Source organism: Coenobita brevimanus, chromosome 83, assembly GCF_032717465.1.
Source record: "Coenobita brevimanus isolate Jiangsu-jjx chromosome 83, ASM3271746v2, whole genome shotgun sequence".
NCBI classification, from domain to species: domain Eukaryota; kingdom Metazoa; phylum Arthropoda; class Malacostraca; order Decapoda; family Coenobitidae; genus Coenobita; species Coenobita brevimanus.
The window spans coordinates 8078048-8150136 of NC_137036.1; the positions used below are offsets into that span (position 1 = coordinate 8078048).

Here is a 72089-nt window from a genome sequence, read left to right on the forward strand (position 1 = left end):
CCTGCTTTATGCATAATTATACTTTCACGAAAAGATCACAAGCTAGAAACAAAATTTTTCTTCTAAAATGAGTTTTAAAAAGTAGGAGTGGCAAAATTGCACAGATAAGAGATGAAAAAAGCACAGAAACAAGACAGCATTCAGGATGGGAGGAGATTTGGAGACCTATACCCATTACTACATTCCACCAGCTACAAGGGTGTGGCAAAAGTGTGGAATGTAGTATTGGATATAGGTCTCCAAATTTCCTCCCACCCTTAATGCTCTCTTGTTTCTGTGCTTTCTTCATATCTAATCAGCGCACTTTTGCCTTTCCTATTCTTAACTATCTTTTTAGATTTTTTTTAATTTCTAATTTCTTCTAACAAATAGTTGACTGCACTCATCTACAACTGTCTGGACATCAGTTCTATTTTTTGTCAGTGCTTGATGATTTATAACATTTTTGTCTTCATGATACACTAATATTGGAAGTTGAATTTTGTGTGGATTGTGTGGATTCTGTGAGGAATACGAGTCAGTCACCTGTAGCACTAGCCATTGTATTTGTCCAGATTCACTTGAATTGCTGTGGTATTGTGATAAGGGACTGTATCATATGTGTTTCCAGATCTGTGTACTCTGTTGTATAAACTGTTTGTGTATACTAAATTTTCATAACAACATAAGGATTGTCTATAATCCTCGCTGTCTAGATCTGAAAAACCTGATCAACATACGTCATCATCCTCGACTACTCTTACAAGTGATGTGTTTGTTTCTTGATCTTGTGTTTGTGGGGAGTTACGTGTGTCATTTCCGTTTTCTTCTCGTTCTTCTAACTGTGAGTCGTTATTTGTTTGCTGGGGAGTTTCTATAGAAAAAATTGTTCCATCTAATTGTGTATCGTCATTGGGTATTGCTAATGCTGTTTCCCCTGGCATTTTTTTTTAACATACTGTAATAATACTAATCGCTATATCTCATTAATCAGCACATACTGCTAATGAGTGTTGCATAGTTATACTTATAAAACACGTTTTTTATATCTGTGCCAAATGTATAATTATGTATCACTTATGTATTGGCGATACTAAGAGATGATGATTATATGAGTTGGGAATACATGAATTATATAATGGATTGTATGTGTAGGTCAGATAAATAGCCTACTGGGAAGACAAGAGTATTAGTACGTCCAAAATCACTGATATAATCAGATGGGCATTGCACTGGCTCTCGTCGTCAGCAAATGTCGTCATCAGTTGTCAGCCGGGTAGGCAGACAAGGCAGGCTGTGTAGGCAGACTGGCAGGCTGGCTGTTATCAGGCGTGTGGAATGATTGACGTATTATGCTGCCTTCATCTTCCCTCATCAACACTCATGGAGGTAAAAGAGTGGTGGTGGTAATGGTGATGGTGATAGTGGTGGTGGTGACAGTAGTGGAGGGTAATCAAGGTTTACTGAGTTGTCAGTTCCCAGTCAAAATACTTGGTCAGTGCCTCTCCACTCTCTTTGTTTGTTTTCCTCACTTGGTTTTTAGTTTTGTTCTCACCGGCTCATCTTTCTCCTCACTATATTAGTTTGTGGTTAAATTCTTTAACGTAGGATTGTACTATCTTTTTTTAGTGTAGAGTCTTAATGAAACAGTTGCTAATTGTAGTTTCTTATAGTTTCTCACAGAAATGAAGATTGTAGTTAATTGCTGATCGTTAATAAACTCATGAGACGTAAATTAACTGTAGTTGTTGTTCACTGGTTTGCTGGTTCGCTGCCACCAATGTCAAAGGCCAGACGATGTCAGGATTATGTAGCCTTGATCTTTTTATTATAGAGAGAGAAAGTTTATTATCTTGTCTGATCGATCGGGGAGACGCAGGAGGAGAGAGAGAATAATGTTGGTGTTGTAGGGGAACATCGGGGTGGGCCGTCTCTTTCTCGTTATCCCTTCGTATTGTAAATGAGGTGATGAATAGGCAGATTGGGGTCAATGGAATTTAATTATGAAACAGTTGCTTGACTGGAAAAGTTATAGAGCTTGCCGAGACCCGTTGTACTGTCAGGGGCAGTTTGCGCTGGGTGCCACCTCCCCACTCTCTCTCTAGTTCCTACTCTCCTTCCTTCCCTGGCTCTCTCTGGCTCTCTGAGGTCTTACATGTGATTTTGGGGTATGAATCTACTGCCGAGGCTTCTGGCTTGGTGACATGTGCGTGTATCCATGTGGGTGCTTCCGGCTTGGTGATGTGTGTGTCGGGCTCATTTCTGTCACCCGAACAGTGACCTCAGTCTGGGTTTGGGATACATGAGCGTCTGGCTACGGGGAAGTTTATTTTATTTTTTTTTTTAATGCGAGGAAGAAGGAACCAAAGGCCATGAGCCCGCAGTAACAGTTCCCTCAAAGAAAAAAACAAAATACAAGAGAGAGCCAAATTCAAGATCCATTCATTTTGAGATGCCTGGACACACTGCGTTTGAAAGACTGGAGATCATAGGCAGCAGGAAATACAGAGGGAGACAGTTCCAGAGCTGACCTGTTGCATAAATGAAAGACTGGGAGTAACGGTTAACTCTTGCATTAGAGAGTTGGACAGAAAAGGGATGAGAGTTTGCTGCCAGACGGGTGCTACGCGCCCGTTGTAGAGGTGGAGGAATGCAAGCAGACAGTTCAGAGGAGCAGTGACCATTAAAGTAGCGGTAGAAAAGAGATAAAGATGCAACAGTGCGGAGAAGTGACAGAGGTTGAAGAGAGTCAGTAAGAGGAGGAGAGTTAATGAGACAAAAAGCCTTTGACTCCACCCTATTGAGAAGGGCTGTATGTGGGGAGCCTCCCCACAGATGAGAGTTGTACTCCACACAGGGGCGGATAAAACCCCTGTATAGAGTCAACAATTGTGCAGGGGTAAAGAAAGAGTGGAGTTGGCTTAGCACACCCGAATCAGATTTTACAAGAGATGTAATATGATCTTTCCAAGATAAGTCCCGAGTAAATGAAACCCCAAGCATGTTCAAGGATGATGCAGGATTAAGCTGAATATTATTAAACATTAATGGGTATACCTGTGGAAGATTTTGTCGGGTTGATAGGTGTAAGAACTGAGTCTTAGATGCATTAAAAACAACCAAATTATTTTTACCCCAGTCAGAGATACGAGCCAAGTCAGATATTAGGTGTGCCATAGCCTCATCCCTTGTTTGTTGAAGCAACTGTTGAGATGGGCGTTGCGGGAACCGAATGGAAAGGTGAAGGGTGGAGTCATCAGCGTATGAGTGGATAGGGTTAGATGTACAGCTTAGAAGATCATTGATGAATAAAAGGAAGAGAGTTGGTGATAGGACAGAGCCCTGAGGAACACCACTGTTGATAGATCTAGGAGAAGAACGATGGCCGTCTACAACAGCGGTAATAGAACGACCAGAAAGGAAGCTAGCGATGAAGGCACAGATAGAAGGATAGAAACCGTAGAAGGTCAGTTTGGAAATTAAAGATTTATGCCAGACTCGATCGAAAGCCTTTGAGATGTCAAGTGCAATGGCAAAGCTTTCGCCAAAGTCCCGAAAGGAGGATGACCAGGAGTCTGAAAGGTAGGTGAGAAGATCGCCAGTGGAGCGTCCCTGACGGAACCCATACTGACGATCGGAAAGAATGTTGTGATAGGAAAGATGCCTTAAAATTTTTCTATTGATAATTGACTTGAAAACTTTTGAAATACAGGACGTTAAAGCAATTGGACGATAGTTGGAGGGTTGGGAGTGGTCACCCTTCTTTGGGACTGGCTGAATGAGACCAACTTCCAGCAAGAAGGAAAGGTACAAGTTGACAGACAAAGGCGAAAGAGTTTGCCTAGGCAGGGTGTAAGCACAGAAGCACAGTTCTTGAGAACAACAGAAGGGACCCCATCAGGCCCATATGCCTTGTTAGTATTGAGGCCAGTGATGGCAGAAAATACATCAACTGAAGAAATTTTAATGTCAGCCATGAGGAAGTCAGAGGGGGGATGGATGGAGGAACAGCACCGGAATCGTCTAAGGTGTAATTGGAGGAGAAAGTCTGTGCAAAGAGATCTGCTTTATCAGTAGAAGAAATAGCTACAGAAGCATCAGAGTAGAAAAGAGGAGGGAAGGATGATGAGGTAAAGTTGTTAGAAAGATTTTTGGCAAGGTGCCAGAAGGAGCGGGAAGAATTCGAGTTGGAGAGTTGAGAGCACTTAGTATGGGTGAAATTATTTTTAGTAGAGCGAAGAACAGACTTAGCACGATTCCGGGCAGAAACGTAAAGATGATGTGATTCAGGGGTGGGTTGGCTCCGGTTCCTTTTGTAGGCCCTCTCCTTGTTGCGGACAGCATTAGAACAAGCGTGATTAAACCAAGGCTTTCTTGCGTTAGTCAAAGGATATGAGAAAGGAATGTATGCTTCCATGCCCGAGAGAATAACCTCCGTAATGCGCAAGGCACACTGAGATGGCTCCCGGCCACGGAAGCAATAATCATTCCAGGGAAAATCAAAGAAGTACTGCCTGAGGGCCTCCCAGTCCGCGGCTCCAAAATGCCACAGACGACGTTTCCCTGGAGGGTCCACAGGCCGTACCGGAGTGATAGGACAGGTTAAAGTAATAAGGTTGTGATCGGAGGAGCCCAACGGAGAGAAAAGATTAACAGAGTAAGCAGAAGGATTAGTTGTGAGGAAGAGGTCAAGTATGTTGTAGCTCTCTCCAAGGTGGTCAGGGATACGGGTAGGGTGCTGTACAAGCTGCTCTAGGTCATTAAGGATAGAAAAGATGTAGGCTTGTTCACCAGGTGGATCCGTGAAAGGAGAAGAGAGCCAAAGGTGGTGGTAAACATTGAAATCTCCTAGAATGAAGATTTCAGAGAAAGGAGAAATGGATAGAATGTGTTCCATCGTAGAAGTAAGATAGTCGAAGAATTTTTGATAGTCAGTAGAATTAGGGGATAAGTAAACAGCACAGATATATTTAGTCAGAGAATGACAGGAAAGCCGAAGCCAGAGTGTAGAGAATTCAGAAGAATCGAGTTCAGGAACACGAGAGCAAGATAAGTCGTTGCATATATATATACACAACAGCCACCTTTGGCTTTGAAATGAGTATAGAGAAAGTAGGAGGATACAGAAAATGGTTTGCTGTCAGTTGCCTCAGACAGCTGAGTCTCCGTTAGAAAAAGAAGGTGAGGTTTAGAGGAGGAGAGGTGGTGCTCAACAGAGCGAAAGTTAGAGGAAAGGCCGCGAATGTTGCAGAAATGAAGAAGAGAGTCAGACAGTGGTTCCAGGCACCTCGAGTCGTCATCGGGAGAGGGGCGGATGGTGGAGGCATTTATGGTCCCCCCCCCCCTGGGGACTCCGAGGCTGTGTGTTGTGACGCCATGATTTTTGATTTTTGGAAAAGGAAGTTTAGTGTGTACTGTGCATGTATAGTGGTGTAGATAGAGAAATTTGTACTGGAGACCACGCTGGCCTACCCTCTTTGTAACTGAGACACTAAAAAAGTTCAGCAAAGGGGGATGGTCAGGAACTAGTCCTGAGGGCTGATGAAATGAGAGCTCCAGCACTCCCTGTCATCAGCTTTCCATCCACCTCGGGAGTACTGCCCTGCTCGACTGGTGCTACAGTCTACTCCTCTTCCAGAAGAACTCAAATTAACTGCCTGTCTGTTACATGACATGTTAACAACTGTTGCATGATTGTGAATGTTTATAACTGTTTTAATATCTATATTTGTCGTTTTTTCATGAAGCTGTCAGTCTGTATTAGTAGCCCATGACACAATAGATTATTTTGTAGTTTAGGTCCAAATGCGTATTTTTAAACTCATTTTTCAGTGAATATCTCTCGATCAACAGGAAATTAACCCAAAAATGTGCCGGCAAGAGACAATTTTTTTTAAAGACTAGTTTATGGCATTTTTCTGTTGTTTTCTGACTTGTTTTAATTGTTTTACGACCCACTTTTGTTATCACATACCTCATTTGGGGGGAAGACAATTTTTTTTTCTTTTCCTTTAAACTTATTCTCCTTGTTTAAAATTTATTTCTTGTTGAATAACCTGTTTGTTTTAAAAGGACTTGTTCATGTTTTATTAGTTTTCATTGTTTCTTAGATATAGTTTCCTTGCTTAAGAGGTGGGTAGGCAGAGTAAATTTCTACAAAGAGTAAGTGATGTTTGAGGTACCCATCGATCATTTTTCCTTCACAACCCGAAACACAGAGCCTGAGAGTGTGTGATAATGCAGCCCGGTCATGCCATCTAACCTGTTTCTAAGTACCAACCCGTCTCTTGGTTAGATATTTGTTTCTGTTGCTTTGAGGTTTGTTTCTCTTGCTTACCCCCCCGTGGGCAGCCACCTTGTCGTAGTGGGGGGTTTGCATGCCCCTGCAATCCCACAAGCCTGCCTGCAGATATAATGACATCTGGCAGGGTCTCCCATGCAGGTAGGGTTGTGGGTGAGGGGTCTGACTAAGCGCTGCCCAAAACGTATGTTACCCATATGGGTCATCAGTGCCGCCCTCCAGAGGGGTCGCCTTGGTGCTGTCCTGAGCTGGTTGGTTGGGTGTCTGGGCTGGGGGGTGTTGGGGAAGGGGGTCTTTTCACTGGTGGGAGCAAACTTTCGCATCATGAGGTGTCCTTTTTGGGTCACCCTCTGGGGACGAGGTACCCCACTTCCATCAGATCATGCTCGGTCCCCTCACTCCCTGGTAGGTGGATTCCCTTGGCTCCTGGTGCCATTTTATCTCTCACTAATATACATATGGATACATTAAAGACATCTTCAACCACTTGTGTTGTCAGTGACCAGCCACACGAGTCGACATCACCTGGTCACTCTCTGGCTGACGACCCTGTATCCTCCAGGTCATCTGCCAAAACTGCGATTCCAGATGTCCCTTCTATTGAGCTGTTACCTGGTGTCTTTGTGAAACACTCTTATACAAAATACATAGTACTCAGAATGACTGATGGTACTGTACTTCCAGAACCTGCACTGTTTTCAGATTCACAGTAGTCTAGTTACAGCTTGTGGATTTACCCCCAAGGTCTCCTTGCAGGGGGATGGTTCTCTGTTGCTAGAAACCAGGAGAGTTCACGCATCCAGTCTCTTACTATGGCTGCCGGTCACCCAGTGTCTGATTTAAGGCCAAGTGATGAGAGGCAGTCCCGTGGGGTAGTGTATTCTCATGACCTGGTCTTATATTCTGATTCTTCCATCCTGGAGGGGCTGGCTCCTCAGGGAGTTGTAGCAATACAGAGAATTATGAAGAAAGATGATGGGGTTTTAACACCCATGCCCACTCTTATCTTGACTTTTGATCACCTTACTTTGCCAAAGGTTGTCACTGCTGCATGGTGGAAACTTAAAGTTAAACCTTATGTTCCCTGATATAGAAGGTCTATTATTGTCATGTTCCCAGTTCTTGCCATCTGCAAGCGTCTGGCCTTCTTGAGGTCTGTAGAAATTGTGGTGGTGTTTCCCATGGTGTGGCTGATTGTTCTCAACCCTCTAAATGTTTGAACCGTGGAGGAGCGCATGTGGGCTCCTCAAGGAATTGTGATGTATACAAGTTTGAGTATGAGATTATTTCCGTCTGAACGAAGGAGAAAACTTCCTCTTCTGAGGCAAAGACCAGGGTAAGGGAGAGGTTCATTCCCACTGGGGTTACCTTTGCTGCTACCTTGTCTCGCCCTAAAGCTACCCAGCAGGTGCCCCTGCCTTCACACAAAGCCTCATCAAATTCTCAGGGTTCTACTTCCCGGTCTTCTTGGCTGGGGAGGTTCCACTGAGGGAGTGCAGCCAGGAAGCAGCTGTGCTTCCTCTGGGGAGGTGCCTCCTGTCTCTGGGGGTGTCCCCTCTGGTATGGTGCTTCCTGCAATTGGGAATGCCTCCCACCGTCCCAGTTCCTCCTTTGGCAAGCACCCGTTTCGATGCTATGCCTTGCTCTGACACATCCAAAACTCCCGATGTCCCAAGGCTACTCAGAGTGCTCAAAGATTGAAGCACTGCTACCAAAGAACTCTGCCGTAGAGCCCACTACTCCTACTTGGGATACTCAGGGGTCAGGGTGAGTGCAGGCTGAGGATGGCGTTTCGATGATGACCCAGCCACCACCAGCCAGTGGTGGTACCCAGGTCGTTGCTGTGCCTGCTCAGCTGCATGACGCCTTGCCCTCTCAGGGTTCCATTACTGTGGGATGCACTATTGATTGTGCTCCTTCTCGTGATGGCACTGCCTGCTCTATTCCAGCTAGGGCAGCTTGCAGTCCCCCTGCCAAGCCATCTCTTGCTCCACCACAGAAGACCATTGTCCAGCCCTCGTCTTCTTCCCCCAGGTTATCTTTAGCTGGGCAGCACACTGTACACCCAAAAGCACAATTTCTCCCCCTCCCCCACCCCTAGTACTGTAGCTGGAGTCATGGCCAATGAGCAACCAGGCGATTGAACACCTTACATCCACTGTCCCTCCCCCAAGCCCAGTGTATGCGTTGTTGGACAGATGAGGAACGGCCAAAGCTGGTGATACTGCTATGTGTCATGACTGTTTTTATAGACAGTCGGAACCAGTAGGTGTATTTAATGTGTAATACTGTGCTGTTATCCGCAACATATGAGAAAGGCACGAAAATGACAGAAGACCTATAATGTTATTATGTGTTATTGTCTATATACTTACGTCCTGTATTGTAATGTCACAAATAAGTATAGTATAGCTAACAACATCTGTTGAATGATATGATTTTCTTTCTCATCCATTCTGGCTCCCACCTCCACCACCCTACTCTCTGGATTCCTGTCTCCACAAAACGTCTATTTTACCCTTTCACCCCCCATCCGCGTTCTTCGTTAACCAACACAAACTAAGATAATGATAAAATGATTCTTCAGGTATTGATCATATTAATATTATCATACAACTTTGTTTTAAGAACCAACAAGTCAATAACATACAATACTTCGGTATACCTGCCAACTATTTCTTCCTGTTGTAAGGTGTTCTGTGACATACACACTGCAAGTTGAACCTTGAGTTACAAGGACATACTGTTGTTTATTGTTAACACAGGTTGTGTGTGGCTTTGGGCGTGCATTAGTTCATATTAACGTGGCAATTTAACCCACGGTGTCCCAGCAGATTTTTTACCTCCCCAAATCCCCGGCAGATTTTCATTTTTTTTTTTCCTAAAACCTCCACTTTTTATAAGAAACAATTAAAATTCAGAGAGAAATTGCTCACCTGAGCCTATAAATGCCTGGTACAGGTGACCCTACCCTTACCTGGTACCGTATTCTATCGAACCTGGCTCCAGACAAGACGTTTTCTATGGGAGGAGTAATTATTCCAAACCACTCAGAATAGGTAGGTATGTATTTATTTGTTACAAATTTATATGTAGTACAAGAATATACTGGTTTTCACACAGTAATATAGGTGATATTGTTTCACTCACCAAACACAACATACCGCACCTTTTGAGGCGATGTTACCTGCTCATCACTTCTGATAGTTTCTTCCGCTAACACCATGTAAACTTTGTCCTCCACGTTGTCATCGATTATGGAATCACTCTGGCCTTGTATTTTGTACCGTGGCGTGAAATGTCTTTACTGGCCAGGTCACTGGTAACAAGTGAGGTGCCGAGACAATGGCTTGCGTGAGGGGGGAGGTCACACGCGGTAAGGCATTGTCTCCACCTGGCCTTGAGTAGAGGAAGGTGTCTACCGTATACGTACCAAAAATCACGCATGAAATTTGAGAAATGTCCAAATGACAGACCTTGCAATTGCGGCACGTTTATAAATGTCAATGGGTGTCACAGTGACAAAACATTTGGGGGCCTATTACATCCGTCCACACTTCCACGAGGGCCACCACAGTGTTGTCAACGCCAATAACTCCGACCCTCAAGTTGCGAGCTCCATTCGAAGCATTCACTGGTGGGAGAGAGAGAGGGGAATGGGAGTTTAAGTGAGGGTGGGATGTTATGTCTATACACGAGGAGTGAGAGAAGACATGGCAGGTGTTAAGAGGCTTCAGAGAAGCAACGGATAATATAAGCATTGTTTTATGTTTCGTGTCAATTACTGATCTACCTAATATTACGTAACACATAAAAAGACATCTGAGGTAACAGTGTTGTATCATTTTATTGTAATAAAATTTGCTGTCAGTCTTTGATTGTTGTAAGATATTGACACGTTACTCCTTTCGATTCAGAAACTAGATTGCTGTATTATACAGAAGAGAATAACGTAATATTGCACGTGGCACCTCCTATCACCACTAGCAACACCTCGACATTTTGGCATACACATCCATATTGTCCGTATCTAGTGTTACCTAACAGTCTACATACATAGTGCCTGATATCAGGGCATGCATTATCTGTCAGGTGATAACAGAAGTAATGGTTGACTATCTCTCATGAATCCCTTGGTATTTTACCAATCTCTAGGTAACCAGAAAGAACATATTAAAATACATAGAGCAAGAAAGTGGAAATAAGTATCATATCCGAATACGTTAATTTCAGTCAAAACAGCAATGTCACATGGAGAAGACCCCATATACGAGGGTATTGCTTGCAGAGTAGTGGCCAATACATTTAGAGTTTTGATGCCCCATCGGTCCCGAGACAATTCATTTCAGCTTTACAACTGCTCCTCCTTTCCTTCTTTTTCCGTCGTCTTTGCTGTTTCCCCTCTCCTCTCTATATCCTTCCCCAGCGAGCTACAGTGTCTATCAGGACTAACACAAGTCCTTTCTCTCTTCCAATTCTGCATATACGGGGAAGTTGTGTTCACTTGGCAGCAGTTCAGTGCAGAGATAGCAACATCCATAGTTCAGATGTGAAGTATACTGTTTCGTGTGGTAAAATTTATTACAACATGGGAGATATGAAAATCAATCAAGATAATATATATATATATACATGTTTATATCCAAGGGATGGTTGGGGTTGATTGCTCATGTAATGCCACTCAGGGATGGGTGAGGCTGATCATTCTCATCTTAAATGTCGGGACCAACGCCTAGCCCCGGGCTCCTACGCTCCTCATGGGGCAATGTAGTATTGGATGATGGATATATATATATATATATATATATATATATATATATATATATATATATATAAATATATATATATATATACTGTATATATATATATATATATATATATATATATATATATATATATATATATATATCTGAAACATATCTAGGAATGAAGGCTTCTGTGATCTATTTATTGGAAAAGAAACAATCACCGAAGCCACGAAACTTATGCATTACCTGGGAGGTTTGGAAGTGTTTCGCCTGTTTCTTGATTATCTCGGTTACTCTCTCAGTCAGCGTTGCCAATGCTCTGGGTGGCCCTCGCAGAGGAGTGGACGGCTGTACGTCAACGGGACGTGGCGGGTTAAGCCTTACATTATAAACACGTAAGGTTTATGTTCCTGTCGTTATTGGATGAACGAAACGAATCAGGGATCGGTTCTGACGAACCACAAACTCTGTGCCTTAACGAAAATATTCCAACCTCACGTCACAACAGTGACCCAGTGTCATTATACCGATGGTTGACCCACATTCAGTCATATACACAATGACATTGTGTCACTGTCGTGACAAGAGTTTGGAATATTTTCGTTAAAGCAGAGAGTTTGTGGTTTGTCAGAGCAGATTCCTGATTCATTTTGTGCATCCAATAACAACAGGAACATAAACCTTATGTGTCTATAATGTAAAGCTTAAATTGCCACGTTAATATGAACTAATGGACGCTCAAAACTACACACGACCTGTGTTAACGATATACAACCGTATGTCCTTGTAACACAAGGTCCAACTTGCCGTGTGTATCTCATGGAGCGCCTTACAACAGGATGAAATAGTTGGCAGGTATACCGAGGTATTGTATGTTATTGATTTGTTGGTGCTTAATACAGAGGTGTTGGATAATATTAGTATGATCAATACCAGAGGGATCATTTCATCATTTAGTTTGTGTTCATTAACAAACAACGGGGATGGGGGACGAGAGGATAAAAGAGACGTTTTGTGGAGACAGGAATCCAGAGAGTAGGATGGTGGACGTGGGAGCCAGAATGGATGAGAAAAGACATCATATCTTTCAACAGATGTTGTTCACTATACTATAAAGTTTTGTGACATTATAATACAGGACGTAAGTGCGAGTATATAGACAATAACACATAATACATTGTAACTCTTCTTTCATTTTCATTCCTTTATCTTATGTTATGGATACAGCACAGTAGCATTCATTAAATTCCTTTAAATACTTACTCCAACTGGTTCTGATTGTCTATAAAAAACAATCATGACACACTGTAACATCACCAGCTTTGGCCGTTCCACATCTGTCCAACAATGTTTACTCTGGAGTTGGTGGAGGGGCGCTGGGTGTGGAGTGTTTGATCGCCCTGTTGCTCAGTGGCCGTGACTCCGGCTACAAGGGAGGGAGGAATTAGTGCTTTTGTCTGTACACCACAGCGGTGTCAGGCGGTCCTTTTCTAAGGGCAGTTCTAACCAGCAATCTAAATCTGGTTGCTTGTTGGGGGCAAGGTTGTCTCTCCACTTAACCTGATTCTTCCTTTGCCATGGATGCTATGGCATTGTCAGCCAGTATACTACAATGGAATTGTTGAGGGTTGCGTGGTAATTGGGAGGAGCTGCAGACCCTCCTCACTTATTCCCCTTTGTGCATGTGTCTCCATGAAACTCTTGTTTGCCACTCCTCATGCACCACCTGGGTACAATGCTTTTTACTCGGCACCAACCTAGGGTCCTGTTGGAGGTGGCACTGTTTTGGTGAGTGCTGACATCCCTTATCAGCCAGTCCACCGCCAGTCTGACCTCCAGTGTGTTGCTGTGTGGTTGTATTCCTGCCACTGGTATACAGTTTGTTCGTTTTATTTACCACCCAACACAGCAGTCAGTAGGGTGGAACTTGAGAACCTTGGTCAGTTACCCACATGCTTTCATCTCTTGGGGGACTTTAAAGGTCACCACCTTTTGTGGGGTGATTGTCTTGTTAACCAACGTAGGAGTTTGTTGGCGTCCTTATTGGAGGATGAGGATCTTGCCCTCTTCAATACTGGGGCATTTACGCATTTTCCTCCCCAAACGGGTTCATTTACTGCAATTGACCTCTCTGTCTGCTGTCCTGACTGTCTCCTAGACTTTACCTGGGATGTTAAAGAGGATCTCCATGGAAGTGATCACTTTCCCATCCTTCTTACTGCAGAAGTATCTAGTCCCTGTTCCCGTCTACCAAGGTGGAGATTGGATAAGGCAGACTGGTCCCTTTTCTCTGATTTCTGTTAATGTCTCAGTTGAAGACTTTCCACATATTGATGAGGCCGTTTCGTTCTTTACCTCAGTTCTGCATTCTGCTGCCCTTCATGCTGTTCCTAAAACCTCTGGCACGTATGGCTATTGACCTGTCCCATGATGGAATGAGGACTGCAGTGTTGCCATACGTGATAAGAAGTTAGGCTTCTCCTGTTATCGTAGATGCAGGACAGAACCTTGTCTTGTCGAGTTCAGAACGGCACGGGCTAAGGCTCATCAGGTACTGAAATAAGTTAGGCGGGACTCTTGGATGGCTTATGTGTCATCTGTAAACTCAAAGACACCAGTGTCTCAGGTGTGGAAGAGGGTGCAAAAGATCTCAGAAAAATTCATGCAAGGCATGTCCTCCTTGCTGATTTCTAGTGGTGAGCCTGCTGGTGACCCTGCAGCTGTGGCCAATATTTTTGCGTCTGCCTTTGCAGCGGTCAGTCATCGAAATACTAGCTCACCAATTTTTGCCAAACAAAGGGAGATAGAGGAAGCAAGGGAGCTGGACTTCCCTGTGTCATGACACCTCACCAAGGCCAGATGATTTTCCCTATGCTTCGACACTTGGATAATGATGCACTGTCATCTCTTCCCACCTCTTGGTATGAAGCTATTGTCCTGCCATTCCAGAAGCCGGGGAAGGCAGATTACAGTCCCCTGGAGTATCGGCCAATTGCCTTAACATCCTGCTCGTGCAAATTGTTTGAGAAAATGGTTAACATGTACCTTATCTATTTCCTAGAATGGGATGAATGTCTCTGTCTGTGTCAGTCTGGTTTTCGAAAATGTCGCTCAACAACAGATGCACTTGTCCATCTTAAGGCTGCAGGATGTGATGCTTTTGCTAGACAGCAGCATCTGGTGTGTGATTTTTTTGTCCTTGAAAAGGCATATGATACTACATGGCGGTTTGGTATCTTCCAACAACTCCATTCTTTCGGTTTACATGGCAGATTACCCCTATTTCTATAAAATTTTCTGCTTAACCATTCATTCAGAGTTAGGGTTGGTGTCACCCTGTCTTCTTCCTACCCTCAGGAGGAAGGGATGCCTCAAGGAAGTGACCTCAGTGTGACCCTTTTTGCTACAGAAGGTATTGTGTCCTCTATTCCAGAAGCAGTGTCGGCCTCACTGTATGTCGATTTGGCTCTATGGTATGCTGCTTCCCGAACGTCCGTGACTGAACGTCGCATGCAGCTCGCTCTGGACAGGGTCTGTTGGTGAGCCACCATGCATGGTTTCCGTTTCTCCCCTACAAAGACCGTGGCCTTGCATTTCTGCCACTTGAGAGGAGTTCAGCCTGACCCAGACCTCCAGTTATATGGCCACAGAGTGCAATGTGTAGACGAGACAAGGTTTATTGGACTTGTTTTGGGCAAGAGGCTGACGTGGGTACCTCATACCCGTTCATTACGACTATCATGCCTCCGTGCCCTGTCTCTGCTACAGACTCTATCTCACTTATCTTGGGGCACTGGCAGAACCATCCTGCTCGGACTCTACTGTGCCTTAATAAGGAGCAAATTGGACTATGGGTGTGTGGTATACTCTTCTGCTACTGAGGCAACGGCTGCAGCCACTAAATTCAGTCCATCATGCTGGGATTCGTCTGTCAATTGGGGCTTTCCAGTCTTCCCCGATTGAAAGTCTACTGGTTGATGCAAAAGAATGGCCACTGGATCTCCGCCGGCAGTCCTTGATGGTGCAGTTGGCATCGCTTTCACCGTCTTCCAGCCTCACTGAGTTATAAGGCTGTCTCTGAGGCCACTCTTCTCCCTTGTCATGACGCCCACCCCCACTATCCATACCCTTTTGGGTACAGAGCGAGGACTGCCATGAGGTAGTTGGGTGTCCAGTCCTCCCCTGTTTTCCCTGTGCGTGTCCCCCGAGTGGCCCCCTGGTACAACCATGTGATTACTTCCTTGAGAGGAAGGCCTCTGTTTCCTCACAGGCAGCTTTGTCTTATTTTTTAGAACATGCCTCTGCTCACAGTGACTCGATTCCTGTATATATACTGATGGCTCTAAATCCTGTGTTGGGACAGGCTTTGGTGTCATTTTTCGTGATTCTAGCCTTGGTGGGAGTCTTCCTCTTTCTGCATCTGTTTTTACCGCTGAACTTACTACCATTTTAGTCGTGGCTGAATTGATTTTTAGTTTTCCTCCAGCTTCTTTTACCATTTTTAGTGACTCAGCCAGTGCCCTACAAGCTTTGTACCGTGGCTTCCCATCACATCCCCTAGTCCTGTCTGCCTTGGAGTTGCTCTTCATATTATGTAGGTGAGGATACTCTGTACAATTGTGTTGGGTCCCTGCACATGTGGGGTTCGTGGGCAATGTGCGTGCTGACTCTTTAGCTAGAGCTGCTGCCTCTCGCCCTTCCTCCCTTCATTACTGTGTCCCATCTGAGGATTGATATGCAGCCACTGTGGAGGCTGTCCGTTTCTGTTGGGAGAGGAGGTAGAATGCAGCAGGTGCAAACAAACTCTGCAGCACTCGTCGGAACCTGGGCGATGGGGGGTATGTGGGACTGTCCCGACAGTGGGAAACAGCTTTGGCTCGTCTCCGGATTGTCCGCACTAGGCTGACTCATGGTTTTTTAATGGAGAGGGCGCCCCCTCCCTATTGTGATATCTGTCTGGTTTCTTTGAATGTGTGGCATCTCCTTTTGCATACCCCAGTCTTGGGGACCTTCGTCGGCGGTACCTTTCCGGGTGCCGAGCCGGCAACAGATCGTACCTTCTCTCCTCGGTGCTTGGGGAACAGGCTTGTGCAATGGGGGAGGCACCTTCTCCTTTGTGTCGAGTTCTGGCCTTCTTCACAGGCTGTAGGGCTTTACCATATTTTGGGTTGTGTTTTAATAATAATGTTCTAATTTTAACCATTATCTTTCCATCATGTTTCAGTTTTGGTTGTTTCTTTTATCCTGATGGTTTGTTTTATGCACGATTTTTCTCTTTGCTTTTTATCGCTCTTTATATATTTTGACTTTCTTTTAATGTTTGTGCTCGGCGGCAGATGACCTCTGTTGTTGCGTCGCCATGTCATATTTTCTTTCATTCATTCATTCATTCTTCTGCTTAAATTTTGTTGCTTAGAGATTTGTTTCTGTTCCATAGATATTTATTTCTGTTGATTAGGTTTGCTTTAGTTCCATAGAATTTGTTTCTGTTGCTTTGAGATTTGTTTCTGTTGCTTAGTTATTTTTCGTTTTTTTTTAAGAGAATTGTTTTTGTTGTTTAAAGACTTGTTTAAGGGATTGTTACTGTTGTTTCTTGACCAATTTCGATCTAGTATTGCTGTATATGGTCTACTGCTGGTTTCTGCTCACATTTCATTAACATGTTACAGTTTCCCACAACTTTCCTGGGATGGAGAGATCGGTATGTTGCTTCGTGGGTCTGTTTCGGGATATGAAGCAGAGACCCAGTGAAGTTGTAGGCTGTGTCCGTCCCAGGTAGGCTTCAAGTTACCATCTATATGGCAGACTTTCTTAGAGTATATCTATCTATCTATCTACCTATCTATATCTGTCTATCGATCTATATCCATATCTATCTATCTGTATCTATATCTATCTCTTTATCTACCTATCTATCTACCTATCTATCTATCTATCTACCTATCTATCTATCTATCTATATCTATCTATCTATCTATACATGGACTCTTTACAGCAAATGTACAGTATTATGGATTCAAAACATTGCCGAACAATGTCAGTGAATGAAAGATATTGCTCACATCTTGCCTTCCAATTCTCAAAACTTACTACCAGTACCCAAACTTGCCTTCCAAGATCCAAAGATAGTTCAGGGCGTTTATATATATTCCCTACATTCAGAAGGTTTATAACTCAGAAGAGGCTTTTCGAGCTGGATGAGTTTTATAAACAGTCTTCATCAAAAAGTTTATTAATATGCTCGTACTTTATAAAAATAAACCAGTAGCAACTAAAGTTTAGTGAAAGTTATGTCCCTTTTGCGAAGAACTTAAACGGATGTATCTAAAACTCGTATGATCTACGCTTGATGCAAACTAACCGTGAGAACAAAGTTCTTTACTGTATCTGATTTTTGAATATCTCTCTTAGACAGAGCATGGAAACACAGCGGCCCTCGCGCCCAACCTCCCTGACAGAACGCAACTTCAACTGGATGCGGGTGGGGGGCCTGTCAGTGCGTCCCATAGCTCGGGTAACCGGGTCCAGCGTCACCACAGTCTGCAGGTGGCTCAGGTGGTGGAAGCAGAATGGACACGTTGAGAACAGGCATCGCACAGGCCGACCTAACAAAGGGAAACACTACAAAGCAATTTAGAGCTGTATTAAAGCGTTCCATCCCATAGCATTGCATCCTGATGAGTTTTGTTTATCTGAAATGAATCTCCGAACAGTACAAACAAATTTTCTTTACCACAGTGGATATACTAAATACCCCGATCTGTACAGGTATTACTGAGCTTCATGCAATCGTAAAGTTGAAGTACTCATAATGAATTTCATGCAGAGTAACTTTGCAAACTCATTCAGTTTTGAAACATTCCCTGCCAAACCAAACAAATGCTAACCAGACAGCCAAGTGAACTGGTCCTGTGTATCAAGATTACGAATTACCAACACATCACGTGATATTGTCTTGTTATTGTATGTAGACGAAAAAAAAAAAAAAAACTAGCAAGAGCCAAGGAAAAGATAATAAAATTTCCTTTCATGTACACACAACAAAAAAACTATCGTTACACCTGCGCGATATAAAATGACACACGAATGAAGGTTTTTGATAACAGCCTCCTCCATTGGTATCCCTGCGTGTGTTTGTTGCATATTTATTATAAGCTATATCCACTGCTTCTCCCATGCATATTTCTACCTCGTCCTATTTGGCAACTCACCCACTGTCAGGCTTACCAACCCTAGCGAGACAGCCAGGTTGTTCAGTATGAAACACATCGGACCCCCCTGTAACGATAGTTTTTTTTGCTGTGTGTACATTTATTTGCGACTCTCCTACAAAAGGGTAGAAGAAAAGAAATATGTGTGCAAAATATATATATATTTTTTACCCAGAGTTGAGCAAAACAAACGGCTGACTGAAGTAAGGTAAGAGATATGAGCTGTCAGATGAATTCTCAGCTCTCAGTTAAGTAGGCACATACATCCCGGTGCCGTTATTTCACAGATTTTCAAGATACATCCTGTCACGGTCGAATGTTCTTTTCCATAAGATATTTATCTATTTATTTATTTTTTATTGTTATAATCTGAATGTTGTCTAGTCTATAAGGAAGCGCCAGCAAAAAAGTATTGAGTTTGATCTCTTTAATCGACTTAAGGGTCTTAATATCTGGGATGAATAGATTAATGTTAAACCTCAACTATGAAACTGGCATTATTTTTGTGGTTTTATGTAGTGTAAAGAATGTGCACATGGCATAATACTTTCAACAGACATTTATGTCTCTGAATACTGAAAACTATTGTTCATCTCTTTCAGAATGATAATGTATGTTGTTCTAGGTTAGGAAGGTTATGTACAGTCTGTATTTCATGTGTCATACCAAACGTTCTTGGATTAACTTATTCCCCCCTCGGATAATTGGTATTACAGGTTTCAGACTTGCTTGTGCTTTGTCGTAAAGTGATAAATTAACTATTTTTTGGTCTCTGACTAGAATGTTAAACCACACCCTCTCACCCGTTGATTATTTAAGAGGCTTGCCAGGCAAAAATTATTTGATGTAAACGAAATTAATGGAATAAATACATATTTCTAAACAGTGTAATCATTTTTGTAACACAGTGCTATAGGAATAACAAGCAATGATCTTTATTAATGTGTAATGAGAATCACAATAAAAATGCAACCATGAATAAAGTCCATTTATCTTTTGATATCATGTCATGCAGCTTATCAAGCAGTTTGATGTACGTGTTGGTTACAGTGTTTGGAAATTGAAGAATGTTGGAGCTTTCGTATGACAGTTTTGAGATTTTATATACTGTTACATAGCCTATGATTTCATCATCCTTTGTGTAATTTTAACGCACAGTATGCTGCATGTTTGATCACGAGCGTGTTCTGCCTCAGTCCCCCCCTTCTACCGTTATAGTAGAGTAAGTCGTCCTTTCTGTTATTCAGTGCGGGATTGTCGACCGTTTGTCCCCATCGCTTCATTTGCGCGTCCTTATTACAAGTTGTATCAAGCTCTGCTAGCCCCTATATAATGAGCTCAATCTCTGCATCATTGCCACTTAGATCTGCTCCTCATTTTGTTCACATCTCTGTCCTCCCCTGTACAGATATTATTATTGTGAGTGCTCAAGAAATCTCCAAACATCTAGCATTCATTCATTCATTGCCAGACGCCATGTATCCCAAACGGGGTGGTCAAGGGCTTAGAGTTAATTGTTTTACAGGAAGGGGCACTAATCCTCCACCAACCCCACTTGACACGTAGGGATGCCAACAGCGTCTGGTGTTCCCAGGCGGTCACCCATCCAAGTACTAACCAGACCCAACGTTGCTTAACTTCACTGATCGGATGGGAAGCGGTGTACGCAACGTGGTATGGCCGTTGGCTGTGTGTAATTTGAGTATAACTGTTGTATTTCTTCTTGTACTGTGTAGCGTGAGGTTGATTCTTGGGCCTAGTGAGGTTTTTGATTAATGTTCGGTTTTATGTCAGTCATTTTTGATAATAGTTTGTACCTGTAATAATTTATCTGGCATTCACTGAGTATTGTCTGGTATCTCATTTTATCAGGGCTGACTTAGATAAATTTACTCTTGCTAATTTCGTGTTAATAGAGGCTATTGCAGTTAACCATATATTTAACCTGTTTATTTGCCATTACATTATCCTTATGAGTCCTGAATGTTTTGTTGTTAGTTTAAGCATTAAACTTTAACTTGTAATTTTACCTAACTCTTTTTGTTTTGAACCTGGAACTTTACGGGACAGTAGTGACTCTTCGTATTCTCACTTAAAGTGTACATTATCTTTCTCTGTTCCGTAACAATACACATGTAAATGCGAAAAAAAAAAAAAATCCTAAGTAACCTTCCTCATCCAGGAAATGTAGGCTATATCAGCACGGAAACTATTAAGATGAACTTGCATAATGCACAGATTGATTTTCCTTTCTGGTTTGTTGGTCAGAAATTGGCTTCACAAACCTGATCAACTCTCTTTCTTGACTGGGATTTGCTTTTGCAGCGTAGATGAAAATTTTTCCCCGTCTCCTGTTCTTTCTGGAAAAAAACATGAAATCATGAAAGCAAAATTCTAATCGTCTATTTCTTTTCGAAGTGCACATAAGGAAGGAAGAGTTTATAGGGTAGCACATTCACAAAGTACCCTACCAAATCAATATGTTGATGAAATATTAAAACTGGGCATTATTGAACCATCAGTGTCACCATGGAACGCACTACTGTTTTTTTGTGCCCAAGCATAATGGAGAAATTTAGGCGGTTGATGATTATTGCAAATTAAATTAACATACAATCCCAAACCGGTTTCGTATGTCATTGTTAAGTGACGTCTTGCAAAATATTGGGCCAGAAAATAATGCATTTTCCACAATCGATTTGCTTATTGGATATTACCAAACTGAGTTAGATGACAAGTCACGCAAATACACTGCTTTCTCTACAAACACAGGGCAGTATCAATATGAAAGAATGTCGATGGGATTACGTACGGCTCCACGTACATTTCAACTATTAATGAATAGTGTACTGTCACGCATGCTAGGAGATGGTATTTTTGTTTATCTGGAAGACAAAAGCACAACACACACCGTACATAAACATTTACAAAAATTTAACCAGCTCCTACACAAGGTAGCCAATGCTGGTTTAAAAGTAAAGCTGTCAAAATGAAAATTTTGCTTTATAGAAATTCAGTTCCTAGGCCACAGACTGGATGCAGAAGGTACCCACACCTCAGACGATAAAATAACAGCAGTGACAGACTTCCCTGAACCAACAAATGTGGATGAAATAAAACAATGTCGAAGTCTAACAGGATACTGCCGTGCTTTTATACAAGGATCTGCTAAAATATCAGAACCTTTATTCCAACCGCTGAAAAAGCAAGCTACACTTCAGTGGGGAGAGGAACAAAAAATAGATTTTAATGAACTAAAGGATAAACTTTCATGACCTTGCTTGGCCTGTCCCAATTTCACAAAACCATTTATAATTTGCACACATGCATCTCTTAAAGGACTAGGGGCAGTATTGATGCAAGAAGATAAAAGTGGAAAATAATCATCGTATTGCATTCGCTAGTGGACAAAAATAATGTGCATATATTGTTGAACTACAGGCCTGGAGGCTCTAGCAATAGTCTTTGCATTACAAAAGTTTCCTGATTTGGTATAGGCCTATGGTCACGAAAACCATCTTTATACAGATCATAAGCTACTCGGGGATGTTTCAGGAGAAACTCCTCCCTGGGAGGAGAGGAAGACGGAAATGTACAGTTGAAAATTGCAATGTACGTATTTGCTATGTAGGGGCAAAATAAATTCAGCAGCTGATGCCTTATCACGGAACCAAACGACAACTGATGTCGGTTCATTAAGTCTAAGGGAAACAATCTCCAACGAAATCTCGCATGCACAGAGAATTGATCCCACGTGGTCTGAAGTTATTCAGCAACTGGAGAGTGGCGAGGACATACACTTGTCCAAGCTACATATACCACTCAAATAATTCACAATAGTCAACAATGCCTTATATAGGGTATACCCAGGACAACCAAATCATAGAAGAAAGACACAACTAGATGTACAGTCATAAGAAAAACTATTGTTACCCTTCAGTGCTATGTACTGTGACACAAAGACGAAGTGTTGTGGAGTGACGGGACTGGAAAGTTTTTACCTCAAACCCGTCAGTGTCTGTTACGTGACACAGATATTAGAATTTGTGCTAGAGGTAAGAAAAACAAATTAGATCGTTTGGCCTCTGTGCATAGAGACAATACGCTCTATTATCCGGCACCGAATTCATTAAATATAAATATAACCGAATGGTCTGAAGTCGGCAACACACATGCAGACGGGCAATGAGTATGTGCACCAGTGCCAGACGTATGATAGTCCTTCAGCCGATACAAGCCAAGATAGTAAATTTCAGGATTGGAAGGCCCTCAGGCAGAACTTCTTTGATTTTCCCTGGAATGATTATTGCTTCCATGGCCGGGAGCCATCTGAGTGTGCCTTGCGCATTACGGAGGTTGTTCTCTCGGGCATGGAAGCATACATTCCTCTCTCATATCCTTTGACTAATGCAAGAAGGCCTTGGTTTAATCACGCTTGTTCTAATGCTGTCCACAACAAGGAGAGGGGCTACAAATGGTACCAGAGCCAACCCACCCCTGAATCACATCATCTTTCTGCCCGGAATCGTGCTAAGTTTGTTCTTCGCTCTGCTAACAATAATTTCATCCATACTAAATCCTCTCAACTCTCCAACTCGAATTCTTCCCGCTTCTTTTGGCACATTGCCAAAAACCTTTCTAACAACTTTACCTCATCATCCTTCCCTCCTCTTTTCTACTCTGATGGTTCTGTAGCTATTTCTTCTACTGATAAAGATCTTTTCACACAGACTTTCTCCTCCAATTCCATCTTAGATGATTCCGGTGCTGTTCCTCCATCACTTCCCCCCTCTGACTTCCTCATGGCTGACATTAAAATTTCTTCAGCTGATGTATTTTCTGCCATCACTGGCCTCAATACTACAAGGCATATGGGCCTGATGGGGTCCCTCCTGTTGTTCTCAAGAACTGTACTTCTGTTCTTACACCTTGCCTAGGCAAACTCTTTCTCCTTTTTCTGTCAACTTGTACCTTTCCTTCTTGCTGAAAGTTTGCTCTCATTCAGCAAGTCTCAAAGAAGGGTGACCACTCCCAACCCACCAACTATCGTCCAACTGCTTTAACGTCCTGTATTTCAAAAGTTTTCGAGTCAATTCTCAGTAGAAAAATTTTAAGGCATTTTTCCTATCACAACATTCTTTCTGATCGTCAGTACAGGCTCCGTCAGGGACGCTTCACTGGCGATCTTCTCACCTACCTTTCAGACTCCTGGTCATCTTCCTTTCGGGACTTTGGCGAAAGCTTTGCCATTGCACTTGACATCTCAAAGGCTTTCGATCGAGTCTGGCATAAATCTTTAATTTCCAAACTGCCCTCTTACGGTTTCTATCCTTCTATCTGTGCCTTCATAGCTAACTTCCTTTCTGGTCGTTCTATTGCCGCTGTTGTAGACGGCCATCGTTCTTCTCCTAGATCTATCAACAGTGGTGTTCCTCAGGGCTCTGTCCTATCACCAACTCTCTTCTTTTTATTCATCAATGACCTGCTAAGCTGTACATCTAATCCTATCCACTCATATGCTGATGACTCCACCCTTCACCTTTCCAATTGGTTCCCACAACGCCCATCTCAGCAGTTACTTCAGCAAACAACGGATGAGGCTATGGCACACCTATGTCTGACTTGGCTCGTATCTCTGACTGAGGTAGAGATAATCTGGTTGTTTTTAATGCACTAAGACTCAGTTCTTACACCTATCAACCCGACAAAGTCTTCCACAGGTTTTTTTGTTTTTTGTTTTATTTATGTGTCCGACTCTGGGCAAAGGCGTCAGGGCCTATATCTCCGGGGCAGTAGCTTGTCCCAAGGCCCAGTAGTCCTCATGCACCCCCACATATCACCACAGGTATACCTACTAATGTTTAATAATATTCAGCTTAATCCTGCATCATCCTTGAACATGCTTGGGGTTTCATTAACTCAGGACTTATCTTGGAAAGATCATATTACATCTCTTGTAAAATCTGCTTCCAAGAGATTGGGTGTGCTAAGCCGACTCCGTTCTTTCTTTACCCCTGCACTGTTGTTGACTCTATACAGGGGTTTTATCCGCCCCGTGTGTGGAGTACAACTCTCATGTGTGGGGAGGCTCCCCACATACAGCTCTTCTCAATAGGGTGGAATCAAAGGCTTTTCGTCTCATTAGCTCTCTTCCTCTTACTGACTCCCTTCAACCTCTGTCTCTTTGCCGCACTGTTGCATCTTTATCTCTTTTCTATCGCTACTTTAATGGTCACTGCTCCTCTGAACTGTCTGCATGCATTCCTCCACCTCTACGACAGGCGCCTAGCACCCGTCTAGCAGCAAACGCTCATCTTTTTTCTGTCCAACTCTCTAATGCAAGAGTTAACAGTTACTCTCAGTCTGTCATTTATGCAACAGGTCAACTCTGGAACTGTCTCCCTCTGTCTGTATTTCCTGCTGCGTATGATCTCCAGTCTTTCAAGCGCAGTGTGTCCAGGTATCTCGAAATGATCGGATCTTGAATTTGGCTCTCTATTGTATTTTGTTTTTCTCTTGGAGGGAACTGTTATTGCGGGTTCATGGCCTTTGGTTCCTTCTTCTTCGCATAAAAAGAAAAAAAAGACTTCCGGAGCAGTGATAAGAAGCTCTTCGCCAGAAACTCATCACACGAATGAAGTGACTGAAATCAGTAAGTTTGGCAGAAGGGAAACTGGAATAGGCAAAAACTTTCATGCTGTCCATGATCCAGGATATCCCATCATGTGGTACTGAGATATTTAGGGACACAAACATCATCGCACATACACATGACAGACGAGGTTTGTTCGATCTAGGTGATGCAATTCTAGCTAACATTTTTGGATTGGCTACGGAGAAAGATCTTCAAGAAGTAAATAACACATTTATTAGCATAGGTTAAATCTTGACATATCAACAGAATCTGGCTGATACACAGAACACTGCAATGATGATGATTGTGAAAAAATCTCGGAAAGGTAGAAAAAAACAAAAAAAACTAAAGAAATTGTGGAGAAAATAAATGCACTGGAAGGGAATACGACACTTTTCCAACACTTCTCAGTGGTCATGAAACATATTGACATAATAATACTTCAGTTAGACAATACCAGGGCTCATTATCTAGCTTTCATGAAAGGTATTGCCCATGCTGGTAATGGCAAGATCACCATTAGCTTACTGCCAGCTCACAATGTACGTCGAATAATCATTCAAGGCATACATAAACATGGTTTGAAGCCGTTGTATGAGGAAAAGAATCTCATACTATATTACCCATATTTAGAAGCAACTTTTACACCGACATCAGTAGTATTTCATGTACTATTCATAACATATGATCTGTTCATAGTCTATCAAATATACTCTTTCCCTTCTAAGAAAGATGACACATTGGCCACCATCAACCCTAACACAGGACTCATCATGGTCTCTAAGAAACTGGACACTATCTCCCTCGCTAGTAAGTCAACAACTGAACATAAATGTCGTATATCATTACATGCTTTTCATCTTTGTCCTGCGTACATCTTTACTTTTCAGCCAGCTGGAACAGTTCCTTGTGAAATGGCTATCTTTAGAAATCATGACATTCATCAGCACTGCAAGTTCACATTTGCTCCTGATAAAATCAACCATCATCAACTCATCGGTCATTCACAGTTCTACTTCACTTATAACACATCCGTTTTCATAATTTGTCCAGATACACCACCATCGCAGACTTCTGCATCATGCCTATGCACAGCACCTGATTATTGTGCTGTACTTACACCATCTTTGTCCACCTTAGCTACAAAAAACACTATACCATCCTTAATCACACTCATAAGCACTTTCGACCACTACCAATAATGGATTTAAATATGACTACACATTAAGTTGTCTTTACCTAAGTCTGAAACCATGCAGTTGATCAATCAAACGATGAAGCCCTGGGAAGAATATGATATTAGTATATTCAGGCCATGTTATGTGTATAGCCCAGCTCCAGTTTTCTTTATAATCTTTTCCGTCATATTTACTATATTACTATTGGCTATGCACAGAATGCAAGTTAGGATTGCACACATAAAATCATTATTCACAGGGGAAAGAGCAGTAAACATTCAAGTGAGACCCCCTGAATGAAAGTTGTCATTTGTATATTATTTGAATATATATATATATATATATATATATATATATATATATATATATATATATATATATATATATATATATAACCTGTGTTAGGGATCCACTGTCTGACTGGCTTCTTCATTTCTGCTACATTCCAGCCTTTCCTTTAACTTTCTCTCTGTTGCACACCACTTCTCCTTCTCTATTCCTCACCTTCTCTTTCTTACTGAGACTCAGCTGTCTGAGGCAACTGACAGCAAACCCTTTTCTGTATCCTCGTACTTTCTCTACACTCATTTCAAAGCCAAAGGTGGATGTTGTGTATATGTACGCAATGACCTATCCTGCTCTCGTGTTCCTCAAGTTGATTTTTCTGGATTCTCTACTCTCTGGCTTTGGCTCTCCTGTCATTCTCTGACTAAATATATCTGCACTGTTTACTTATCTCCTAATTCTACTGATTATCAAAAATTCTTTGACTATCTTACTTCTACGATGGAACACATTCTATCCATTTCTCCTTTCTCTGAAACTTCCATTCTAGGAGATTTCAATGTTCACCACCACCTTTGGCTCTCCTCTCCTTTCACTGATCCACCTGGTGAACAAGCCTACATCTTTTCTATCCTTGATGACCTAGAGCAGCTTGTACAGCATCCTACCCATATCCCTAACTGCCTTGGAGAGAGCTCCGACACACATGACCTCTTCCTTACAACTAATCCTTCTGCTTACACTGTTAATCTTTTCTTTCCATTAGGCTCCTCCGATCATAACCTTAACCTTATTACCTACTGCTCGGGTACGGCCTGTGGACCTTCCAAAGAAATGTTGTCTGTGGCACTGTGGAGCTGCGGATTGGAAGGCCCTCAGGCAGAACTTCTTTGATTTTCCCTGGAATGATTATTGCTTCCATGGCCGGGAGCCATTTGAGTGTGCCTTGCTTAATACGGAGGTTATTTTCTCGGGCATGGAAGCATACATTCCCTTCTCATACATATGTCCTTTGGCTAATGCAAGAAAGCCTTGGTTGAATCACACTTGTTCTAATGCTGTCCACAACAAAGAGAGGGCTTGCAAAAGATGCTGGAGCCAAGCCACCCCTGAATCACATCTTTTTTATGTTTCTGTCCGGAATCGTGCCAAGGCTGTTCTTCTCTCTGCTAAAAATAATTTCATTCACACTAAATGCTCTCAACTCTCCAACTCGAGTTCTTCCCACACCTTCTTGCACCTTGTCAAAAACCTTTCTAACAACTTTACTTCATCATCCTTCCCTCCTCTTTTCTACTCTGATGGCTCTGTAGCTATTTCTGCTAATGATAAAGCAGATCTCTTCGCTCAGACATTCTCCTCCAATTGCACCTTAGTCGATTCTGGTGCTGTTCCTCCATCACTTCCCACCTCTGACTTCCTCATGGCAGAAATTATATCTTCAACTGGTGTATTTTCTCAATCACTGGCCTCAATACTAACATGGGCTATGGACCTGATAGAGTCCTTCCTGTTGTCCTCAAGAACTGTGCTTCTGTGCTTACATCTTGCCTAGGTAAACTCTTTCGTCTTTGTCTATCAACTTGCACCTTTCCTTCGTGTTGGAAGTTTGCTCTCATTCAGCCAGTCCCAAAGAAGGGTGGCCATTTCCAACCCTCTAACTATCGCACAGTTGCTTTAACATTTAGTGTCTCAAAAGTTTTCGAGTCTATTCTTAACAGAAATATTTTAAAGCATCTTTCCTAACACAACCACTTTCTGATCGTCAGTATGGGTTCCGTCAGTGAAACTCAACTGGCAATCTTCCCATCTACCTTTCAGACTCCTGGTCATCCTCCTTTCGGGACTTTGGCGAAAGCTTTGCCAATGTACTTAACATCTCAGAGGCTTTTGATAGAGTCTGGAATAATTCTTTAACTTCCAAACTGCCCTCTTACGGTTTCTATCCTTCTACCTGTGCCTTAATCTACAGCTTCCTTTCTGGTCGTTCTATGGCTGCCATGAACAGTCGTGTTCCTCAGAGCTCTGTCCTATCATAAACTCTCTTCTTTTTATTCATCAATGCTCTTCATACACTGATGATTCCACCCTTCACCTTTCCATTCTGTTCCCACAACGTCCATCTCAGCAGTTACTTCAACAAACAAGGGATGAGGCTATGGCACACCTAATGTCTGACTTGAATCGTATCTCTGACTGGGGTAAAAGTAATCTTATTGTTTTTAATGCATCAAAGACTTGGTTCTTACACCTATCAACTCGACAAAATCTTCCACAGGAGTACCCGCTAATGTTTAATAATATCCAGCTAAATCCTGCATCATCTTTAAACATACTTGGGGTTTCATTCTTTTGGGACTTATTTTAGATCATACTACATCTCTTGTAAAATCTGCTTCCGAGAGATTCGGTGTGCTAAGCCGACTCTGTACCTTCTTTACTCCTCCACAATTTTTTATTTTATGGACTGGTTTTATTCGCCCCTGTGTAGAGTACAATTCTCATGTGTGGGGAGGCTTCCCACATATAGCTCTTCTCAAAAGGATGGAGTCAAAGGCTTTTCGTCTCATTAACTCTTCTCCTCTTACTGGCTTCCTTCAGCCTCTGTCTCTTCGTCGCACTGTTGCATCATTATCTCTTTTCTGTCGCTACTCCAATGGTCACTGCTCCTCTGAACTGTCTGCTTGCATCCCTCCACTTTACGACGGGCGCGTAGCACCCGTCTAGCAAAAAACTCTCATCCCTTTTCTGTCCAACTCTCTGTTGCAAGAGTTTGCTGTTACTCCCAGTCCTTCATTTATGCAAGCGGTCAACTCTGGAACTGTCTCCCTCTGTCTTTATTTCCTATGTCCTATGATCTCCAGTCTTTCAAACGCAGTGTGTCCAGGCATCTCGAAATGAATGGATCATGAATTTGGCTCTCTGTTGTACTGTTTTTGCTTTTTACTTGAAAGGAACAGTTTGCAGGCTCCTGGCTTTGGTTCCTTCTTCCTTGCACAAAAAAAAAAAAAACTCATCACTTTTCTGTCCAACTCTCTTCTGCAAGAGTTAACCATTACTCCCAGTCCTTCATTTATGCAACAGGTCAACTCTGGAACTGTCTCCCTCTGTTTTTATTTCCTACGTCCTATGATCTCCAGTCTTTCAAACGCAGTGCGTCCAGGCATCTCGAAATGAATGGATATTGAATTTGGCTATCTGTTGTACTGTTTTTGCTTTTTTCTTGGAAAGATGGTTTGCGAGCTCCTGCCTTTGGTTCTTTCTTCCTTACATAGAAAAAAGTAATACACGTTTATCCATTATACATAACAATACTGATAAATCTCATAAATGTATACAAATAGCAAGTACATTACATATACCTGATTCTCATTTCAAAAGAGTACTGTAGACTTGCCACTGTATTGCTGTCATATTACCATTATACAAATATATGGCTGTTATACATATACAATTATGCTGCTGTAGTATATCACTATTATTTTTTAGGTTTCGACAGTGGTATTATATCAGTACAGTATTATGATGAACACCATGTACTTACTCAAATGTTTGTTCAATATATTCATAACAGTGTATCATGCTACTGTATGTTTTGTAAAATTGTAATACTGAAATACGACGTAGGTACGACACTTTGGAATGACCGAGCAATATAGAAGCATGAAAATAGTTATAGGCATTCATGATTTTGTAATAGCTGTTAACAGGTAGCAACATTTAATAGACAGGTAGTTATGTCTGAGTTCTCCAGGAAGCTGTTAGATACAGTTCCCCGTAGCCAGACACTCATGTATCCCAAACACCGGGTGACGTCAATGATCATGTGACGGAAACCTGCCCAACACACACGTTACCAAGCTGGAAACACACACACACACACACACACACACACACACACACACACACACACACGTCACCGAGCCAGAAGCACACACACACACACACACACACACACACACACACACACACACACACACACACACACACACACACACACACACACACACACACACACACACACACGAAACCGAGCCAGAAGCACACACACACACACACACACACACACACACACACACACACACACACACACACACACACACACACACACACACACACACACACTCACACACATACACACACGTCACCGAGCCAGAAGCACACACACACACACACACACACACACACACACACACACACACACACACACACACACACACACACACACACACACACACACACACACACGTCACCGAGCTGGAAGCCTCGGCGTTTGATTTATACTCTTAAATCACATGTGGATCTCAGAAAGCCAGAGAGAGCCAGTGAAGAAGCAAGGAGAAGGAGAGTAACAGCTAGAGAGAGTCGGAAGGCGGGAGCCAGCACAAACTGCCCCTGACAATGCAACAGGTCACGTCAAGCTCAATAATTTTTCCAGTCAAGCAACTGTCTCATAGTAAATCTCCGTCGACCCCAATCTTCTTGTTCATCACCTCACCTCACTTACAAATCGAAGAGATAACGAGAAAGAGACGGCCTATCCTGACGTTCCCCTACAATGCCAACATTATTCTCTCTCTCCTCCTGGGTCTCTCCGATCCACCAGACAAGATAATAAACCTTCTCTTTCTATTATAAAAAGATCAAGGCTATATATTCCTGACATCTGATGGCCTTTGACACAAAGTGTGCGAGGAGGGATAAGTAAGTTTCCATGAATGACAACAGCAGAATGCCACAAACCTGACAACAACACGGTGGCACATGACACAGTCAATGTGCTGGGGCAAATGTGGCCCAATTAATGCTCTTAAAGCCTGGAGCAGAAGATGAACAATGAAGGCTGGGTGGCTCCTGTAGCCCTTTTATAACCACTGGCACACAGTCTATACCGACCCCTCCCCTCACACCACACCAATCAGTGAACACCTCCCCCTCCTCTCTCACCACACCAGTCAGTGCAAATGTCTCACCAGTCTATCTCACCAAATTATTAAATTGTTCAACAGAATAGGTACTTAAGTTTCCTTTACACCATTTAAAAGTTTAGCTGGTGAAGAAATGGTGATCTGCGATATCTCACAAGCACAACTCCTTCAGTGGCCGAAATCGTACCATAAAATAGTCATTTTCCATAGTAATTCTTAAATACTGTAAAGAGATAATTTATATAGCCAGTAGTTAGAAAGCTTATGTGATAACTGTTTGTCGGTAGAAGATGTGTACAATCAAAAACACTACTATCTTCCTAGTTAAGTGTAAAGAAAATTTACACATGGCGAAATACAGTGATAACCCTATTTCTACTAGTGCGTGTTTCAAATGGTTCGATTTTTCCGCTATATGTTCGGTAGACATTTGGAAGATACTTGTGTCTATGTCTGTACAAAATAATAGAATAAGTACATACACACATTATTTCTTGCCCAGGAAAGACGGATATAGTTCGCCTGAGAGAAACATAAACATTCAAAATTTTCAGAAATTATGTCATGCGACCCTGATACAGCAAAGAATTTCATTTAGGCTCGTACCAGGCAATTTTGCCCTGTCAATGGGTAATGCACATTTACTAAACTTTTAGTGATTTTATCTTTAGGTCATTGGCATAAAATATTATCGTATCAATCACCTTATTTCTGTTTTATAGTTTAATAGTGAGACAGATTATACCCCTGTTGCAACTAGTCATCATAATCCGAAAGTGTACACGACAGACCACTGACTTTACTTCAAGTTTCGAAATATACTTACCTATAGCCATATTGAAAGGTGAATGCTGACATCCAAGAAAACAAAACAAACATTATAATGAATGGCACTTGGAGGATCTGTCATGTTTTGTATTAATATAGTTTATTAATGAATTAACCAATAAATATGGTACTACTGCTTTGTTACAAATTAGGAAGCTTCAAGTGAAGAAGTGAAGTATGAATTTCATGCGAAGCTCGTCGTCAGAACTAATGAAGTGCGTGGTCAGCGGTGGTGGTGATGATGTTGGTGTGTGTATCTTGTGTGTCCACCTGTCGCTGCTCTTCCCACTTGGCCCAACCACACATCTGCTCCATTACCAGCACCACCACGGCCATTACAAACCCACATCCCAACACCACAAACATGCCCTGAAAATGAGTAGTGGTACATGTAATGCCGTAATCCTTTCTTTTATCAACTAACTCACAATATTCCATTAACATCGGTAAACTAAATCCTACGTAGGGAAAAAGTGACATGTTTAATGCAAATCATTAGTGATAGTAGCAGTAAATTGACAAATAAAATTTAAAGTTATATACTTAATGCAAAGTTTTCAAACACGTATGGAAGTTAAGAAGTAAAATCTAACAAACTAGTGCTTTTCCAGGCCATCCAAGAAGTCCGTGGCAGGACCTACCCACAGGTTGCTGAGTGAGAAGACAGAGGTGACGGTGATGATCCGGGGTGGGTTCTTGCAGGTGCTGGAGTTAGGATGAGAGAATTTCTGCCATTTATCATACAGGCCAGATTCCACCAATGAATAAGCCCTGTCTTAGAAAATAAAATGGTTAAAACATTATATTCGTCATGCCGGTCAATGCCTACCATAGTAATTATTTCTCATGCCTACTTTGACTTCGATGTAGATATCAAGTATTTTCATGCTCTGTGTAAAAACACACAGGACTATTTTTATCTTTAATATCTTAGCTACTGACAAACTGTTCAGTTCTTACAGCTTATTCAGTCTTGGCATAAAAGGGCTGTTCTTTTGGGCCACCATGGCTAGAGGAGTGGTCAGGTAGCTGCTCCGGGACAGATAAAAGTCGCAGGTACCTGTCAAAGTATTTAATGATTATAAAGTGATGGGACTATAACACTGTTAATTAGAATAAATTTGTCCTTCTTGCAAAGGCTCTTAAATAGCCGTTTCTCTAATGACAGGCAGCGATTATCATTTAAAATCATTTCTAATTAGTCATGTCAAATGATGCCCCTCCCCTCACTGACACGAAATTTACACAAATATGCTACATTTTTATCAAAGGCTTAAAAAGTATGGCCATAAATAATTCTATTGAACATGACAGATACATGATAACCTGTGCGAGAGAAGCTCCTTGGCAATACGGTGTTATAGAGAATGTCCTGGTCAAACACAACATGACTGCCATCCCGTACAATGGTCTCCAGGCTTTGGAGTAATTCAGTGTACAATTTGTAAGCCACTCGTTCTGTGCCTATCATTTTCCCCAGCTCGCAGAGTGGACCCGACGTGGCCGTCTGAAATACAGAAGGCTGTCAGTGATCCTCAACTTTACTGAGAGCTTTTGGTTACATAATTAGGTGAAACTTAGGAAAATTAATTGAATTTTACGTAACACACAGTAGTTGTGAAGCTGTAGCAGGTAACAATTACTCGTCCAGCATAATAAGAAAATCATTGGCACTCAGGATTTGGAAGTGTACATGAACCGTTCAGAACAGGGGCCAACTGTAAGTTCATTGCTTTTTCTGTAAATACTGAAGGACTGGTAAAAAATACTTTTGCCAATACTTTCCTGTATGAAAGAAAGGTCTTCGCAGTAGGGCATTCTTTTATCAATAAATATGAGTAGCTCACAAAATACTTTATGAGTGACTAGACACTATTTCCCGCAGTACTAGTTTGACTAAAAATATCTTGGATTGCTTTATTGACAACCTAAACATTCTTGGACACTGAACAAAAAATAGTACATGATTTTCAATTACATTACAAAAAGAAATGCATACTTTAAGATAGTGGATGATAAGTGTATTCGGGACAAGAATTATTCCAACATCAGACTTGTCAAGAACGTCATCAAGTCTCTGGTATGGTTGGTCGATGTATCTGACCGCCAGGAGGGACATGAGGTTGCCGACGTAGCTCTGTGTCAGCACAACCATCATCAGCATCCACATCCCCAGCATCACACGATCCCACCACCACCGACTTTTAGTTCTCTGTAAATCTGTTACGACAAAGGAGAACTTAGTAACACAGAATAGAGATCCCAATTGTAGTTGATGGCCTGCCATGCCTAATACTGAGAGCTTTTTTTTCTGTAAGGTTTATTAAGCACCTGATATAGTTTAACATTTTCAAACTGAGTGGGCATTATAAAACAAAGCAGAAAAGTGGCATTTTTCCATGCCTAGTAGAAATGATCTTCGAATAATTAGGCATTAGCTTAACAGGCATTAGCCTAAATGAACTGTGCATAACCTTTAAATGAAATATCTTAAGTTAACGTTGCTTTCAGGAAGTTAATGTCAAATTACTGAAAGCCTGAAAAGGCAAAACTATAGGCTATTTAATCTGACCTGGGAAGAGATGAACCTTAAGCTTTAGAAGGCTGGCAGTTGATTGGTTGTCCGAGTGCTTTCATTATTAAAGACACATTTTAATTTATTTTTATTAAATGGGTTTCAATAACCGTTTGACAAAAAGATTACCCAAGTAAAATGTTATATATAGTGGTTTGCATAGATTAATTTCAAAACTGGGCTTTACTAAGTTTGTCAGATGGCCTAGATACATGTGACATTTTGAATTCTCGGGACAAATCATAACACGGACAGGTAAAGTTTCACAAGTACCTTGATTTTTTTTCTTATTTTTAGGCAAATTAAGGTAAAGTATGTCATTACTGCGATAGTTTGTAAATTATAACCTGACAAAACATCAGAATTGCAATGAAATATAAAATATCCCCTGAATTTCAATGAAAGATAGATTCGAGGGGGGGTTTTAGGCCAGTCATGGGATGTCACACTTGACTAAGCAGACGAATATTCAGATTAACTTGAGAGCGTTTTCTTGTCGCATCAATTTGCATCATGCTTTCTACTTTCACATCAATAACTTTTTTATATTTTTAGTTTCGAATATCTAGTTACTATTTACAACTGAGCTGCAACAAGGTATGGGCTGCAAAATGTTTATAAGCGACAATGAAATAAAACTTCACCTATGTCTACCCGTCATTTTTCATTGGAATTCCGATGATTTACCTGGTTAAATTTTACATAATGTCGCACTAATGAAAAAATTTACCTTAATTTGTCTGAACATGGGGGCTAAAAGTCAAGGTACTCGTGAAACCTTACCTGAATATATTTTCTTTTGTCCCGAAGGCTGAAAATTTCACACTTATCCAGGCCATTAGATGAACTTTGTAAGGCGCCGTTTTTAAATTAATCTATGCAAATAACTGTATATAACATTTTATTTGGGCAATCTTTTCGTCAAACGGTTACTGACACCCATATAATAACAATGATTTAACATGCGTCGTTAATAATGAATGCAATCAGACAACAAGTCAGCTGCCAGCTTTCAAAAGTTTATGGCTCGTCTCTTCTCAGATCAGATCAAATAGGCTATGGTTACCTTCTTGCAGGAGAACACGCAGGCAGTTAAAGATGTTGGCGTCTACGCTGCCTGGTTCTTGCGTGTTGGCAGGAAAGCAGAAAGGCAGAAGCAGCATCACTGAGCACACAACCAACAGTGCTATTAACAAAGTTGCCCAAACAATTGGTGAAAGAGGTAGTACGAAGCCCCAAGGGTCCGCCTCAGGATGACCACGGGCAGCGAGAACATGGTACCCACCCATGAAAAAATATGCAGAGTATTCCATCCACTGGCTTCTACTAAAATCCAGTGAAACTGGTCCAGGGGTGAACTCCACTTGCTGAAATGTATTGTCAAGGTAAATGTATCGAAGGAAAATAGAATATCTGCCAGGATATACCTTCAAGATGTCTAATCTGTACCAACCCTTGACCCTCTCTGTGGTACCACTTCACACTGCCGACTGCATACCCTCCACATGATTATTTTATGCAAACAGCAAATACCATATGAACAATTTTCTATCTACAAAGTTACGCAGGACAGAGGTAGCGAAACTACAAATTTATGAAAATGTTTCTCGGTTAAAATTAGTGGCAGTTTGGTTGAGTAGGCTGGAGTTTTGCTTGAGAATATGTTGAACTGCTTTTACACTAGGGATGGACAAAATATTCCATCATCCAATTCCACATTGCACCATGATGAGAGTAGAAGCCCGGGGATATGCAGTTGATCCCGACATTTAAGATGAGAGTGACCAGCCTCACTCATCCCTGACTGGCATTACATGAACAATCGACCCCAACCACCCCTTGGATATAAACCTTCATTGGCTCAATCCGATTGGAACACAAAAATTACCCACTAAACCACCAGGCGGCAAAATTTGGTTATATGGTTACCACCCAGCATAGTAAATGGTTTCCTGGTGTACAGGAAACCATTTGGCTTGTCACTCAGTGTAGAGTCACCCACAGGCAAAAGGAAGAGGAAAGAATGAAGGAAAGAAAGACAGAAGATGGAGTGTAAAGTCACCCGTAGGCAGAAGGACAAGCAAAGAATGAAGGAAAGAAAGACAGAAGAGGATGGAAGGAAAGAAGGATGGAGGAGAGGAAAGGACAGACACCCAAGAGCAGCACTACATTGAGTGAGTGGATGGTGAGTGTCCCCACCTACCACAATGGACAAACTAATAAACAAATTTCACCTACAAAAGTCAGAGAGATTCCTAACAACAGACATTCATAATTTATGTATCAATGAGTGTGGCAGTTGCCACCACGATAACCCAGCGAGAGAGCAGTGAGCAACAACTCTTCAGTCTAGACATCTAGGAGGTGACTGACAGCGAGGAAAATAATCTGAAAATTGTTTAATGAATTATCCTGGCTGGATCTAATTGGCAGAAACTGGCGTGACTGATTGCGTCTGAACATAAGTTGTTTCGTAAAATAATAGTTGTAGCAGTGCTTCAAAGAAGCACTCAGCAAAAGACTGATGTATATCTTGATTCTGATCCTTTTTCTACCATATTTTTTTACTCAATTTAGGAAAGATTAGTCAATATGTGTTTAAAGATGAATTGATGCAGTAACTCACCTCACGTGTGATGAGTCCTAGCATGCCAGACCAGGTCCCATCACTCTTCTGCAGGCCCCAGGTTTTGTCAAGGGATCTCAAGTATGTGTACCTGTCAGAGAGTTTAGAAAGCAGTTACAACAAAATGATTTACCATTAGGTCGTCGCTGCATACTGTCGTTCAAACGAAGTATGGGTCATATGTAAGTGGCTTTGAAGATTATCAGAACACCTCCTTAGCGATTCTTCTGAACACCTTACATTAACGATACCTTGTATATTATTGATGCAAACTATTTCCATACAATATTAATAAAACAACACAGGAGAATGTTAAAGTGTGATTTGCAACATAATTCAGTAATTAAGATGTGCTATGAAGTCTTTTATGACATCCAAAGAAACAGCTGTGTATATAAGAATGTGTGCAACCAATAGCTCACGTAAAGTTCATAGCCATGGACAGTACATCCATGATATACCCGGCTGCACCCGTAAAAGTAAGCCGTTTGCTGCCAGGTATCGTTGGGTCGTCTACCATGACCGCCGACTGCGAAGGGAACTCCTCAGCTGTCACCATCACATGGGGTCGGTGGGGGAACCTGTAGAAAGAGGTTGAGGTCTGATGCGGCTATGGACTACCCTTACAAAAACCGGGCATGTCTTCCAAAAACTAAGCACTAGCTAATCAATCCGTTACAGTGGAAAGGTCAGTGGCTTTTCATCTTGTATTCTGGTGTTCATATTATGTAAGATATAGATACAATGTTGTCCATTATACCAGCTGACTGCATCCACACTCACGTCAAGTAAAAAATGATAAACTCTACCATATTTTTAACAAAAACACTATGAGAAAAGTATTCACATATTATTTTAAGGATCATTGAGAGTTACAGACAACAAGAGCTTACCGTAAAAATTTCTTGGGAAAAAGATTTGGTGGGTACACTAGACTTAGATTTTGGTCAGTGGTCCACGATGCTACTTGTAAAGGCCGAGTTTCTGGATCAGTGAAGGGTAGCCATGAAAGCACTCTGGTCCTGTTGACAAAAAAATGAAAAGATAAGAAAATAAATAGGAATAAAGCCAATGTATTAAAGTAAAGGATATCACCTCAACTAAGTGTTCTTATCCACAGAAAATTTTTATTGCCTAAGGACTGACGAAGCATCGTCAGCAACAGCGAGTAGAGAACTGGTGCGTGATAGAGCCTTGTGAAGGTGGTGGAGGGTGTGGAGACGATGGAGAGGGAGGCGAGTGAAGGCGAGCAGCCTCGTTGTGTGCACCGACAGGAGGTGGTTCTTGAAGGAGAACTCAGCGAAAGCGGAGAGGAAGGTTGGGTCCTCGCTCACTACCACCACCATCAGCCTCCATGACACATCAAGAAGCTAATGGCAAAAAAAGTAATCAACAAACCGTTTGAGTTTTAAGCTCATTACTCCTAATAGGTCTGCTTTTAACCTGTTTTTGTTATTACACACAAACACACACACACACACACACACACACACACACACACACACACACACACACACACACACACACAAATGTGCTTAGTCTGCCTCCCAAAGTTATTTTATCAACCTTTACATACTGTAGCCACTTACCCGTCGAGCAGTGGCGATAGCCTGGGAGAGGTTTTCACGGGTCATGTTGGCGTTTTGTTTATTATTTGTCACCCCAAACACTTCAATTCCCCATGGAGCTTGTAAGTCTGTTAGATCCTGAAAAAGAATGCGTGGTGATGATTTGTACCCATTTAAAGCCTCTGATTCCAAAGTAAAACGTGTAACAATGAATTTATCTGGAATTTGGCTAATATTCCTTGAAGAGAACATATTTGGAAGTTCCTGTCCTTGAAAACATCTTCCACAATAAATGACTTTATGTTACCTAGAGCTTTCCAGTTCCATAGGTCTGCCACATTCACCTGCCAAGCTGAGTTTAGATTCAGTCTGTTCTTAGGATCTGTACCAGAGAAAATGTGAAGTAGTGTATCTGTTACATATCTCAGCGACAAATCTTATTTTTACTGTACTGTATATTCCAGACTAACTTCTGTAATCCATTTTAGGAATGCCCAAGTTTTGCTTAATGCTAACACTGACGCACTTGCATCATAGAGGACGCCCATGGAGAGTCGTCTGTCACCAGCATGATGGAGGAGCGGGAACACTGCTCTGTGGCCAACATGACATCAAGTGCTCTGCGACTGTCCAGCGATCCTCGAGCTTTATCTGACAAATACAAAGACGAACTTTCAGTAAGTATAGATGTAGGGCACTCGGTAAGAAAAGGCAGTACTTGTGTATGACTGGTATTATTAACCGATCTTGAACCTCAAAAGGGTTGTCAGATGCTAGATAGAACTGTTAGACTATATCCAGAGGGTGAATCCCCCTAGCTAGGACCAATGGACCATATAGCTCTGGAAGGCATTGAAAGAGTTACAGCACTCACCTTTTTTTTTTTTTTCTTCTTTTTTTTTTTGCCTATCAACCATTGAGGCCGGAGCCCCTGGTCATTAAGGCAAAATTATATATATGTATATACATTGACACACACACACACACATATATATATATATATATATATATATATATATATATATATATATATATATATATATATATATATATATATACATATACATATATATATATATATATATATATATATATATATATATATATATATATATATATATATATATACACACACATCCATGCATATGAACATACACACTTTCATGCACACGTACATATATATATAATAATTTTAATTTTTTAATTTTTTAATTTTAATTTTTATTTTTTTGCAATTTTTTATATTTTTAACCTTATATTACTTATAAACAAAAATGCCTAATATAAAGACCCTAAAACTAATCACCTAACAGACAAATCGCTAACCTATACTAAGTCCTCAGAGACAAATAACTAGACCTACACTAATGGTAAAAAAGCCTCGACCAAGAGAACACCATCGACTGCAGATATGTAATGCCTTTCTACATTACATACCTGCACTCATCACCTGGTGACTGTCAGTCGAGGCACAACCTAATATAGGGGACATCAATATATGAAAGGGAACCAGACGAGTCAGGAACATTTCCATATACGTCAGCTGTCGGCCCTAATTAGAATAACTTAAGCAAGATGGTGTAATGTATTCACATAATTTGTACAAAAAGTGAAGAACCTCGCCCAGCAGACCACCATCGACTGCAAGTGCCCAATATCTTCCTATACTGCACACTTGCACTCATCAGCTGGTGACTGTCTGGCTAGGAACTTGGCTTAATGTAGGGGACATCTATATTAGAAATAGATCAGTGGGAGGAGGAACTATTTCGAATATGTCAACTGTCAATCCTAATTAATATTACAATATATACATATTTACCGTTGATAAAAACCATAACCACACAGCAAAATAGTCACATCACTCTGATCAGTCAGGTCTCTCTCAAGAAAGCCATCAATTTATCAGTCATAACAATGTCCCCATCACCCAAGATGGTGGAAAGGGTGAAGGGGACGTCTGCTGCGCCGCAGTAATTTATAAGTGAAGCGCGTTCACGAATAAATCGCCGACAGCGCAGGATGATATGACTGATAGATAACACCGCATCACAGATGTCACAGTGCGGTGGGAAGCGTCTTTCCGTATAAGGTTTCATATGTGTTAAAATGGTGGCACTGAGCCTTAACCGTGCCAACACTTTTTCTTCCAGGCGACTGTGGCGGTTGGCAGTGTCCCAGTTGCCCAGGTACGGCTTACAAGTTGGAATATTTGTCTGGTCCACTGACCTTGCCACAGAAGATTTATTGATTTCTTTCCGAGAGAGAGACTCGACCGTAGATCACGAGGAACGTCCCAAGTCTCCTCGAGCTATACAGCCGACTTTGCAAGTAAGTCAGCCTGCTCATTGCCGTAGATACGACAATGACCAGGCACCCAGATCAGCGTGAATGACTTGTTGCATGAATGCAGCTTATTAACAGTGCGACCCTGGATCTCGTGCGAGTCTGTAGTGCAAGAAGCAATTGCCTGAAGGGCTGATTTCGAGTCTGAAAATATGACAAATGAGTCATGCCTAGAATTGAGAGCATAGTCTATGGCTTTGTCAATAGCAAAAAGTTCGAAGATAAACAGATGTATGAGTCGGCAACCGATACCTGAGGGCACATTCAGTCGACCACACACTTGCACCCACACATTTACTCGACTTGGAGCCGTCGGTGTACAAGTGATGGGACCCCAAGTGACGAATTATGATGTTACGAAACAAGTGGTGGACCTCCGCCTCCGGCGCCTTGGCCTTTGGTGCTGGGAGCCATGATACATCCACTGTAAAACCGGGTGGCTCCCAAGGGCTGTGTTTTTTAACACCAACTTGTCAAAGTCACTGGGGTCCACACCAAGCTCAGTCAGTAAGTGGAGGCGAACGGCAAGTGGCCGACGCACCCCCCGCAGAAGGTGGTGGTATTGACGCAGGGGGGTACAGGCCACATTGCCGATATTACTTTTCCTATACGTTCGAAGGCCATAGGACCAAGCCAGGTGGTCACGGCGAATACGGAGGGGAGGCACATTCGCCTCCACTTCCATACGAGCCACACGGGTACACCCGACGGCTCCAAGACACATTCGCAAACATTTATTCTGTAGCACATCCAATCCTTTCAGCGTGGCATCGGATACCGAGCCATACACCTGTGCGCCATAGTCTAGCTTCGATCGAATAAGGGACTTATACACCATTAATAAAGAAGCACTCACCAGCAATACGGTACCAAGGTGTGGGCTCGAACTGCCAACCCCATGGTCGTAAAGCCCGAGAGCTACAACTGAGCTATTCTGGCCCCAAGAAGGTATTCTGGTCCCAAGAACAATACACCAACATGTGCCAATTTCCCAAGAATATATAAAGAAATATATGTTTGCAATATATAGAATGATTTATACTGGTATATTCACAACACGTAGCATTCTCTTTTATCCACTGAAATGTCGTGCAACCGAATTTTAAATGAAGAACATACTAAAATTTGTTGAGGTTCGGGTATGTAAATGCTTGATTAGGCAGTAGATTAGTTAATTAGGCAGCTTAGGTATGGAAAAGCAAGCATTACAAAATGGTATTTCCTGAAACGACTCACTTCTTTTACATTAAAATTTTTTCATCCTTCATTTTTCTCATAGCTCAAGAACAATTATTTTAATGGAATCGAGACCAAGAAAAGCAGGTTTATCTATACCAGATGGCAGTAAATTATCTGAAATAATTACATACGATCCAAATATGACTAGTGTTTTGATGATACACATTGAGGTAAGCTAAGACAACAATAATATAATGATTAATATCGTCGATTCCCTTTGATTACGACTAGGGTAAACTTGCCTGCGGTATGAGGCAGGCGGGCGTGTACCAGAAGGCACGTAACTCCCAGACTAAGCCACAATGTCCCCGCAGCAACCGCCATCACACCATGACAAACTTCTAGGGAAAAAATACTGTGTACAAATAGTGTTGTATGTTTTCTTCAGTTACTGCATGTTAAGGATCTGCATTCCTTGGACAATGTAAGACACAAAAGAGTATCAATAAGAAACCCATGGTGTACAAAACACTGAATTGTTGTACAGGCGTTTAAACAAGTGGGGTACACAAATCAGACACCATGATTTTTATTGTTCATTTTAACAAGTAATATACGTAGACAATATGCACGGAAAGTGCAGATCTCATCGGTTGCTAATTTTTCACTTTTTTTTTTTTTTTTTTTCGGTGACTCGTATTCGAGTCTTAATCAGAAATGTACACCACTGAGTTTTCAAATGTGACCCCAGTTTTGTGCTTTTCTGTGGAACATCTACTTCCTCAAGACAAGAAGATTAATTTTTAGTTTATCTTAAAATCTGGCAATTGTTTTCTCAACAGTCTGACCGGGAGACAATGATTTGGGAGCATCTGAAGATTAGAAGATCCTCTCTATACGTGGGCATCCTGAGGGGGGGGGGGCAAGGGGGGGCAGTTGCCTCCCCTTTGGATTTCCAAATTGTTTTTGGAACTTTCCCGGTCGTCACGTATATTTTCGTTCCTTTGAGTTATAGCATATCTGCATATGAATATTTTCGACTGCGATTTAAGTACATCTTGATACTATATGTTATAGTGAATTATATGACCATTAAATTCACCATTTCAAAGCTGAAAGAATAAATTCTCCAGTAAACGCGGGAAAACAGGAATCGAGTATTGCCACCAAAAACTGCATGAGCCTCGTGGTACATCTGGCGTCTCGCTGCCTCTTTCATGGCTCTCTTGGGTAAATGCGAATTGTTTGCAGCAGTTCGTGAGGCTATTCTTGTGTTACTCTTCCAGCAGCTACATGTCAAGCAGAGCGTTCACTCAGCACTCTCATGGGGGTTAAAACATGGTTGCTTTCATCCATGTTGACCAGTCGCCTATCTTCTCTGTCTATGTTGACTGTGCACCGAGAGAAAATTACTACCATGAAGGATGCTTTCATTGAGGCCGTCATCGATCGTTTCGGTAACGACAGTCGACGGCTTCAGTTCTTGTTCAAGGATGAATGAGTGATTTGAGTCGATTCATGCATGCTGTCACTTTATGCATTTGATGTAAGTCATGTAACTCATGTAAGTATATGCCTATGCCTATTTGGAGTGTGTGTATTTTGATATATTACAACCGCACATACTCGTATATGTATAATTTCTTTTATTTTGCCCCCCCTTGCAAAAAATCCTGCGGACGCCCCTGCCTCTATACAGAATCAATTTGGGGAAACCCGATCTATTTGGGAGAATGTATTTGATAAGCCTGTCTATTTCATTAGAAGCCACTTCTCCCTTCGTGTAAGGTAATGTAAATGGTAAGAAGTGAGGGAAGAAGGTGGTGTGATGTTACAGCTGAATGAAAGTCACACTGCAGTCTTTTTAGTATTTATTTTTATCAGTTTAAGAAAACTTAAATGTAAATTTAAAGCGTGCCATGTCAAAATTAACATCGAAATTATGAATCAGGCAAACCAAAATGAGCTATAATATAAGACGTACATGGCTTTCTTAACTACCCATGACATATTAGGACCCGTCCTTGCTTGAAATCGAAGACATAGGTTTCCATGAACGTAAACAGGCTGATTAAAAGAAGAAGCAATGTGTGACAAACACCTTAAATTACTGGTACATAAATGTAACAGCAATTTTTCCTAAGAATTATCAGCTATAATTATCCTAATTCACAAGATAACTGTCGAATCCTGTTAAAGTCTGTTAAGCTGTCTGGGCACACTTTCTCCTGGTGATTCTATTTACATTCAGATCAACTGAATGGCAAATTAGCCCTTTATTAACAGGAGCCAAAGTTATTGTAGTTTACATTTTGATACCGTTCTCATGTCTTCTACTTTAGTGTTGCTACCGTGGATACAATATATTTCTACAAAGGATAATGAAGAACTACGTTCTCCACCCAGCACTGTTTTCTTGCATTATGAGGTTCACATTTGGGTAGCAGCCTGTCTGATTTTGTTCACCGGGGTATTTCAAATTTTTAGCAGTTTCCAAAGCTAAATATGCATAGGAATAATATTTCTACGAAAGTGTTCTTTAGTCCGCCACTGTGTGAAGCTTACCAGTAATTTAGATTAGGATACTCAATACATCCACAGATATACTGAAACTCGAAATGTACTGTTCTGCGATTCAGATCAAATATGCTTAATCCATCAGACTGGAGTGCTAGAGGATGCCAGGTTTTGATCCGGTTATGAAGGACTTTGCATTGTTCTTCCTTTTTAGGTCTGCCTGAGCGCTGCCTGTTCTCAACGTGTCCCTCCTGCTTCCACCGATTAAGCCACCTGCAGACAGTGGCGACGCTACACCCGGTTACCCTAGCTATGGCACGAGCTGACATGCCCCCCACCCACATCCAGATAAAGCTGCTGCGTTCTGTCAGGGAGGTTGATCGGCATGACCGGTGTGCTCCCATGTTCTGAAAATTATTCGACAAAATATGCAACCTTACTGTATCGATGACCATATATATTCTTTAAAAGGGCGACAAGAATACTGTTAAAATGGCTTTCACATAAAATTCTATGTTACCACTGAGGGACATCTATAACTCCACTTCAAACAATTTGTTCTGTCTGCTGCGTTATGTGAGATACTGCAGTTTGAGTGTCAACGAGGTGAGGTGGGGGAGGGAAGGTATGTGATGTTGAATATTCCGCTACAGCTGTTTTATATGTCACAAAATCATAGATTATTCCAAGCAACAGCAAATATATGATTTCTTTAGATAGCCAGTTAAATATATTATAGCACCTGGAGATTGCTGTACTGAATTTCAGAGGGCAGTTTGGTAGCAAATATAATTTTCACCCTCCCTACGAAAATGCACAATCTCATTATACGAGTACAGAAGCCATATGCGTATTGCACTGTGCTCTAAAATACTCAGTCAAAGTTCCTCAGGGGTCTGTCCTATCACCAACTCCCTTCCTTTTATTCATTAATGACCTAAGCTGTACATCTAACCCTGTCCACTCATACGCTGATGACTCCACCTTTCACCTTTCCATTCGGTTCCCGCAAAACCATCTCAGCAGTTACTTCAACAAACAAGGGATGAGGCTATGACACAGCTAATGTCTGACTTGGCTCGTATCTCTGACTGGGGAAAAGATAATCTTGTTGCTTTTAATGCATCAAAGACTCAGTTCTTACACCTATCAACCCGACAAAATCTTCCACAGGTGTACCCACTAATGTTTAACAACATTCAGCTTAATCCTGCATCATCCTTGAACATGCTTGGGGTTTCACATACTCGGGACTTGTCTTGGAAAGATCATATTACATCTCTTGTAAAAACTGCTTCCACGAGATTAGGTGTGCTAAGCCGACTCCGTTCCTTCTTTACCTCTGCACAATTGTTGACTCTATACACGGGCTTTATCCACCCCGGTATGGAGTACAATTCTCATGTGTGGGGAGGTTTCCCACATCCAGCTTTTCTCAATAGGGTGGAGTCAAAGGCTTTTTGTCTCTAACTCTCCTCCTCATACTGACTCCTTTCAACCTCTGTCTCTTCGCCGCACTGTTGCATCTTTATCTCTTTTCTATCGCTACTTCAATGGTCACTGCTCCTCTGAACTGTCTGCATGCATTCCTCCACCTCTACGACGGGCGCGTAGCACCCGTCTAGCAGCAAACTCTCATCCCTTTTCTGTCCAACTCTCTTATGCAAGAGTTAACCGTTACTCCCAGTCCTTCATTTATGCAACAGGTCAACTCTGGAACTGTCTCCCTCTGTCTATATTTCCTGCTTCCTATGATCTTCAGTCTTTCAAACGCAGTGTGTCCAGGCATCTCGAAATGATCGGATCTTGAATTTGGCTCTCTCTTGTATGTTGTTTTTCTCTTGGAGGGAACAGTTATTGCGGACTCGTGGCCTTTGGTTCCTTCTTCCTCACATAAAAAAAAAAAACTCGAGTTTTTTTTCCATTACACCTTCCTTTAACATCACAATCTAAGTTTCTGCAAAATCACTGACGCAAGCATTGAAAAATCTGAGTTTCCTTCAGCAGTACCTCTTGTGTATGAAGTTTCTCATTATGTATACGAGCCAAGCAGAGGTTCCGTAACTTTCGGTATGGTTATCGATTGTGGAATATAAACGGAATTTCTGTCTGTTCTGTTTAATGATCCGCAGCTAGTGACATACTATGACGACTAGTTTGCATTTATTATGCAACTAAAATTTAATGGTCAGTGTCTAATTTTAGTAAATGCCAGTTATCTCTGGGATCTTCAAAATACAACTGTGAATCAATCATCCGATACAGATCATAGAGAATCTCATTTGGAAAAGTAAGCTACACAGTAGTGTAAATGCGGCAGAGATTACTAACATCGACCTACTGCTTATGGTTACTCAACACTGAACGACATGACTCACTGTCAGGGTGTGGGGGTGAAGGTGAGACTGGAATGGGACTTACAGCGTGAAGCAGCAGCTGAGCACTGAGTGGAGACTGGTCTTCTCCGACCCTTTTATGGCCAGTGAACATCTCCCCCACCCTTCTCACCACGCCAGTCAGTGAACACCTTCCCCTTCCCTCTCAAAAGTTCAGCTAGTGCACATCTATCTCACCAATCTATTTCATGAAAATATTAAATTCTACAACTCAAACGGTAATAATGATTGATTGATTGATTGTAGTAGAAACTAGCGGCGCAACTGCTAAGGTCATATGCCGCCGGACAACAAGCTAAAACACATGGCAAATAAATAGTGCATAATCGATATAAAGTTAATAGCTTTTTCTAGAAATAAAACACTGAAAATAATAAAAGAATAGTTAAAAGAAAAAAAACAATTACTTATAAAAGTGGAAGGAGGCCCGCCTCCTGAAGAAACCAAAAACATCAGTAAAATCGCTATGGGCTCCACCAAGCATCGAGGAGAGACATTAGGCACCATCTACCCCTGTATGCCTATGGAGGAATCTCTGACGCAGGTCCCCCAAACTTGGACACTCGACCAGCAAGTGACGGACAGTAAGGGGAACAAAGCAATCATCACAGTACGGTTGAGTCTCACCACTCATCAGGAACCCATGTGTAGGCCGAGAGTGCTCAATGCGAAGCCTAGCAAGAGCTACCTTCAATCGCCGAGGCATGGAAGGGAGAACACTTGGCACAACCACTCTCTGAAAGACCTCTTTTAGCTTATTATAAGCAACACCATCCCAGCGTCTCTGCCAACACACATGCATTCTGTCCCGCAAGTAAGGTGTTAGATCAGATGCAGGAAGCCGATATTCTGTTGGAGGCTGTTGAGTAGCCACAGCCTTGGCCAATGCATCCACCATCTCATTGCCCACCACACCAACATGTGCGGGAACCCAGCAAAAATCCACTCTCTTCCCCCGACGACGAATGAGGAACAGCCACTCCAAAATAGTTAAAACTAAGGGATGGGAAGAGTTAAAAGAGTCCAGGGCCAAAAGCGCCCCTTGAGAGTCGCTAATAATAGTAAAATAATTGTCAGGGTGAACAAACATCAACTTCAAGGCTAAAATGATGGCTGACAACCCTGCAGTAAAAACTGAGGCAACCAAAGGAAGACTACCTCCACGGCTAAAACTGGGAATTACCACTCCGAAACCAACACCTGATGCGGATTTAGAGCCATTAGTATACACAGGCACAGAACCACCATGACTAGAAGAATGTTCTAAAAATAACCTTAACCCGCCCAATCCCGACGTTTTCTGAACTTTGGTCCGCCCCAGTCCCGGCTTTTTCGGACCTTTTTTTTTTTTTTTTTTTGCTCAAACATTCGCTTTTGGTCAGAAACCAAGGAAAATCACATGGAAAGATGTCCCTTGGGTCCAGAAATGGCTTACCTGGAGCAGGTAAGTTTGACAGGTACTGCCATGCTCTATGAGTAGTCTTTTCGCCGTACGTTTTCTATGGTGGCACGGGTACTCTCAACTGATGCAGTATACGTTTATTATCATGTATTCATATGTTGGATATATGTATACCAGAAGTATATTGGGTTTTATACAGAAAAAACTGAGAAATAAGGTATGTACCATTGTGCAAGCCTAGAAAAATCGATCGATTATGTCACCGATGGATAACAAACATCGTTATTTCATCAGCTATTGTATTTTTTCATGTTCCATATTACTTCCACAATAACATCATACCATTTTCAACTTTACATAATTGTTTGTACATATTTTGAGGCATTATGACACGAATTAGCATAAAAGTAGCGCTTATTTAACATGTGAGATCATTTTATTTCATGCTTTTTTCAGCTCAGATTCTATTTTTTCACCTTTTAGATTACTTATAATATATAACCCACTTACATGATATACAATTAGTTTTATAATGTACTTGCTTTACGAAAAGAATTAGCATAAGAATAGCGCTTATTTACCAAGTGACAACTTGGTCTTTCATGCTTTTTTCAACTCAGATTCTATTTTTTCATCTTTTTGATTACTTGTAACATAACGTATTACCCATTTACATGTTAGACAATTGCTTTTACAGAAGTACATGCTTTATGAAAAGAATTAGCACAGAAGTAGCGCTAATTTACGTAGGTAAATCATGTCATGTCATTATTTTTTCACCTCTGAATTTATTTTCTCCCCCTTTATAGTACTTCCCACATTACATTCTGGCCTTTTCCATGTTAGACATTTGCTTTCACAGTAGTACACGATTTACAGTAAGCCTTATCCTAATATATATATATATATATATATATATATATATACAGAGAGAGAGAGAGAGAGAGTGTGTTGCCTCCCCCACACCACTCTCGCTTTCACGAATCTGTCTACGCTCTCCCGCCCCAACACTTTCACTTTCTGCTGCCCTAACCATCCCCACACCACTACTTCCTGCCACAGAACACATAGAAGGAACATACCTGTGGAACAGTAGCGATGTGACGTCTGTCCCAGTCCCACGTGGCGATATCTTTTCCTTCCTAGATGCAGCACGTGGTGCAGGCTGGCCGTCCCCTGCCCTCCTATATGTTACTCCTCTAGGAGCTGCCTAGCATGGGCCAACCGGCCTACTGCAGTTATCCTCTCTTCTTATGTTCTTATGTTCCCCAGCCAGGAAAATACGCCACCATGTACAGCTTCCTCGTCCTCGTCCTCATCTGATGGTATGTGTTGCTGCAGGCTGGCCGTCCCCTGCCCTCCTATATGTTATATATTTGACCTTCCTTGGGGAAGGGACCTCCTCATCACTGCTGGTGGTAACCTCCTTAGGCTGCATGTAATCGACATCGAGGGTGTCGTCGTCCAGTGGGGAATCACTATCCCCTGTAAAGGTATCCAGGGTGACTTGTATCTCCTCGTCTGACAGCCCACGACGCGCCATGTCTGACCTGGGTGACTGCTGACAGGTAAGTGGAGGATCACAGGGTCAGGTGGGGTTAATCTGGGTCTAGGGGATTATCCGCCTGGCGGCGAGTAGGTGAGGCTTGCATAGGCGGGCAAAACAAAAATCAGGCGCGAATTTTGAAAAATGTGAAAATTATGCAACTTGCAATGTTGCTGCATTAATTCACGTCACCAGGACATGAGTGCACATCATGTGCGGACGTTAATTCACGTCGCCGGGACGGCGCGGGTTAAAAGACACTGAGAAGTGACAAAATCCTTTTAGCCTGCAAAAGGCCTGCAGAAAGTTACCTTGGGCAATATCCAAGGCGCAACCCTCGGGATCCGAACAGGACTGACAATAACTGCAGACAAACCAAACCCCTCCATTATATCCTGAACGCTATAGCCAAACGGACGAGGCATGTGAGGGTGTCTACTATAACACAAAAGACAAGATTGTTTTGTCACACACTCACAGACAAATGAGTTTGGAAGGCAACGAATCCGGAGCCAGCACCGTACTGAAACAGACTGACGCAGTAGAACTAAGGGAGGCACATCAGCTTCCACCAATAAGCTGGGAATTGGAGAGGACCGAAAAGCCCCAGTTGCAAGGCGAAGACCAGCATGATAGACAGCATCTAGAGTTTTTAGTCTTGATTCTGTGGCAGAAGAATATACCTCACAGCCATATGACAGCTTAGAGGTTACAGATCCTGAATCAAATGCAAGAGCGTCCTTCGATCAGCACCCCAAGAGATATGGGACAGAACCCTCAATAGATTGAGAGCCTTCATACATGATGTTTTAAGATTTGCCAAGTGTGAGCCCCTTGTCAAACGACAATCAGACATCAGGCCCAAGAATTTCGTCTCTGTCACACAACGGAGTCTCCTGCCACAAAGCTGGAGATCAAGGTCCGGGTGTACCCCTCTCATCCTACAGAAGTGCATAGCCACAGTCTTTGAATGGGAAAACCGAAAACCCTTGAAAGTGGCCCAGGCAGAAATCTTGTCCAAGGCAAGTTGCATACGCCACTCAATAGCAGACATGTGGGAGCCAGAAAACCATATAGCTAAGTCATCCACATAAAGGGATGAGGATACCCCAGCAGGCACAGTGTCAATGATACCATTAATGGCCACTGCAAACAGGGAAACACTTAAGACACTCCCCTGTGGGACACCCTCCTGGCACAGTGGCGCAGAGAGGGTAGAACCCACACAGACCCGAAATACATGATCAGTCAAGAAGTCTCCAGGCAACACAGGCAGGCGACCATGTAAACCAAAGGCATGAAGTTGTTGGAGGATGCCATGGCACCAGGCAGTGTCATAAGCCTTCTCAAGGTCAAAAAACACAGCCACAAGATGTTGCTTAGAGGCAAAAGCTTCACAGATTAACGCCTCGAGCCTGATAAGGTTGTCTGAAGTGCACCCTAACTTACGGAAACCACTCTGTGACGGAGAGAGAAAGCAACCCTTCTCCAGAAACCACATAAGCCTGACACTGACCATCTTTTCGAACAGCCTGCACACACATGATGTTAAAGTGATAGGGTGATAGTTGGAGACTTGGGAATGGTCTTTACCAGGCTTGGGAAAGGGGAGGACAATACCCAACTTCCAACTCCTCAGAATAGAGCCCTCACTCCAAACCCTGTTAAAAAGGTCCAATAAAAACTGAAGTGAATCAGTCGGAAGATGAAGCAGCATAGCTTATGGAATATCGTCAGGCCCAGGAGCAGTGTTACGATGCTCTGAAAGGGCAGCATGCAGCTCACGGAGGCTGAAATCTAAATTATACGGCTCTCTGCCACGAGAATGAAAGTCAAGACCCAGCCTCTCCTGATTCCTATGAAAGGTAGCAAATGGCTGAGAAGGATTCTTTGTGGAGACAGCGTAAAACTGATTTGCAAAAGCAGAGGCTACGCATCTGGTGCAGACACAAGTTCTCCGTGAAAGCGTAACACCGGAGGGGAGGGGGGGGAGAACCTACCAGAAATCTTGCGCACCTTTTTCGACACCATAGACATTGAAGTTGAAGATGTAATTGTAGAAACATACGACCTCCATGAGTTACGGCGAGCATTCTTCATGACCCATCTATAGTGAACACGTGCTTTGCGAAACTGTATTTTTAGAAAAACAACATTACAATTGGCAACATACCGACGAACAGCTGCATTCTAAGTTCCCTTTGCTATGGAGCAGTCATCATTCCACCATGGAACAGGTCTCTGGGAAAAAACACCAGAAGTCTCTGGGATAGAATGAACCCCTGCTGAGAAAATGGTCTTAGTAAAATAACATTCGGCATCATCGATAGTTGAAAAATCAGTAACCCTGTTGGCAAATACTGTACACAAAGTTCCTCAATAAGGGACCAATCAGCCCTGTCCAGACACCAGCGTGGCAGACGGGCTACAGGAACAGAGCGAGTAGGCTGGTCCACTACAGGATAATGGTCACTACCATGTAGATCATCCAAAACCTCCCAAGAAAAATCAAGGACACAGTCAGAGGAGATGATAAGGTCAATGACAGAATACGTGCCGGTCTGAACATGAAAATTGGTCAGCCTTCCATCATTTAGGACAACCAAATCTAAATCCCCAACCAAAGAAGCAAGAAGATTACCATGGGGATTTGAAAGTGAGTCACTCCACGAAGGATGGCAGCCATTAAGGTCACCAAGGAGTAGGAAAGGGGGTGAAAGTTGGCTGATAAGGGTTTCTAGATCAGCACGTATAACAGGAACGGAAGGTGGATAGTACAGACAACAGATGGTATAGCACTTCCCAACGTGCATCTGTACTACTAGAACTTGAAAGTGGGACTGAATCTCAAAGTAAATAAAGGGGACATTAGAACGCCACAAAATTGCACATCCACCGCTGTGAGCACCAGGAGGAGATGCGTGGAAGGCCTCATACCCCCTAATGGAAGGGAACTGTCTGTCCCCCACCATTGTCTCCTGAAGACATACACATAGTGGGTTCAGAGCAGAGAGTAATAACTGCAATTCCTCTCAATTTGCCATGGCACCTCTACAGTTCCACTGAAGACAGATTGGTACCGATTGAACCATAGTGATTAGTATTATATATTATGAACTTATAAACACCAAAGCTATGTAGCAACCTCGTTGGGAAGGGAGTGAAAGCCCTTCTTCCTAGGCATGGAGCTCTGCCTTACAAACCGAGAAGACAATGAAGATTTAGTGTTTCCATGGGTGGAAGTACCCTTACCCCGAGACACGTCCCTCCCATCGCCAGAATGAGTACGAAGCACAGAGACCTTCTTGGAAGACCCACGTGCCCAGTCTGCACACCCATGTGAGGGTTCAGCTGGCACCTCGGGGCCAACCGAATTCCCCCCAACTGAATCAACCAAAGGTTGGCCGCTGGGTGAAGGATCAGAGAGAGCAAGCAACTGAGCTGTTTGAGTATCTAAAGACCCAGGCCCCACCACACCTGAGCAAGATGCAGGGACAGGAATCCTAGTTGGGCCGTCATGAACACCCACGACTTAGACGCCACCACTGGCTGGGTTGTCGAGTGAAGAGCCCCCTCAGAATCCTCATGCGGTACAGAAGTTTGAACCTTAGAAGGAGGGGAGTCACCGAAAAACCCCTCACTCCTCATTCGTTTGAGGTTGGCAGATGCAACCTCCATCTCTGCACCAGAACTTAAAGCATTAGAAACTATAGTGCCACACTGTAAAGAAGAGTGAACAATAGTAGCAAAGCAGGCAGATGGTACAGAAGCAGCAGTCGGTACAGGAGTAGCAGCCGATACAGGAGTATGAGAGACACTGTTTTTTTTGGATATGTCAAGGCAAGGATGCACAGGAAGGATATCAGGAGTTTTGGATGTGTCAAAGCAAGGTGTAGCATCGACACGGGTGTTTGTCACAGGAGGAACTGGAGGAACTGAGATGGGGGAGGCACTTCCAGATGCTGGAAGCACCACCACAGAGGGGACACACCCAGAGACAGAGGGCACCTCCCCGGAAGAAGCACATCTACTTCCAGGCTGCACTCCTTCGGTGGAACCCCCAGGCCAAGAAGGCCTGGAAGTAGAACCCCAAGAATTTGATGGGGCATTGTGTGATGGCAGGGACACCTGCTGAGTAGCCTTAGGGCGAGACAACGCAGCAGCAAAGGTAACCCCAGGGAGAATGAACCGCTCCCTAACCCTGGCCTTTGCCTCGGAAAAGGAAATTTTCTCCTAAGTTCAGACAGAAATAATCTCATATTCATACTTGTATACTTTGCAATCCCTTGAGGAGGCTGCATGTGCTCCTCCACAGTTCAAACATTTAGGGGGTTGAGAACAATCATCCATACCATGAGAAATTCCACCACAATTTCCACAGACCTCAGGAAGGCCAGACGCTTCCCACCTGCAAGAACGGCGGATATGACCAAATCTTTGACAATAATAGCATCTTCTAGGTCGGGAAACATAAGGTTTAACCTTTAGCTTCCACCATGCAGCAGTGATAACCTCCGGGAAGGTAAGACGGTAAAATTTCAAGATAAGAGTGGGCGTGAGGGTTAAAACCCCATTAATTTTCTTCATAATTCTCTGTACTGCTACAACACCCTGAGGAGCCAGCCCCTCTAAGAGGGAAGAATCAGAATATGAGATCAAGTCACGAGAATACACAACCCTGCGGGACTGATTTAGGACCAAGTGACGAGCGGCAGATACAGGATAACCAGCGACCATAGTTAGAGACTGGATGCATGAACTCTCCTCCTCATTCCTGGCTTCTAACAATAGAAAACCATCGCCCTGCAAAGAGACCTTTGGGGGTAAATCCACATGCTGTAACTAGACCACTGTGAATCTGAAAACAATTCAGGTTCTGGAAGGAAGTACCATTATCCATTTTAAGGACTATTTATTTTGTAGAAGTGTGTCTCACAAAAAACCAGGTAACAGCTCGAAAGAAAGAGCATCTTGATTCGCAGTTATAGCAGATGACCCAGAGGGTACAGGGTCATCGGCCAGAGAATGACCAGTTGATGTCGACTCGTGCGGCTGGTCACCGACCACACGAGTGGTTAAAGAATTGTTTAATATATCCATATATACATTGTTGAATAAGGATTGGCACCAGGACCCAAGGGAAACTGCCTACCAGGGAGTGAGGGGACCGAGTGCGGTCTGATAGGAACGGGGTACCTCGTCCCCAGAGGGTGTCCCAGAAAGGACACCCCGTGCTACGAAAGTTTGCTCCCACCAGTGCAAAGACCCACCTCCCCAACACCCCCCAGCCCAGACACCCAGCCAACCAACTCAGGACAGCACCAAGGCAATCCCTCTGGAGGGCGGCACCAATGACCCATACGGGTAACCTAAGTTTCGCGCAGCGCTTAGTCAGACCCCTCACCCACAACCCTACCCCATGGGCGACCCTGCCAGATGTTGTTACATCCACGGGCAGGATTGTGGGATCACAGGGGCATGCAAGCCCCCCCACCACGACAAGGTGGCTGCCCACGAGGGCCATTTACAAGTTAGACTGCTGTAGAAATACTGACATAAGATATCTCAAGCATGACTTCTGCAGTAGCCCATACCTTGAATAAACCATTGTCCGAGGTATTTCTTCAAGTAGCGATATTTGTGTCGTGTTAATATTTGTAATCATAACCTTAGGAAATCCGTAAAACGAACACATATGCAGCCAATAGTTTAGAAAGCTCATGCAATAAATGTTTGTCATTAGATGATAGGTAAGAAATTTTCTAAAAACATATAAAATCAGTGTTTTTTCCTAACATTGAAAAACCATGGAAACAACCGTCAAGTGATTCCGATATGGTTAAGAAATTCATTTTGACTGGTAACAGAAAATTTTGTTCAGTAGAGAATCAAAGGGTTATGCACTTTTACCGAACTTCAATTATTTTATCTTTGTTTTATTGGCATGAAATACTCTCATATCTATCAAGTCATTTCTTTTTTATTACTTAATGGTCAGACAGATCATACTCTTTATGCAACTTACCATCATGTTTCAAATATTTGTTAATACATTTGTTTACAGAAATGATACACGGAGCATGCAGCCATCCATGAAAAAAACATCACTGTGAATGACACAGCAAGGATTTGCCATTCGTATTATAATCACTGTATTTACTAATTAAGTAATATATTAACGACCTGTGCATTATTATAAATTTGAAGGCTTAAAGTGAAGTGGTCAGTATTGGTGATGTGTGTGGTCAGAGGTGATGGTGGTGGTGTGTGTGTCTTCGGTGTCCGCCTGGCCCTACACTCCCCACTTGGCCCCACCACACATCTGCTCCACCACACATCTGCTCCACCATCAGCACCACAACGGCCACTTAGAGTCCAACCCCCAACACCAAGAACATGCCCTGAAAATGCGTAATATGGTATATAATGCCGTAATCCTTCCCTTCATCAACTAACCCACAATATTCCATTAACATCAATAAACTAGATCCTACCTAGCGATTAAGTGACATGTTTAATGCGAATGTAAATTTATAAGTAAGATTTATACTTAAATATTTAACACAAAGACTCCTACCACGTGGGAATGTTAAAAGTAAAATTTAACAAACTAGTGGTTTTCCAGGCCATCCAAGATGTCTGTGGCAGGATCTACCCACAGGTTGCTGAGTGAGAAGGCAAATGTGACGGTGTTGATCCTCAGTGGGTTCTTGCAGGTGCTGGATTTGGGATGTGCGAACTTTGCCCATCTATCACATAGGCCAGATTCCACCAGTGTATAAGTCTGATAAGGAAAATAACACTGTTTTAAGTATTATGCTCGACACACCAGTAAGTATTTGTCATAATAATAATTCCTCGTGTCCTTTTCGATGATGATGTAAATCTAAAGTATTTTCAGTTTCTTATGTTTAAGAACAAACAAACATGACCACTGTTTTCTGTATTATTTAGTTGCTGCCAAACTCTTCTGTACTTACAGCAGAGTTAACTTTGGCATAAAGGGGTTGTTCTTCTGAGCCAGCATGCCTAGAGGAGCGGTGAAGTAGCTGCTCCGGTACATGTATCACAAATATTGCCAAAATATTTACTGATGATATAGTAACAGGTTTATTATACTGTTAATTAGAGTAAGGGCGTCTTTCTTGCAAAGAATTTCAAGATGCCACTTACCTAACGCCAGAGCAGTGATTGATATTTAAAATGCTTTATAATAATCCAAGCCAAATAAGCCCCTCCCTCCCCCCCCACTGACATGAGATATAATGTAGTTATGCTACAATTTATAATACATATTACTAGAAAGGTTGAACTATAAACAATTCCAGTGAACATGACAACCACATTATAACTTGTGTTGGAAAAGCTCAGTGGCAATATGTGATTATAGATGATGTCCATATCAAACACGACATGACTGCCATCCCGCACAATGGTCTCCAGGCTTTCGGGCGTTTCAGCAAACGATATGTAAGCCACTCGTTCTGTGCCCATCAGGTTCCCCAGCTCACAGAGTGGACCCGACGTGGCCGTCTGAAATGCAGAAGGTTGTCAGTGATCCTCAACCGTACTGAAAGTTTTCGATTACATAATGAAGTGAAACTTAGGAAAACTATTTTGATTCCATTGCACATGGTAATTGTGAAGCTCTACCAGATAATTACTTGCATGGCATACCTTGAAGATAACTGGTGCTTAGGACTGGTAAGTCAATTGGCTGTTCAGAAGAGGACACATCTGGAAGTTAATTCCTTGCACTACAAGTATTGAGGGGCTGATAAAAAAAATATTTTACCAGTACTTTCCTGATGGGAGGAATGGTCTTAACGTATGGCATTCTGTTACCAATGAAATATAATAGAAGCGAATAGAATGCTTCATGTGTGATTAGACACTATTTCATGTAGTATTTGTTTGGCTATATATAACCTGGGTAGCATTTGTGGACAGCCTAAAAATAATATAGCACTAAACAAATAATGGTACAATAAACCCTCCCCTTACCATACCCCTCTAGACCGGATTTAGGATTTAATGAAAACTTTAAGGTCTCCGGATTAATTAAAATCTGGCGGCGAAACTGCCATAGCCATATGCCGCTGAACAACAAGGTAAAAGACGCCGCAAATAAAAAGTGCATATTCAAAATCAAGTTAATACTCGATAGTAGGACTAAAACACTGATAATAACAAAAGAATAAGATATCAATTACTTATAAATGTGGAAGAAGGCCTGCCTCCTGAAGAAAATTAAAAACAATATTAAAATCGCCGGAGGCTCCCCCAAGCACAGAGGACAGACAGTAGGCACCATCTTCCCCCTTATGCCTATGGAGAAATCTCTGACGGAGGTCCCCCAGACTTGGGTACTCGACCAGCAAGTGACTGACTGTAAGGGGAACAAGGCAATCATCACAGTATGGTTAAGTCCCACCACTCATCAGGAACCCATGTGTAAGCCGAGAGTGCCCAGTGCAAAGCCTTGCAAGAGCCACATCTAATCGCCGAGGCAGGGAGGGGAGAAACCTTGGCACAATCACTCTGTGAAAGATTTCGTTTAGCTTATTATGAGTAACACCATCCCAGTGTCTGCCAACACGTAAGAATCGTGTACCGCAAGTAAGGTGTTACATCAGAATCAGGAAGCGGGGAGTCAGTTGGGGGCTGTTGAGAAGACGCAGCTTTAGCTAAAGCATCTGCCCTCTCACTGTCCACCACACCAACATGTGTGGGAACTCAACAAATGTCCACATGGTGGCCACGACGGCCAAAAAGAAAAAGCTAATTTGAAATTGATAAAACCAATTGATGCGATGCATTAAAGAACTCCAATGCAGAGAAAGTGCTATGCGAGTCACTAAAAATAACAAAAACAGATTGGGGGGTAGAGTAAAAGTGATTTTGAGAGCATATAAAATCTCAGTCAGCTCTGCCGTATACACTGAAGTAATGCCAGGAAAGCTACCACCCCTAGTAAAGGATGGGAGGAGAACACCAAGGCCTACTCCAGTATCAATCTTAGACCCGTCAATATAGACGAGGACAGAACCCTCATATGTGGAAGCATGTTGTAAAAAGAGAGAGAGGGACACGTGAGAGGGAAATGAGCCCTTTTTTCCAGCAACAGACCTACAAAATGTCACACAAGAGAGTAGACAAAAACCCACCCTTGGGATCTGATATGCACAAACTACTAGTCTCGGAACAGAAGGCTACTATAACAGACCTGACTCTCTAACCAAAGGGCTTCGGGAAACTAGGACGGGTTTCATAAACAGAGGATTGTGAATCCTGGGAGACTATGGCACAAGAAACTGAGTCTGTAATGCGGTGAAGACGATACCAACACATCATTGCCAGCAACTGGCATCGCATATCCAAGGGGAGTACACCAGCATCCACCAGCAAACTTGAATTCGGGGATGACATGAATGCCCTGGTTGCCTGATGTACACCAGCATGAGGCACAGGATTTAACAACCGGAGATGGGCATCTGTTGCATAGGTGTATATCTCACACCCATATTCAAATTTAGGAAGAATAGGAGACCTATGCAAGAGGAGCAGGGTCTGACGGTCAACACCCCAAGAGGTATGAGCCAAAACCCTCAAAAGACTTAAACATTTTAGACAAACCGCCTTAACAGAACGAATATGAGGAACCCAGGTTAGTCGTCTATCAAACAGAAGACCCAGAAACGCATCTCTTCCAAATAGGATATTCTCCGACCATAGAGATACAAGCCAGGGTCTGGGTAAACCCCCCGAAGACGACAAAAATTCATAGCCACTGTCTTTGTTAAAGAAAAACGGAAGCTGCATGACTCTGCCCAGAAAGAAATTCTAATTTGAGCCAGCTGCAACTTCCTTTCTCAGACATTCTAGATCCGGTGAAGGAAATTGAGAGGTCATCGACATATAGCGAGCCTCGTACACCATCACGAAGTACACTGATTATGGTGTTGATGGCCACAGCAAAGACAGTAACACTAAGGATACTTCCCTGTGGTACTCATTCTTCTAGTGCATGGGCATTAGAAAGCACTCCTTCCACTTGGACCCTTAAAATACAGTTAGATAAAATTATCTATCTATTGCCAGAGCCTTAATCCCTTATACGGGGTGGCCACAAACAAATCGCCTCCACGTCACCCTGCCCCTCGCCATTGCACTGCCCTGCTCCCAATTCACACCCCCCTCTCTCATATACCTCATCACTCCATCCCTCCATCTCACTCTTGGCCTTCCCTCCCTCTCTCCCCCTCCACCTCACTCCCATACACTCTCCTCATCAGTCTCTCACTCTCCATCCTCTCTACATGGCCAAAGCACCTCATTGTGTTTCTCCTAATGCTTTCTATCACATCCACATCCACACCACAACGCTCCTTTATATCCTCATTCGTCAGCCTGTCTCTCCATGTGACTCCACAGGCTCCTCTTAAATAACTCATTTCCACTGCGCTCACTCTTGACTCATGTCCCTCCAACAGCGTCCAAGCTTCACTTCCGTACGTTAGAGTTGGTATCACAATACTGTCATGTAGTAATTCTTTCACTTCCATGCTCACTTCTCTCTTTCTTATCACTGCCTTCAAGGAACCAGCAACCTTTTTTCCTTGTTGTACCCTTTCAATCACTTCACCCTCCAAACTTCCATCCTTACTCATCACACTACCCAAGTACTTAAACGTACTCACATTTTCCATTTCCTCATCATCCAGTCTCACTGTACATTCACTGACTTCACCTCTCTCAAAGACCATAACTTTACTCTTCCCTACATTCACCTTTAAATTCCGTTTCTTACACAGTCTCCCAGACTCATCCACCAAGCCTTGTAGCTCCCCTTCGTCTTCACTTAACAACACAGTATCATCTGCAAACAACAGTATGCGGAGTTCCAAACACTGCCCTCTCTCAGTAGGGCCACTCCAACATCCACTGCCCTACCTTGCATCTCTTTTATAACCCCATCCATATACAGATTGAACAACCATGGAGACATGACACATCCCTGTTTTAACCCAACCTTCAAATAGAGAAATTCACTCAGTTCAGCATCCACACGCACTGCAGCCTTAGCACCCTCATACATATTCTTCACAGAATTTAACAACTTCCCATCTAGTCGATATACTCTTAATACTTTCCACAATCCTTGTCTACCCACCCTGTTATATGCTTTCTCCAAATCCATGAAGGCCACATACAACTTCTTTTCCTTCTCTAGACACTTTTCCACTAAAGATGTAAGAATGAATATCTGACCTACACAACCTCTTCCCTTCCTAAAGCCTCCCTGTTCCTCTCCAACTAATTCCCCTGTTATTTTCCTAACTGTCAATAAGTATCCTACCGTATACTTTTCCTATTACACTAAGAAGACAAATGCCCCTATGATTGCCACACACTTCTTTTTCCCCTTTCCCTTTGTACAAGGGAATAATTATACCTGACTTCCAATCATCCGGGACTTTACCTTCCTCCCAGGCCAATCTGCACATCTTCCACATCCATTTTATTACTATCTCTCCCTCATGCTTCAGCATTTCACCACACACTCCATCAATTCCCGGGGTTTTCCCCATTTTGACTTTCTTCATTGCTTCGACAACTTCTATCCTGCTGATTTCTTCCTGTCTTCTCACTTTCCTCCTTCTCCCAGCCATTCCCCAGCCACTTATACTCGCATTACTCTCATAAAAACTGCTGAATTAAAATAGGCTAACGCCGACGAAGAGCAAACGCATGATGAGAAAATAAAATGCCATGACGCCAGGCAGTGTCATAAGCCATCTCCAGATCGAAGAAGACCGTGATTTGGTGTTGGTTAGTGGAGAAAGCCTCAGAGACAGAAGATTCAAAAGGACAGTAGTGCATTAGAGGTAGATCTCATTTTTCGAAAACCATACTGGGCAGGGAATAAGAAGTCACCTCTCTCCAAAAACCACACAAGCCTAACACTGATCATCTCTTCCAGAACTTTACATATACAAGACTTCAGAGAAATAGGCCGATAATTTGTCGCCTGTATGTGGTCGTTACCTGGTTTGGGGATGTGGATAACTACAGTAACACGCCCAATATGCCGGAAACTCACAAGAACACGAGATCTTATTATATAACGACAGCAAAAACGAAAGGGACTCATCAGAGAGGTGACGCAGAAAGGTATAAGGAATATCATCACAGCCAGGTGAAGAATCATGGCACTGCGACAGAGCTGCCTGGTGTTCAGAAATAGAATATGGAACATTGTAAGACTCTCCCTCAGAGAAGGTGAAACTGACACCATGAGACTCTAGGCGCCGACGGTGGCAAGCCGAAGGCGTATCTGTATCCTTCTGTGACACACTGGCAAAATGATCGACAAGCAACTCTGCATCAGCGAAAGGATCAGCCTCAGTTCCACCTGCCCCGCTGGAGGGGGTCACCTTGACGTGGTGATGGGGCTTGAAGCGTGGTTGGCTGTGCCACCTACTTTGGAGGCATGACTACTTTTGTAGGGTTCGCCATTTGTCAGCCTCATGGACCAAGCACCCCCTACATCACTGGAGGAGGAGGTCTGCTGGTGATGTTAGTCCCTGCTCATTTGCCACCTAGGGCGGGACTGTTACCTCCCCACGTGTTTGCCGTGTGTGGCGTCCCGTAATGCTGGGAGACGGGAGTCCTGGAGGTTGAGTGATGCTGCACGATGCGCCCTGCAGCTAGCAATACACCTCTTTGGTCCCTTATTCTGGCTAGACGGGGGGCCTGGTTGGGCCCGACCAGGTCAATCGGCTGGTCATGCATTGGCTAGGGTCAAGTGGGCACTGGGGGGCCTGGTGGCTCCTATCATCCTGGAGTCACCCTTGTCCGGGTCCCCCAGTGGTTACCTGTGTATACTCCTCTGCTACCCCTGGGGTCGTCAGTGGCTCTGTCCCTGACATATGGCCTCCCCTTGTTGGACTCCATGGTGAGTTGGGGGGTGGGGGAATGAAGTTTATAGCAGACCATATGGCAAATATTGATAAAAATGTTGTTGATGACACGGCCTCTGTCCCAGGACATTCTTCGGATTGCACCACCCTCATAGCCACCCTGGAGCCTTTTCAGGCCCATGGTGGCTTTCCTCCTATGCCCCAGCGTTCAACTGGGACTGGGAGGAAACCACGTCAGGTTGGTTCGGCTCTTGGGTTCAGCTCAGATGACACAGAGCCTAAGTCATTTGTCAAGTATCTAGTGCTCAGATCCTCCAGAGGTGGATCTGTGCTGGATACTGACATATTTGAATTGCACCGTTCGATTATTTCAGTTTGTGGCAGAGAACCCCGAATATCATCACAGGGCGATGGAAGCATCCTCATTGAAGTATTGTCGCCTGAAGAGAGCATGCAATTGTTGAATTTGACCTTGGTTTCTGGATTAGATGTTTCGTGCACTCCACACAGTACTTTTAACCAGTGTAAAGGAGTGATCTTTTCTCGTGGCCTCCTTCGATACTCAGAGGCCAGGTTGTTGGAGGAACTGCAGTCGTCAGGCGTGGTGAAGGTCGAACGCGTACAGAAGAAAATCGAAGGAATTTTGACCCCAACACCGACATTGTTCCTGACATTTGATAGGTTAATGCTACCTAAATCTGTGAAGCTGGCTTGGATGTCACTTCCTGTGAAGCCATATGTGCCCACCCCATGTCGGTGTTTCCACTCTCAGGGATATGGCCATGTCAGCAAATTTTGCGCCGTGCACAGGCTGGACTTCCTGGTGTTTGTGTCTCTCGTGGTGAATCAAGCCATACCAGCGACTGTACAGGACCAATTAAATGCTATCACTGTGGAGGTCCTCATGCTGTCTTTTCAAAAAGCTGTCCAAGATACTGTCTTGAAAAGGAGATCTTATCCATTCGTACACGTGAGAGGGTTTCATTTCCTGAAGCAAAAAGAAGAGCCCAGACACTCTTCTTTCAGCCAGGGGTTACTTATGCTTCTCTCCTTTCTAGAACACCATTGCATCGCCCTGTATCTCAGAGGCAGCCTCGACCCACTCCAGTACCCACTCCTTCAACTCGTGATATGCAGAATGCTGTTCCCATGGTTAGTACTGTTGGTGAGAAAGATGCCTGCCCAACTGCTACTCCAACTGCTTCCACCCCCACTTCGGTGGCTGATGACTTGCACACTTCTCTGGTGGAGGCAGACATCCACGTTGACCAGACTCCTTCTCCCATTGTAGCCAGTATGCCCAAGGCTACATCTGTACCTGGCAAACGTCACCGTTGCTCATCAGAGTCCTCTGAGCATGAAGTCCAGCCACCTAAGGTCTCTGTTGTCGACCCTTGTGTCGACCCCTCTCCTGTTCCCTCTGCCCCTCAGGCTGAGGAATCTAGCCACGTAACAGCTGAAGCTGATGGTTCACCGCTGGTCCAGTCCCTACCTGGGGAGGTTGTTGGACAACTTGCTGGTGCTTCATATCTACAGCATAGGATGTCCTCCTCAAATGATTTGCGTCCTATGGACTCTACTTCCACTTCTGGGGCTTCTGGTGGGAGCACTGGCCGTCCTACACCTTCAAAACCAGCCTCCAAGCCACCTTCCAAACAAACTGGTATGCCTACTCCAAGAAGGAGTGTTGTAAAACCTACTTCCTCAGCCTCTCGTTTACCCACGGATGTTCGACAGAGGGTGTGGGTTTCTGGTGCTGGGCAGGCTCCTGTCAAGGGCGTTCATAAGCATCAATAGAAACCCGCTTGCTTGTCAGGTGCACAGTCCCGCACTTAATCATCATCCCTCCATTATGGGTTCCATCATCCAGTGGAACTGTCAGGGTTTACGTGCCAACTATGAGGAATTGTGTCATCTGGTTTCTCAATTTACTCCTCTGCGCATGTGTATCCAGGAGACCATGGTGGGTGATACTCTTCATTCCGGGCCCTCTGGCTACCATACCTTTTATTCTGAGACTGTGCCGGGCCAAGGTCATCATGGAGGTGCTGCTATCTTCCTTCGCAAGGATATTTCATACAATCATCTGCACATCTCCACTCCCCTGCAGGCTGTTGCTGTCCGGATGTTTTTACGTCGGCAGTATACAGTTTGCAGTCTTTATCTTCCTCCTAGTGCTACTGTTGAAAGGGTGGATCTGGAACGCCTTATTCATGACCTTCCTTCTCCCTTTCTGTTACTAGGAGATATGAATGGTCACCATCCGTTATGGGGAAACAGTGAGGTCAACCCCCGGGATGTAATGCTGGCCTCTTTAGTGGAAGATGAGGAGTTAGGCATTTTCAATGCCAATAAAATTACTTATTTCCAAATACAAATGTGGGTGATTGTGTGTGTGTATGCGCCAATGCAAGATCATGCTAGAAGAGTGAGAGAAGAGTTCTAGACAAATGTAGAAGTGTGCATGGAAAAGTTTGGAAGGAATGAGAGAGTGTTTTTGATTGGTGATATGAATGGTAAAGTTGGGAATGTGAAGGTGGATGGAATAGTTGGTAGGTGGGGTGTGCCTGCTGAGATAGATGAGAATGGGAGTACGTTAGTGGACATTTGTGCTGGGAGGGGGTTGGTGATAGCCAATACCCTCTTCAGGCATAAAATGATCCACAGGTATACATGGCGAGTGATGAGAAGGGTGGGTGGTGAACTGAATGAAAGGAAGGCAATGATTGATTATGTGTGTGGATGAAAGGATGCGAAGATGTGTAATGGATGCAAGAGTTTATAGAGGTTGGGGGAGTGGACTTTCTGACCACTACTTGGTGGTGGCCAGAATTAGAATTCAAGTAAGATGGAGGAATAGAAGAATGGAAAGACGAGAGGAAGGAGTAGTTGCAAGGAGAGTGGAAAGGTTACAAGAGGATGAGAAAAAGGCAGAGTATAAGAGAGAAGTGGAGGAACGATGGCAAATATGAACTGGAGCAGATGGGAGACGTGGAAGATGTGTGTAAGATATTTACAGAAGAAATATGTGCAGCATGTGATGTGGTGTGTGGAAGGAAGAGAAGACGGAGGGGGGTGCAAGGAACAGCGTGGTGGACTGAAGAGGTGAAACAGGCTGTGGCACAAAAGAAGAAAGCATACAATGAATGGATGAGAAATAGGGGCGTGGAAGAAGTTGAGAGGCGGAAGAGAGAGTTATATGTAGAAAGAAAGAGAGAGGTGAAAAGATTAGTAAGAGAGAGTAAGAAGAAAGTGGATGAGGAATTTGGAAGGAATTTGAGTGTAAAGTGGAGGGACTGTAAGAAAATGTTCTGGAAAGAGGTGAAAAGAGTAAGACAGGGTGGAAGTGAAGTTAGCAGGGGAGTGAAAGATAAAAATGGTAGATTACTAGTGGAGAAGGGAGAAAAAGTGAGCAGATGGAGAGAACACTTTAAGGAATTGTTTAACATAGAGGATGGAAGTAATGCGAGTATAAGTGGCTGGGGAATGGCTGGGAGAAGGAGGGAGGTGAGAAGACAGGAAGAAATCAGTAGAACAGAAGTTGTGGAAGCAATGAAGAAAGTTAAATCGGGGAAAGCCCCAGGAATTGATGGAGTGTGTGGTGAAATGCTGAAGCATGGGGGAAAGATAGTAGTAGAATGGATGTAGAAGATGTGCAGATTGGCCTGGGAGGAAGGTAGAGTCCCGGAGGATTGGAAATCAGGTATAATTATTCCCTTGTACAAAGGAAAAGGGGAAAAAGAAGTGTGTGGTAATCATAGGGGCATTTGTCTTCTTAGTATAGTAGGAAAAGTGTATGGTAGGATACTTATTGACAGAGTTAGAGAAAGAACAGAGAAATTAGTTGGAGAAGAACAGGGAGGCTTTAGGAAGGGAAGAGGTTGTGTAGATCAGATATTCATTCTTAGATCTTTAGTGGAAAAGTTTCTAGAGAAGGGAAAGAAGTTGTATGCGGCTTTCATGGATTTGGAGAAAGCATATGACAGGGTGGATAGACAAGGATTGTGGAAAGTGTTAAGAATATATGGAGGAGATGGAAGTTGTTGAATGCTGTGAAGAGTATGTACGATGGTGCGAAGGCTGCAGTGCGTGTGGATGGTGAACTAAGTGAATTTTTCTCTTTGAAAGTTGGGTTGAAAGAGCGATGTGTCATGTCTCCATGGTTGTTCAATCTGTACATGGATGGGGTAATAAAAGAGGTATAAGGTAGGGTAGTGGATGTTGGAGTGGCCCTGGTGAGAGAGGATAGTGTTTGGAAACTCCCTGTACTGTTGTTTGCAGATGATACTGTGTTGTTGAGTGAAGACGAAGGGGAGCTACAAGGCTTGGTGGATGAGTTTGGGAGAGTGTGTAAGAAACTGAATTTAAAGGTGAATGTAGGGAAGAGTAAAGTGATGGTCTTTGAGAGAGGTGAAGTCAGTGAATGTACAGCGAGGTTGGATGGTGAGGAATTGGAAAATGTGAGTGCGTTTAAGTACTTGGGTAGAGTGATGAGTAAGGATGGAGGTTTGGAGGGTGAAGTGCTTGAAAGGGTACAGCAGGGAAGAAAGGTTGCTGGTTCTTTGAAAGCAGTGATAAGAAACAGGGAATTGAGCATGGAAGTGAAAAAGTTACTACATGACAGTATTGTGATACCAACTCTAACGTACGGAAGTGAAGCTTGGACGTTGTTGGAAGGACACAAGTCAAGAGTGAGAGCAGTGGAAATGAGTTATTTAAGAGGAGCCTGTGGAGTCACATGGAGAGACAGGCTGACGAATGAGGATATAAAGGAGCGTTGTGGTGTGGATGTGTGTACCCCCTCCACAATATGTCTACCCCCGATGTATATATGTCCCCCCCCAATGCATACATGCCCCCACTAATCTTGCTAGGTCAGCACCCTTTCCCACGCCTGAAGACGGCGTTATTGCATCAGTTCTTGACAGCTGACATGGGCAGACTATTTTACTGTGAGCTTGTAATAAACTCCTTATCTAGCTGTTTGTACACGGAGTTTCTATTACCAAAGTATTGCAAGTTACATTTGGTAGCAGCGGTGTTTCGAACCATCACATTCTGACCGCCTCCTTGGATTTTTTGTGATACAACAAGATACACGACGACTCGCGTCTGCCAGCCTCGCCCCTCCTCCGTGCCTCTATACCTTGGCTGTGCTTTTCGAGTGTACTATTTTTCTCACCAGTGCTCACCTCTCAAACCACCGCACCCATACGCCTTGTTCCTGACCGCACGTGTCACCGTCGCCGACCTACGCACCTGTTGCACCTGTTCCCAGCACCTGTTCCGGACTCATCATAGCTCCTGCCCCCACGGTGCCACTTATCACTGTCTGCCCGCTGCCTGCCCACCACCATTCCCTGCATTTGCAACTCACCAGCTCTACACCTGCCTTGTGCCGACATCTGCCTCACCACCCACCACCGGCCTCCGCCGTCGCCCGCATCTGGTCTGCATTACGGAGCCTCCTAAGACCGCCACTCCCTGCCGGTGATTCATCGCGGCGTCTCTTCTCCTCTCCGCCCAGCTGTCTCTCCACCGCCGCCCCGCCCCGCCCCGCCCCGTAGCCCCGCCCCGCCCCAGCCCAGCTACGCCCAGCCACCCTGCACGTCATACATCTCGACACTCCCGTTTCTACTGTGTAACTATAGTATATCTTTCCTTTCTCTAGAGATTATCCTTGATTTTCTCTACAGATTGGTTATTGTAAATATTCCATCTCATTTCCATTACCCCGTTTTCATCTTCACCTACGTTATTTATATTCCATCTCATCCTTCGCATTTTATTTAAACCATCCATGCCCGCACCTTCATTCATATTTTCACACCTAGTGTATTCCATTCTCTCATTGTTATTTATACATTTCCACCTTCCATTGCCGCATTAAATGTCATACTTTCCACGTCAACCGCTTACCACCAGCCCTCTCGACCCGGAAACATCACCTGCTCATACCCCGTCTGCCAACTCTAACACAATCACTCATTTACGAAGTGGCAAAGAGTACCACCGCCCTGTACCTGAGACTCCCGTTTCACTTCCCGCAGAATCACTTACTACCCGTCCTACCCTCGTAAATCCAGATACCTCCTCCTCTACTCCTGCCTCTACACTCCCTTCTTCTTCCTCTACTCCTTCCCCTGTCGTTCCCTCTCCTGCTTCCCTTCATACCCCGTCTTGCTTGCCCTTAACTGCCACTACCTTCTCTCTCTCCCACACCTCTCCTGCTGCCACTTCTGCACTTCCAGCCATGGCCAACCCTCCACAGTCTATCTATCTCGACGATGCCAATCGTCCCAAATTTACCGGCCAGGACCCAACTTGGTCTGTCTATGATTTCCTCAGAGAAGTCGACACAGAAATAAACAATAGACAATTTACCGAGGAATTGCTCAAAGTAGCTTACCTCCTCGGTCGCTTGCATCACGGTAAATCAGACATCGGATCCGCGATCAGTGCAGGACATTTCGATAGCATTCGTACCTTTGCTGATTTTCGTACGGAACTCATCAGCCTTTATTGCCAGCATTCAAATACTGCGTCTCTCATGGGATTCATTAATCTCCTAAACCAACTAGATGAGGACTTGCGCGTCCCAACGCAATATGCCAAGCTCCATGAAGCTGCCACCGCCATGAAAGCAACTAGTAGCGAGATGCTCCAATTACTGGTAGGCACGAAATGGTTAGAAGACAAGAATGGCGTTCCAATGCTTTCACTCACCAACTTTGCTGACTTAATGGGTTACCTCAGATTCCTTCACTGGCTTACTCCTAAACAGCGAGAGCTTGCCTTGGAAATCGGTTTCAATCCAGGAGATAAAATTATTCAGGTCACTAAAGCCATTCATGAAAGAACAGGTTCGAACTACATGCGTCAGGGCACCACCCAACCCTTGGCCTCCTCAGTCTGTCACACCTCCACTACCCCAGACCAATCTCGCTCCCGTCCCACCACACGCGGCAGACCTGCCACACATCGCTCTTCTACCGCAGGTCGTGATCAATCTAGCGCCCGACGAAACAGACAATCTTCGATTCTTTGCTGGTACTGTGGTCATCCTGGACATCGAGGATCCAGTTGCGACCGTACATACAGACGTCCTCACTCCCAAACCAGACAGCGTACACCTTCCCACTCACGTCGTCCACACTGCAAATACCACATATCAAGCACGACTCACACCACTGAGGAATGTCGTTACCTCAACCGCCCACAGTCGGGGGAAGCGCCTCGCCCGTATCGGACCAATATCACATAGAACCAGAAACCCAACTCCCCATCCGCCATGTAGGTCCCGTAACATCCTCGGGTTTAGTCATTCTCGGAAGCAGTCATGACATACCAACGTCATTCTTCTTGGACACAGGATCTATAGTAAATCTCATCTCCGAAAATTCCTTACAAATTATTCATTGCCATCACAGCCATGTCGATTTCCTAGAACCACCAGACATTCGCCTATGTGGTGTTAACGGCTCAGAGTTTAAGGTTAAGGGAAGAGTCACCCTTGAAGTCAAACTCCACAGAGATTTGCCCCCTATCCTCATTGAATTTCATGTCACTAATGACTTGCAGTATCCCGCAGATGCCCTTATTGGTTTCTCCACCATGGCACAACATTCCATTGCATTATTACCTGCTTGTGGTAGTATAGACATTTCTGGATTCCCGGTTTACACTATGGAATGTCCCCGTCCTGTTCTTACGATCAAATCAGTCCTTCAATTACCTCTGTCCCTATCACTACCAAAAAGTCCAACCCAGCCCAAACCACCACTATCATCATCTGAGAATACAGAGATCATTCCTTTACTGACTGCGAGCAAGGACATAAATTCCTCAATGTCTCCTGATACATCATCTCAGCCCTCGAACATGGCTCTTACATCCTCTCTCGACAACACTATCGCTGACTCAGACATGTCTCAGTTACCTACCTCACACAGTCTGAATGATCTTCTCCAACACGCAGAGACAAAACGTGCAGTAACGAATACGTGCACAATTTTGTTACCGCATGAGTTCACCAAAGTCTCTGTTTGTGTTGCCGGTGCGAAAGAAGGAGTGGATGTACTAACCCTACCTGAGACGTGTTGTGTAAATGGCTTGACTTATGAGTCAGCGTGGTGTACAGTCTTAGAGGACAGTTTATGCTACCTGTACTTGCTCAGTGTCACAAATGCTCCACTAAAACTTAAAAGTGGTGTAAAGATTGGAGACTTCCTAGTATACCCAGCAGCCGTAAAGGTGTGCCAGGATTCCTCAATTCCTACTATTCAGACTGATGATACGCCAATTGGTGTATGTACTATTAACTCTACGGGATCTGCGCCGACATATTCACCCGATATGCTCTCACATCTCACTTGCACAGATTTCCCAGAAAATACACCTCAACTCCTCGACCTTCTGACCTCGTACAGAAACGTGGTTGCCTTACCCGGTGAACCGATGGGTAGAACAGACCTTGTCAAACATACGATTGAACTACTCCCAGGAACTCAGCCGATTTACATACCAGCGTATCGATTGCCTCACAGCCAGAGAAAGCAAACAGATCAAATGGTACAGAACATGTTAGACCAGGACATTATTGAACCCTCCGTCAGTCCATGGAATAGCCCACTTTTCTTAGTACCAAAGAAGGACGGCAACTTTAGACCAGTAGTCGAAGCTATCGTAAGGTCAATTCTGTCACCGTTCCAGACCGTTTCCCGTTACCTGTCCTCACTGATTTGCTAGAATCCCTTGGTGACAATAACGTAGTCTTTTCATCTTTAGACCTCCTCAGCGGGTACTGGCAGGTCGAAATGGAAGAGTCCTCTCGCCCAGTCACAGCCTTTAGCACCCCTTCTGGACATTTTCAGTTTAAGAGACTCCCTTTTGGTCTGAGAAATGCTCCCTCCGTGTTCA

At 43.2% G+C, this 72089-nt stretch overlaps 1 protein-coding gene and 1 non-coding gene across 2 annotated transcripts; both read right to left on the reverse strand.

The window, feature by feature from the left end:
• Positions 1–19808: 19808 nt before the first annotated feature.
• LOC145409966 (5S ribosomal RNA) lies at positions 19809–19927 on the reverse strand. The gene has a single exon (XR_013899193.1). It is a non-coding gene; the product is annotated as a 5S ribosomal RNA (ribosomal RNA).
• Positions 19928–32231: 12304 nt separating this feature from the next.
• LOC145409901 (glutamate receptor ionotropic, delta-2-like) lies at positions 32232–37747 on the reverse strand. The gene is made up of 8 exons (XM_080280166.1): positions 37716–37747; positions 37294–37384; positions 35734–36034; positions 34092–34312; positions 33419–33599; positions 33053–33152; positions 32734–32863; positions 32232–32461 (listed from the first exon to the last, which is right to left on the reverse strand). The coding sequence occupies exons 1-8, from the start codon at positions 37745–37747 to the stop codon at positions 32300–32302; spliced, it is 1218 nt and encodes a 405-aa protein (XP_080136292.1). The 3' UTR covers positions 32232–32299.
• Positions 37748–72089: the final 34342 nt, after the last annotated feature.

What these genes read in the sequence shown, in the direction of transcription:
- LOC145409901 (XM_080280166.1), bottom strand. Translation starts at nt 37,747, where the DNA reads ATGGATGTACTGTCCATGGCTATGAACTTTAC. An exon ending in GCGTGTTCTCCTGCAAGAAG is followed by an intron (nt 34,313 to 35,733) that starts GTAACCATAGCC and finishes TTGTCGTAACAG; the next exon opens with ATTTACAGAGAACTAAAAGT. An exon ending in AAGGAGCTTCTCTCGCACAG is followed by an intron (nt 33,153 to 33,418) that starts GTTATCATGTAT and finishes ATACTTTGACAG; the next exon opens with GTACCTGCGACTTTTATCTG.